Raw genomic sequence first — 60,948 nt, forward strand, 5'->3', positions numbered from 1 at the left:
CTGTTTCAATGTTGTGTTGTCAGGCTAAATACATAGAGCATGGATCATTGTGAGCATATTTTAACCATGAAGTGTGGCCTGGCTAATGTGAATTTGGTGAAAAGTATTACGTAGTATTATTAAGGACTTTTACATCTATGTTCATCATGGAAATAGCCTCTATTTTTCTTCATTGTGTTTTCCTGGTTTTGGCATGAACGAGTTTGGAACTGCTAAGTACCTTTCTATTTTGTGGAGTATTGAGGAGCACTGACATTTGTCTTCAAGAGATTGGAAGGATTCATCAGTAGGTTTGCCTGGTCCTGGGCTTTCCTATGCAGATTGTTTCCTCATAAATATTTCAATCTTGTTCTTTATCATATCTTCTTAGTTGAATTTATATCAAGAAGTTTCTCAATTCCATCCACATTTTCCAGTCCATGGAAGGACTCTCAGGGTTTTCAAAATCAGATTTCTTTGGGGATGGGTGGGTTAGCCTGGAGAGACGGCCCAGCAGTTAGGAGCATGTACTCTTAGCCCAAAAGACCTAGGTCTGCCTCACAGCAGTCCCACGACATCATAACTTGCTGAAGCGCCACACCTAGGGGATCTGTTGCCCTCTTATGTCCTTCCAGGTCATAGAAATAAAATTATACAAAAAGACTTATATCACTATTTAAAATTAAATGTAGTACATGTGATTGTACATGTAGGCGACCTCAAGTGTGTGTGTGTGTGTGTGTGTGTGTGTGTGTGTGTGTGTGTGCCCTTGCGATTGTCCACACATGTGTTTGGATGCCCTCAGAGGTCAGAGGTGTAGGATCTCCTAGAACTGGGGTCAGTGATCCACCTGACCTGGGTCCTGAGAACCAAACACAGGTCCTCTGCAGGAATAGTAAACCTTCTGACCTCCTGAGCCATCTCCCCACCAAGACACTCTGGGTTTTGGGGGTTTCTGTTGTCTCATCAACTTCTCTTGCATGTGATTTTATTAGTATCTTCTCTCTCAATGAATGTTCAGCTCGAGTATGACGATGGTTCTTCTTCCCAATAAGTGGCTCGTAGCTTCTGCGACCCTTTGTTTTATTCTCTCAGTTTCTGGGTGAATCCGGCCAACGTGATCTGTGTTATATTCTGCTGTCCACTGCTTTGGAAGGTACTTCCTTCCCTTCCTGAGTACTACATACCTAATTAGGTTACCTGAAATATCTGTGACTCTTTTTCTCTTTGGGATGTAGGAATTCATAGTGATAAACATTCTCATTGGTGTGATTTAAACTGTTTAAAATTCCCATTGTGTTTCAACAAGAATCCGACCATGGAGCAGGGCGGAGACACCCTCTATTGCGATGAAAAGACCTTCACCGATGTTTGTCAAATAATGACGACATTGGGACGAGGAGCCTTTGCAGCAGTCAAACTTGCCTTCCACATGCCTACTCTCACCTACGTGGCTGTCAAGATTCTAGGCAATACAAAGAGGTACCCCGCAGATAATAACGAGGTTGATATCATGAAATCCCTCGTTCATCCGCATATTATCAAGTTCTTCCAGGAGGTCCAGACACGGGAGGTGACTTACGTTATAATGGAGTACGCCTCCAAAGGGGACCTACTGCGTCAGATCCGCAAACCGGGAGGATTAAAGGAATGCGAGGCTCGGAAGTTCTTTTGGCAGATACTACAGGCAGTGAAATACTGCCACAACAACTGTATCGTGCACAGAGACATAAAGGCAAAGAACATCTTGATTGACTCCAATGGCACTGCCAAGTTGTGTGACTTTGGCCTGGCAGTTAAAGTTCTCCCTGGGGAAAAGATAAATAATTTCTGCGGCACTCTGGCCTACTGCGCCCCGGAAGTCTTTTGGGGGGAACCTTATGATGGCTATGCTAGCGATGTTTGGACCTTGGGGGTGCTCCTCTATTTTATGGTGGCCAGGCACGTACCATTTCAAGCTACCTCGTCTGCGGGTCTGAGGCGGCAAATCCTTGCTGCTAACTTTAGCGTTCCTCATCACGTCCCAATAGACATTTTTAACGTCATTGTGGAGATCCTGATGATAAATCCCAACAGGAGGCCCACCATCAACGAAATCCTGGAGCGCCCCATGGTGAGGGACAGCCAGCCACAGGCATCCATACCGAGCCCCACAGGCACCCCGAGCCCTCGCATTGTTGGGGCCTTGAGAGGCAAGGGGTGCAAGCATGAAGGAATGATTGAGTGTCTAGGAGAGGAAAACTATAACCGGGCACCCGGGGGAGACTGCTGCCATCACCAGGGGAAATCTGCAAAATCAACGGAGCCAGGCCTTGTCCCCAACCTGAGAAATCTTAACACCTTTTCTGGGACCCTCAGGAGAGCTACTGACCTTACTCCCCCAACCTTCATCGTGCCATCTGAGCCCCAGAAGGAAGATAAGAATTCCAGGCAGGGTGGCAGAAGGCATAACATGCCTGCCACCCTGTGCTGCCAGCCTAGGAGGATCCACCTTGCCCACCTATCCCATCTGCGCTGTCCTGTGGCTGATTCCCTCAGGAGCAGCAGCCTGGCCACCAGGGAGAGTTCCACGCACTCTAAAATGGCATTGTGTGGCAGCTTGACGGTGAGTGCCCAGCCATCCTGCTCTCCGTACCCCGCTCTTGGGGCAAACCAGAATGGGGCTGCAAATGACCCAGAGAAACTCTGGCACTCCCATGTAACTTCCAAAGGCTCCTCCCTTGGGGACACAGTGCAGGAAGTGACCCGAGAAGTGTCCACAAGACAGGAAGAGGCCATCATCCATGGTCAGCCCCAGGATGCCAGGCCAGCTTCCTCCCGAAGCCAGAGGCACCACCGCTGGAAACGGATGAAAAAAACAATTGTCAGCTGCCTCAGGCACCTATGCTGCTGCCTGCCTCCCACAGAGGGAAACAATGCATTCCGTGAGAACCAGGCTCCACAGACACGGGATCCTGGAGACACCCACAGAACCAGGTGAGCGCCCTTCTCACTTCATCTGATTTGTACTTTTCCTCCTGTCCTTTGTGATAAATGATGCCTGTGTCCACTCGTGGCACACTGTGAGCGTAACAACCTGTCACTTCAGAAAGACCAGGTGTCCCCTCAAGTGTGACCTCGGGCTTGTTGAGCAACAGGGGGACAGCAGAGATGCTGAGCCAAGCAGGGAGAGGTGGGGGCAAGGCCAAAGGAGGCAAAGATTCCTTGGAGGACCAGTCAGGTACTTGGGCGCTGCAGGGCAGTGCACTAAGTCTTGTGCGTTTTGAAGTCACTAAGAGTCTCCTTCCTGTGCCTTTCTCTTTGAAGCCCTGAAGAGGTCAAGCCCCAGCTCCGTGGCTTCTGAGCCACGGGTTGGGGATCGGTCTGGAGGAGATTCGGACAGCCCCTCTGGGGACCCAGGCCAGATGCCCAGGACACCACACTGTCTGGCCACAGGCCCCTCCTGCAGAGGAAGAGCCATCCACCCCAGAGAACATCTATCTCTCCAGGTAAAATCCCAGGCAGGAAGGGTAGGCTTCCCACAGGGTCTAGCTCAGTGTGGAGGGCTGAGGTGCAAAGGTGCCCTAGGCTGTCTCGTGGAACAATAGCGCCTTGCCCTCTTCCCCTGCCTGCCTGCAGAAACATCAGAAGTGGCGCTCTGGGTAGTGGTTGTCCTTTGCCCCGTTTCTTGGCAGAGAACACAGACTTCTCTCCCCCAAGGACAGTATTCCTAGTCAGCCTGCCCTAAGTTGGGTTGCCAGGTTGAGAATGTGTCCTGCAAGCAGCCCTGTAGGACTGACTCCTCTAGAGGACAGGCTCCTGCAAGAACCTTTAGCAAGAATCCCCACAAGTCATCCCAGCAAGTTCCATTGCTTGAGTCCTCAGACCCAAAGCTTGGGAAAATCTGAGCTGGGGAGTGAGGGACTCCAGGGCAGCAGAGTCCCCCCTCTCCACCAATTCTGCCTTCCAGCTACTCACCTCCTGCCTCTGCCTGCTTGCTCCCTCAAGGCCACCATTCTCACCAGTGACAACTGGCTCCTGCACTCACCACCATGTGCCACACCCTGAGGGACTGGTAGGTGAAATGCTAAGGAGTGAAACCCAAAACCCAGTGAGGTGTCAGCAACCTGCTGTGCTCCCTGCCTCCAGCCTGCCTGAGTCTGCACTCAGCAGTGAACTTTTCTTAGATGGCTTCTGTTTTTGACAGCCCCACGAATGCATCTTACAAAGGTAAGCAGGCTTTTCCACTTTTTCCACTTCTTTTGGAGGGGTGGGGGAGGTTCCGGGAAACTGCCTCGTGCATACCACAGTCACATTGGTAAAATCTCATCTCGTGTTCTTTCCGCCTAGACCGTGTCAACTTGTCTGGGTCATGAGACCCAGAGAAGACTGCGCGACTGGTAGTGTGGTGTCCGTCTCTGCAGCTGTCCTGTGACAGCATCTATGTTCAAGAATGTGTCCCTAAGTGTTCCCCCCAGAACCCCATGCTTCCCAGCCCATCGTCAACAACTCTGTACATGCCACAGGGTCCATTCCTGGCCTTAGTCACTGGACCAGACTGAACTACTTAAACTGAGAGAGCTTCTCAGGAGACTCTGGCCAGCCTGGGAGGCTGATCTGGCCTGACACTGTGAACTTGTTCCCCTGCCTTCTACCCACTCGAACACGCAGCCGCTGGTGAGTCGCTCTCTCTCTTTTGTGTGTCTGCCTGTCTCCGTCTCTGTGGTTGTGTGTTTTTCTTGCACATGAACAACTCTCAGGCAGGCCAGCTGCTCTGTCATATGTTGAACTCCCAGGGAATCACCAAGCACTGAGGATGGCCATAAGCAGCCGCAATAATGCAAATATAATATAAAAATTCCAATTGATTGTAATAGACACGGCAAATACAAACAAACACACAAACAAACAAGCAGACATAACACCTTGAGTGAGCCACCCTAAAAACTACAGACCCACAGAAATATGCTAAGGGAACACATTCTATCTGCAACCGTAGATGAGAATTGGCTCTCATTCCCTGACAGGTGCATTAAGTGTTAGGTGCACACTTCCATCTTATTTTCTGACATTTGGTTGTGTCTGTTTTGGTTAGTAGGAACCGTAGGCTACGAACTGTTTCTCTTTGATAGTTTTCGAGTTCACACAGAGTCTTGCCCTGTAACTCGTTCTGGACTGAAACACAGTGTGTAGTCCAGGCTGGCTTTATAGTCCTGAAGGTGCTGCTGCCTCAGCTCCTCCTTAGCTGCACTGAAGCACTGTCAGCATTGTGGTTTAGTCAAGGCCTCATAGAGCCCAGGCAGGCCACTCTGTAGCCAAAGATGACCTTGAGCAGGATCCTCATCTTCTCGTCTCTAACTGCCCACTGCAGGAATTCCTTCCTGCTTTGAGCCACTCTGCCCTGTTAAGTAGGAAAACCTCCAGGCCAGGGTAGGCATGAGTGAGTTCCAGGCTGAGTAAAAACCTGTCCCCAAAAGAATATGGAGATTCTAAATATTCTGAACTATCAGATCTGGAGACCAGGGCAGGCGAGATGGGTGGACGGGACTGTGTGACAGCAGGACGTGCCAGCATCCCTGTGTCATCCTCGCCTGGTGGGGAAGGGAGCAGGTGTGGGAGCTTGCTTAAGGTAGAAGAGGTCTGGTGGTGCCTCAGGATGGGGAGATAGACTCAGGCTACTCTCTGAGTTCAAGGGTAGCCTGGTAGACACAGAGAAACCCTGTCTCAGAAGCCAAGCAAAATGTTTTAAGGAATAAAATCATTTGATGAATATTCCTGGTCTACATGTGTGCTCAAAAGGTGAGGACACACAGACAGACAGACATTCTCAAACAGACACACACACACACACACACACACACACAACCACGCACACACACACTTATGGTCATGGATATATCATGCACAAACACATACCCGCCTTTTGTAGAGTTCTTCAACTCTGTCCTTTCTGTTCCCCTTCACTGCCGACTGTCTGTACCTTGTACTCATGGTCGTCTTTTTTCTTTGCGAAAGCATATGACTCTTAAACCCCACAGTGGCCTATCTATTGGTTCCTTCTAATGAAGAATCCTTTCTCTTTCTCTCCTGTTGTTTTGACTCCGGTTTACTGTATGTAGTCCCGGCTGCCAAGGACTGTCGATCCTCCTGCCCTCAGCCAGCTGAGTGTAGGCGGTACAGGTATGTAACTTGTCTTAGCGGGTTTTGGGAGTTTTACTTTTTAAATCATCTACATAGGGGTGGATATTCTTGATCTTTTAATCCTTCTGCCTCCACCTACCCAATGTAGGGATTACAGGAATTCCACACTATGCCTGGTTTGTTTGGTTCTGGAAACTAAACCCAGGTTTCTGCATGGTGGGCAAGAGCTGCCCCAACTGAGTCACACCTGGAGCTCAGGCAGGCTAGCCTCAGACTCTCTGTAGCTAAGAAACACCTCCTGATGGAACTGCAGATCTTACCCATTGACCCTGCTTTTTCTCTTCCTTTCTTTCTCTATTTTTTTTCTTTTAGCCTTTCTAGATGACCTATTTTTCCGACTGAGAATCTTTTGAAGTTGCACACGCAAGGGGCGTAGCTGGACACCACTCTTCTTCTGAAGCTAGTGAGCTGTGTTCTGGGTGGGAGGGAGGAACAGGAGGCTGTCCCAGTCCCGTGTCATCTCAGAGTCCCCGGACTCTCCCCTGTGTATCCAGGGAGCGTTGAAGGTGTGTTCTGACCAGCAGTCCTCAAGTTGGCCTCGTCTGAGTGCCTTTGCAGCTCCGTGCAACAAAATGAAAGTCACCAGCCCTAACCAGCCCATGTCCCGACCTCAGGCTGATGAAACTAAGAAGATGGAGCCTCACCCTTCTGCTTGAAGGTTTAGTCACCTTACCCCTTGGGGCAATCTCCTATTCCTCACATTTAGACAGTTCTAGGGAGTTTGTGGGTTTGTCTAGACGCTAGAGCTAGGGTGAAGGTGTGTACCTATAATCCCAGGACTCTGGAGGCTTAGCCTAGAGACTAGCCATAAATTCAAGGCCAGCCTGGCCTCCATGAGGAACAGCAGTCTAGTCTTTGGTGGCTCTCTCTCTAAAACACAGAAAGTGAACAACAGGACTAATGCTCAGAGTGCCTAGCATACACACTGGCTCTGGCCCTGTCTTCTTTAGGATAAAATAAACCCTGGTGGAGCATGCCGCGAATCCCAGTATTGGGGCACGGACACAAGAGGATCAGGGAGTCAAGGTCATCCTCCAACACAGAGTGTTTGAGGCCAGTCTAGGAGGAATGACACTCTATTTTAAAAACAAACAGCACCTACCCCCAAATCTTAATGCCCCAATCTGAGAAAACAGTGACATAGCAGCCCATTCCAACCACATATTCTTTGAATCAAAAGATCTTTCTGATAGATGTGCAGGGCTATTTCCTGTGACTCATATCTGGAAGTGGCCTGAGCCAATTGAGTTCATCCTTGTGCACAGCACTGAGGAACCCTTCGGTAAGTACTCCCTGCTGGCCCTGTGGGAGGCACTGACAGGAAGGTTTGGAGAGCATGGAGAGACCCCCACCTGTGCCAATAAGAAAGGCTGGAAGGCTGCTGGCCCTGCCACCCCTCAGAAACCCTGATGCTGTGCTGCCCCCTTGTGGCACTTCTGTACCAGTTCCGTGTTAGTTTGCCTGGTTTGCTGGGGTCCCTGCTTCAACTCCTGCCACAAAGTGGGGTGACTGGATGTGCTCGGAAGTGGGGTGGGGGAGGCGTCCATTGCTCTGTACCCATCTGACGTAACTTTATCCTCCTTTACTTCATTCCATTTCTACAGTATCCTAATAAAAGGACAAAATAGCTTTCATAGATGTTCTGCCCAGGGGATGTCCCTGAAGAAACTTCATAGACTACATTGCTGGTTCTTCCTGGCCCTAATGAGAAATGATTGGCACCAAGCAAGAGTGTGAAATCGACCCCCTGGGTGAGATTCAGAAGCACAAGAAGCTTGACAGTGACTGTCTGTCTGTACAATGCCTGTTTACCTTATTTGATATGACTTTATTGTGCAGAACCCAAGGAAAAGGACGGGCAGGCTTGCTGAAGCTGGCCACCCCAGCACCTGGAGATGGAAACAGGTGAATCCCGTTTTTGTTTCGTTGTGGTGGTTTTTCTTCTTTTGGAGACAGGGTTTTTCTGTTTGGCCTTTCCTCTGTAGACCAGGCTGGTCTTGAACTCACAGAGATCTGCCCGCTTCTGACTCCTGGATGCCAGGATTGTAGGTGTGTGCGTGCCACCTTTTGAGGCAGATGCATCTTGACCTCACTGGCCTTGAGAAAGCCTGTGTTAAAACACAAGGTGTCCAGCACCCGTGAATTGACATTTGACACTGAACACCTGGGCTACACACACATACCTTGAGCTTGCAAGTGTGTGAGTCTACGGACACCGATGCACACGTACACAGTGTAAGCATATAGTGTGTGAGTGCATCTGCACACACTTAAGTCAAAAGAGTGTAAGGAAGCACAAGGTCCGCCTGGGGTGCTGTGGACCTTTAGTCCCAGCACTCGGGAGGCAGAGGCAGGCAGATCTCTGTGACGTCAGCTTGATCTACAACTGCAGAACTTGCTGTCCTAGGAATCCTGGGCTACCCACAGAAGCCGGGCTATAAAAAACCCAACAAGGTGAAGGGCAAAGAGGAAGCAGCACAAAGTTAGTTGAAGAAGCAGGTAGAAGATCTGACCTCCTCTGCAGGAGCATCCCGGTGGCCAGACCTATGAGAACGAGACAGGATGCTGCTGCTGAGAACACTGGATTGTCCTCTCTGGATGCTAGATGGTTGGCAGAGCCCAGTGAGCCAAGCCCTGGAGAATCTTATTACTGCTGAGTAGAATTCAGTTGGTGGCTGCCAAGGTGATCCCAGCTTGGTTAGCACTGTGGGTCACCTGGATGTCTCACCTCTCTGCAGCACGGGACTAGGCGTCTCTCAGATGCCAAGGCAGAGGGCCCCGCGCTAGGGAGAAAAGATGGCCACCTTGAGCAATTCTACTGGTGCTAACCCTTTCTTCTTCCTGAATCGTTGCAATACATGTTTTCTATGTTGAAAATAAAATGGCATTGTTAAATGAGCTTTTGGTTGTTTTGAGCTAGGTCTTTTCTGTTACTCATCTTTGGCTGATGTTGTACTATATAGCCCATGCTGCCTTGAAATTTAAGGCAATCTGCCTTAGTTTCCTGAGTGGCTGGGATTATATGTGGACCTCATCACTCCCTGCTTATGTTCCTATTTTTGTTTGTTTTGGTTTAATTTGATTTTGTGTGCCTGTGTGTGTGTGTGAGATTTTTTCAAGATAGTCTTTCTATAATAGCCTTGACTGTTCTGAAACTTACTTTTTGAACAGATTGTCCTCAAACTCACAGAGATCCACCTGCCTCTGCCTCCTGAGTGCCAGGATTAAAGTCTTGTGTCACCACCACCCAGTCTATGATCCTGCTTTCATTTCATTTTTTTTTTAAATAGGGTCTCATGTATTTTAGGTTGGTATTAACCTTGCTCTGTAGCAGAGGCCATCTTGAAGTCCTGCTCATCTTTTATCTCCTCTTTTCTGCTTGTATCACAATCCTGTGCCACCACACTGGTTTATGACGTCACGGGCATCAAACCCAGTACTTCAACCATCCTAAGAAAGTCCTGTCCAAACTGTTTTACTTCTGTGGCCCAAAATGTGTCTTTTTTTCTGAAATTACCATTTAAAAACATGTGTAGGGATGAATCTCAGGACACAATTGTATAGGTGCCTGGTACCCTGGAGGTCATCAACTGGCTCTGAATCTCCTGGAACTGGAGTGAGCTATCACCTGAGTGCTGGAAATTGAAGTTGGGTCATCTTGAAGAGCAAGCAATCCTCTTAATCCCTAATCCTCCTCTCTATTCCTATATCTTTAAAGTGTAATTTATGTGCATTGGAAGAAAATGTGTATTCAGAAGGCAGTCCTCCAAGAGCCACCCCTGCCATCAGATCACAGAGTTATCTCACAAGACACCCTCAGGACAGGTCTTTTGATTGCTGACATTCTGGATCAGATTATCTTTTGGGCACACCTGTGGGAGACTGTCTTCATTGTTGAGGAGGGATCCAATCATCTGGTGTCGGGCGCTAGACTGCTATATTAACATAGAACAAGCTAGCTGCACAGCAAACAAGAATGCCTGCACTGTCTCTCTGTGCTTGGCTGTGGCAGTGCTGTGTGTGGGTGACTAAATTCCTGCCTGCATTCCCCTAAATGACAGTGACCCAGGTTGTAAACCGAGGAAACTCTTTCTTCCCTTGCTTTTCATCAGGATATTTTACCACAGCGATGGCAATGAAACCACGACACCTTTCTGGTCTTTGTTAGATTAATCCAGGGAGTGGTCAACCATCCGTCAGTAGTCACCATAGCCACCCAAGCCAGTGCCTCTACAGTTCGTTCTCTCATTGATGAGGGACAGGGAATGCAAAGGAATGGGCAAAGGGAAAGTCTATTCAGGACGGTGAGGCGTGCTCCTGAGTGGGAAGGTAACCTAGAGGAAGGCTAATACTGAGCTTTTGAGGGGCTCCCTGACCGGAATGGACAGTGGAGTCGGTCACGTCTTCCTAAGGTTGGTTATTTTCTGGACATAAGTGTAGGCTGAGCCAGTGAGGGCCAAATGCTGTTTGTAGATCCCTTTGGCCCTGTCAAGGGATGATCAGGCACCATTTGCCCAGTCAGGAAAGAAGAGAGTCATAAGCTGTGATGCTCATCCCTGTGCATTCTTGTTTGCTTGTTTTGCCAGCCATTAATTAGACCATGTTCTCCTGGTCATGTGATCAACATGTTTGCCACAGACCCTTGTTCTTATTGTTCATCAGGAGCCGACTCCTAAGCCAATACTTTTATCTCTACTGAGTTACCTCTTAGACATATTATTCTGATTGGGACAAATTTTATCCACAAGCCCCAGAGGAAAGACATTAAATTGGCCAAGTTAATGTCAGAGAATAACCAATGAGAGGCAATGCAAGCTTTAATACCATTCTTCAGGTCTCTGCCTTCTTCTGTGACCCCAGACATTGAAGCACATACCTTTAATGCCAGCACTCAGGAGTCAGAGGTCTGTAATCGAAAGTTAAAGAGGTGTGACAGGGGAGGATTCGGCACCCTCTGCTACATAGAAAGTTCAATATCAACCTAAAATACACGAGACCCTGTACCAAAACTGTAAAATAAAAATAGGCTCATGATAACAAACCTATAATCCCAGCTGAGGCAGACTGCCTCAAATTTAAGACCAGCATGGGCTTCGTAGTACCAGGCCAGCCAAAGAGATGCTACAGAAAAGACTTCGTCTCAAAGCACACTAGTGTAGCACGAATTCTAATCTGGTCTTAATAATAAAAATCCAGAGTCAAATATTAGGGGGTGAAAGCTGAAGGATCAGAGAAGCAGAGCAGCCAGCCACTAGAGAGACCTCTACCAAATCCTCAGACCAAATGGGCGATCCTGTCCTCAGCCTGCAATGAGCTCCTGTCTCCTCCAGCCTTCTATTCCTCTCTCTGCGCAGCCATATCCCTTTCTGTCTCTACCTCCCTAGTGCTGGGATTAAAGGCATGGGACTCCCAAGTACTGGGATTAAAACTGTGAGTCACCACTGCCTGGCCTCTACTGGTTTAGCTTTGCACTCTGGCAAGCTTTGTCATAACACAAACAAAAATGTCACTACACACTGATCTCTCTGTATCCAGATCACAGTCCTATTGGTGCTTGAATACAAAGGACAGACCCTGATTTGAGGTCACCAACAGAGCAACAAAACAGGGACAGGATAACAGAGAGGCCTGATGGCTCACAAATACACTGCTAGCACTTGGAAGGCAAGACCAGCACCCATTTTGAATTTTTTTTTAATTGGGTTTTTTGGAGACAGTTTCTGGCTGTCCTGGAACTCACTCTGTAAAAAACCACGTTGATCTCAAACTCAGAGATCTGCCTGCCTCTGCTTCCTGAGTTCTAGGATTGAAGGTGTGTGCCACCACTGCCTAGCTCTATTTTGAAGTTTTAAAATGAACATATCTTGGCGAGGGCCATGCTTATGAAGGTCAGAGGACAGCCTGCGCAAGTTTGTTCACTCTTCCATCATGGAGGCTCTGGGGATCATCTGGGTCATTTGGCAACAGGTGTCTTTACCCGCTGAATTCTCTCTATGCCCATATTGTTTTATAGTTAATGATATGTTTCATAATAACAATGTGATTTTCACTAAAAAAATACATAAAGGGGCTGGAGAGATGGTGCAATGGTTAAGAGTGTGTACTGCTTTTGCAGAGGGCCAGAGTTCAGTTCCCAACACCCACATCAGGTAGTTCACAATTACCTGTAACTCCAGCTTCAAGAGGGCCCTCCACATCAGGGGTGAGCAATCACATAAACCTATATATAATATACACATGAAGTGAAGTAAAAAATTTTAACACATAAATGTGACTATATATACATGTATCTCATATTTTTCCCAACTTTCTGTGACCACACCCCAAATGTCCTGTTTAAATGGGATGAAGAATAGTCATTTTGAGACAGAATCTCAATCATAGCCAAGGCCAACCTGGAGCTCACTACGTGGACTAGGCTGGACAAGAACTCTCTTGTCTTTCTGCTCCAGCTTCCAGAGTTCATGGATTATAGGCATGAGCTGCTTCGTGCAGCTAGGAGACAGTTCATCTGATGGCATGGCCACAGGGGTGACATAAAATCGAATGTGCCGTGAACATGCACAGTGAGTTGCTGAATCTAGTTTCTGACAGTCTCATCACAGACACATTATTCTTTGTAGAGGACACCATGTAGTCCTGGCATGCCCGGAACTCATCATGTAGACCAGGTAATTCTCACAGAGATCCTCCTGACTTCCTGTGAAAGGTGCATGTTGCTGGGCCGTGGTGGTGCATGCCTTTAATCCCAGCACTTGGGAGGCAGAGGCAGGTGGATCTCTGCAAGTTCGAGGCCAGCCTGGTCTACAGAGCAAGTTCTAGGACAGGCTCCAAAGCTACAGAGAAATCTTGTCTCGAAAAATAAAGACAACAAAACAAAAAACAAACAAAAAGAAAGAAAGAAAGAAAGAAAGAAAGAAAGAAAGAAAGAAAGAAGAAAGAAAAGAAAAGAAAGAAAAGAGGGAAAGGGCTGGTGGTACAATTCAGTTGTTGGAGTGCTGCTTGCTTAGCATGCAGGAAGCCTTGGATTTTGATCCTCAGCACCTGGTGAAATGGACATGGTAATCCATTTTAGTAGTGCTTGGGAGGGAGAAGCAGGAAGATCAGAAGTTCCCAGTCATCTTGACTATAGAGACCAACACACAATGCTCAGTGCTCACATGGGCTATAAGACACTCTACTAAAGAAAAAGGAAGGAAGGGAGGAAGGAATGACCCTGTGGTTAAGAACACTGTTTTCCAGGTCCTGCGTTAGGTTCCCGACAACCACATGGTGGCTCACAGCCATCTGCTGCTGGAGTTCCTTCTGCTCCTTCAGCCAATAGCCTTTAAGATACCAGCCCACTCGGGCATGGTCTCTTTTGCTTTAAAAAGCAGCAGTAGCCTTGCTCTCACTCTCTTGCTTCTGGCTTCTGCTTCTGGCTGCTAGACTCTGTTCCTGGCCACTCAGAGGGCTGTTGTCTAGGACGGTAATCTGTAAGTTTTCCCCTTAAATAAATAACCCTTTTATTAATCATAATTCCCAACTGGTGTGGCCTTCAGCCATCCGTAATGAGATCTGGTGCTCTCTCTGGCAGAACACTGTATAATAAATAAATAAATAAATAAATAAATAAATAAATAAATAAATTTTTTAAAAAAAAGTCAGTGGGGTAGTGGTGGCACACACCTTTAATCCCAGCACTTGGGAGGCAGAGGCAGGTGGGTCTCTGTGAGTTTGAGGCCAGCCTGGTCTACAAGAGCTAGTTCCAGGACAAGCTCCAAAGCTACAGAGAAACCCTGTCTTGAAAAACAGAAACAGAAACAAAAAAAGTCCTTAAAAAAAAAGTTGTGTATAGGATGCTGGAAAGATGGCTCAGTGGTTAAAAAACATGGGCTGCTCTTCCAAAAGAACTGGGTCTTTGTACACCAGCCACACAGGTGGTACACAAACATACATGCAGGTAAAACATTCATTCACAATAGAATAATATTAAATACATATAACAAAAATTTAAGAAAGAAAAACGACAAAAAAAAAAGAGTTACAGATGGATGCGAGCAGTAAATGTGGGAACTTTTAAACTCAGGCTCTTTGGAAGCACAGCATGTGTCTTACTATTGATCCATTTCTCTAGTTGCTGTGCTTTTGTTTTTTGAAACAGTCTCACTAGAGCCTAGGTCTCCATTATGAGGTTAAGCTGGCTGATCAGCAAGGCCCAGAGGTCTCCCGTTCTATGGGTCCTCATGTCTGCATGGCAGGCACTTCACTGCCAGGGCTAGCTACTCAAGCCCTCCTCCCTCCTTTTTTGAGACAAGGTCTCACTTTGTAGTCCTGACTGGCCTTTAACACACATTCCTTCTGCCTTTGCCGTCCAAGAGCTAGGGTATCACTTCTTACAGGTTTCCCGTTTCTCCATGCATTCCTTCAGTCATCTATGCATTTGCCCATTAACTCACTCAGGAAAGCTTTAGGCTTTTATAAACACTCACTGCAAGCTGACTGAAAATATGAAGGTAAATGAAACAGGAGAGCAGTTCTCAACCTGCTGGTTGTGACCCCTTGGGGTCGCATGTCAGACATCCTACATAAAAGATATTTACATTATGATTCATAAGGGTAGCAAAATTAGTTATGAAGTAGCAACAAAACAATTTTATGTTTGGGGTCACCACAAATGAGGACCGTATTATAGGGTTACAGCATCAGGAAGGGTGAGAATCACTGAAATACAGGTTCATCTCACCACCTTCTATCAGGAATGGTAGAATTTAATAATCATTGTATTCTCACTGATGAATATATAATTACTAACAGCTGCATACATGCTCCGAGTTAATAAATGCTTCTCTGAGAGCACATAACCAGTTTTCCAGACAGCTTAGAGGGTACATAGAGCTGATAACCAACATATCTTTCACAGATTGGGGTGACTTGTGTGTGGAAGGACTCTAGGAAAGTATCCCTGAAGAAGAAACAATGGACGTTAATTTGGAGGCATAAATAGGCAAAATGAGAGCGAGACAGTGTCCCAGGGGCACTAGAGGAAGTATGAGAAGCCTGAGGACTTAGATGAGACCATGGAATTAGTGTCGACACAAAAACACAGGTCCCAGACTCAAAGAGGGAAAGAGGTAGTATGTTCTGGTTCCAATTTATATTGACTATGACCTAGGAACCTGGATTTAGGCTACCCCAAATTCCACTGCTCCAAGGTGGGAGCATGGCGTTTTTACGGCAAAAAAAACAAAGTTACAGATCAAGGCATTTTATTTTTTAATGCATTGTATTTCACTTTTTGAGACAAGGTATTACTACTTAGCCTTGGCTGACCTAGAATTTGCTATATGTGGGGGCCAGCCATGATAAGCTAAGTCTGGGCAGGTCACCCAAAGGAAGCTCTTTACTTCCAACCATTATCACCTGGGACTCTGGCCATTGATGAATTTAAATGGAGTCTGGAGTCTCAATAGTTTACCCTGAGACAATGCCTGGCTGCAAGAGGAACCACAGGCCCAGATTGCCTGATCCCCACCCAAGAGCAGACCATTCAAAGGAAATGCCTGGCATTCCAAGAGCTGTAGATAGAGACATCTGCCAGCTTACCTCAACAGAACACCCCTAGACAAATGTCAGCCAATCAGGGACCCTAAACCTCAGAGACCCCTCACCCCCACCTCTACTACTATAAAAGCCCTGTTCTAATTGAGCTAGAGGCTCTCTGAATATTCCAATACGTTGGACATGCAGAGAGACTGAGTTTGCAAACTTGATTAAAATAAAGGCTCTTTGCTTTTACATATGGGACTCGGTCTCCTTTGTTGGCTTTTGTGGGGACCCCATGGATTTGGGCATAACACTAGATAGACAACAAGGAGGACCTCAAACTCACAGGGCCTTATTGCCCTCTACATCCAGAGTGCTAAGATTAAAGATGTGCATAACCACGTCCTGCCCTTCAAGGCATTTTAAAAATACATTGGTAGCCACTGGAGAGAGAGGGTTCAGTGGTTAAGAGCACTTGTACTTGCGGAGGACCTGGATTTGATTCCCAGAACCTACATGGTAGCTTATAATCATTCATAACTCCAGTTCCAGGGGCTCTGATGCCTTCTGATTTCTATGTGCATCAGACATGCATGTGGTGTATGTATGTATATATATATATATATATATATATATATATATATATATATATGTGTGTGTGTGTGTGTGTGTGTGTGTGTGTGTGCACATACATACATACATACATATATATATGCAGGCAAAACACACAAATAAAATAAATCTTAATAAGTAAAATAAAGAGACATTGTTTTTGAAACATCATAAATATGTGTTAGTCAGGTTAGGAAATCTCAACTGCAGGCCTCAGGTGCTTCTGATAGCATTTTTAGCTCTTTGATGGGTGGAAAACCGAGTTTTGTTAACACATTCCACAAGTTTAACACATTCTACCTGTAGCTGGGATGGTAGGTTCATCCCAGAGGTGGGGACAGAATGGCTCCTTTTGGGGAGGGGCTAAAGATGGCCCAAAATAAATCGTAATTAGCTTCTGAACTTTAACGTTCCAACTGCTTCAGTCACTGATGCTTTAATTAGCTTTTGTGGCCACGGCTCCTTTTCAAGGATTCTCCTTCACAGAAGGCAGAGGGCAAGTGGGCAGAGCAGCATGACACAAAATGCTAGGTCTGAACGTGTTAATCACTGAGACAAAGCAGTTACCAGATACGCATTTTGGAAAAATTTCTCTAGCTACCATAAGAAGAATGGATTCATGTGGATAGAGTGGCTGGGGGCTTCGCTCAGGGCTCAAGGAACCAGTCAAAACCAGCAGGCAGAAAGGTTGTAAGAGCCAAAGGGGACCCATGACTGTGGGGGAACTGTGTCTTCCTGACACATGAGAAATCAGAGACTGAGCATCACCACTCACAGGCCTGCACAGGCTCAATCCAGCTTGTGTCCCATCGCGGGGAGGTGGAAGAGGACACAGGCTGCAACCCCTAAGTAAGAAGTCATCTCTAATTGACAACTGCTTGCAAAGGAAAACTTAGTTTTCCCAAAGGGAGTCTCCCTGGGTGTATTAACCACACTGAAGTGTGGACCCTGTGCCCAGCAGTAGATGACCAACTCAAAACTAACTCAATGATATTTTTGTAGATTTTTTTTTTTTGTATCATATTGCTTTGTTTGGGCAGGTTTTTTGCTTTATTTTGTTTTTTGTTTTGTTTGTCTTACTGGTCTTTTGCTTGTATATTATGGTTTCCAATTTTATGTTTTTGTGAGTTTTGTGTGTGTTTCTTTTTTATTCTGGTGTGTCTGTTTTGTTTGCATGTTTGTTTTCTTTTTTCTTTTCCTTTTTTTCCCCCAACACTGGGTTTCTCTGTGTAGCCTTGGCTGTCCTGGTACTGCCATTCTCTGTAGAGCAGGCTGGCCTTGAACTCAGAGATTCGCCTGCCTCTGCCTCCCAAACCCACCACTACCGGCCTATTTGTTTTCCAAAGAGAAGGAAAGGGCATGAAGTTGGGTGGGTGGGGAGGATCTGGGAAGAGCTGAGGGAAAGGAAACCATTATCAGAATATATTGCATAAAAATTTATTTTATACTTTAAAAACATATCTTAAAGATTAGAGAAGTTGGACAAGGGGACTATTTGGAAGATAATTGCAATTATTCCCTACATAAATATGGCAGACTAAGGTGGTGGTAATGAAATTGGGATATATATGACATATCAGCTATTTAATACATATATATATATACATATGGTATATATATCAGCTATATCAATAAAGATAGTTTTTTTTTTAAATTCAGGGTTTCATTTTTTAAAACTGGCTGGCCTGATACTCGCTTTTTAGCGAGTATACTTCCAAGTTGACTTGATGACCGAGGAACTCACAGAGACCTGCTGCTCCCTCTGAATGCCCTACTTCGTCTGGCTAAGCAGCCGAATTCTAAAAATGCTTAAAGGCCGCAGGCGTGAAAAGAAATGGGGTACGAAAGGGGAGATCTGGAAGCAGTTAAGGAATAACGCCTATGTTCCTGGCTTGTGTATTGGCGTCCTTCAAACTTCAAACTGTTGTCAATCCTCACAGGAGGCTGCGAGTTCGAGGGCAGTCTGGGATAGAGTGAGATTTTGCGTGTGCTCCATCCAGCAGCCTCACACCTGTCTGCCAATGAGTAGCAGGTGCGCTCTCTCTGCAGACCAGGGAAAGGCAACCTGAAGGTGCAGTAACCCCCACCCATGAGAAGCTCTTCAATTTGGCTCAACAGAGCTCGAGCCACATTGCGTCTAACCACACCCCACAAAGCTGTGAGGTCCAAGTGGACAAATGATGTCCTTGGGTCCTCGTTCTTGTTGGGCTCAATTCAGTTACCTCCAGCCCTCTCGCCCGATGGGGCAGTGCCTCATCTCCAGCAACACGTGCCCTTGCTTCTTGGAATAGACCTGGCCTTGCACTACTACTTTCCCAGTGTGGTCAATACGATTCTCGATGGCCATCCCTTCCCACAATTCCGCGGTCCTTCTTGAGTACCTGCCCTCCGCTGACTCCGGATCTCGCGAGAGTACGATAGTGCCCGTTGCAGCCCAGAATCGGCTTCCCGGGCATCAGAACAGCATCCTCCCTGGCTTTCCCCCAATCCTTACACTCGCGCTCCGCCCTTGGATTGGCTGAGGGGGCTGGTCAGTTTTTTTCCCAGCTAGAAAGCAGTTCCACAACTTGTTCTTCTCGGGACCCGCCTTTGGAGGCTGCGGATTGGATGACTGGATGTGACGTCATGCTATTCGCGTCAGCGGGAACTAGCCAATCACAAGCTTGGCGTATTTTACAAACTGGGGACGCAGCAGCAGCAGCAGAAAACTAGAAAATCGGCGAAAAAACTGAGAAAGTAGAGGTGACCCCGTGGGGCTCCTGGATAGGTGCGGCACGGGATCTTTGAGGGGATGAATCCTGTCGAGGTTCCTAGGGAAGACAGCAGTTTGAAGTCCCGGGGCGCGATAGCAGGCCTGGGGTGTCTGGAGGAGTCAAGCCAGAAGAGCGGCCCTGCTGCCGGTGCTGGCCTCTAGGCACATGGATTGGGACCAAGGTGGAAGAATCAGGATATCGGCCCCCGTGCCTTGATAACTGATGTACTTTGGTCCTCAGCCCTGTCTCCCTTCTTCTCCCGTCTCAATTATAGCCGCCATGACTACCCTCCACACGAGGAAGGATCCCCTCCTCCGAGGTGTATCTCCCACCCCTAGCAAGATTCCAATACTCTCTCAAAGATGCTCAGAGTTCTCATCAGTTAAGTCGTGCTCCCTGGACCAGGAGAACCAGGATCCAAGGGTAAGAGGGGCTTGGGTGAAGAGAGTCAGAAGATGGAGGCAGCTCACGTTAGCAATGCACCCCAGCGCTGAGTCCCAGTTTTTTGTTCCCCTTCCCCTCAGAAGCCACCGCTCAGTACTCAAAGACCTCTCATTGACTCAGCTGGCCCCAAATCGAAAACCTTGCACCAGAAAGAGAAATCACAAAGAGTGGGGAGCGCTCAGCTCCGGAACCCTTTGGAGGAACTCAAGCCTAGCTCTGGGAGATCAAATGTGGGGCTTGTGTCCCAGCCCCAGACAGGTACCTGCTGGAAACTTGGGAATGGCCTATTTGGTTTCGTGAGAATGGGAAAGGTGAAGTGGGATTTGGGGTTTGCATACCCTCTGGTTTCTTGCATGCTGTAAGAGTTCTAGACTCTGTCCTGCAAGCCCTTTGCTTTAAGAAGTCATCCCTTTACTTCAGCAAAATATCATCTCTTGCCTGTCATGGTGGCACACGCCTTTAATCCCAGCACTTTAGGAGGCAGAGGCAGGTGGTCTCTGTGAGTTCCAGGCCAGCCTGGTCTGCATGGTGAGTTTCAGGCCAGCCAGGGCTCCACAGTGAGACCGTGGGGAAACCTCAGTAACCCAGCCAGTTACTCCCTCAGTGTGGTGCTGATGCTTTATGATCTGGCCATACTTCAGCTTGAACGGCTTTTTTTTTTTTCAATAACAGGTATGTTTTTAAAAGATTTATTTTTGTCAATGGTGGTGGCGCATGCGTTTAATCAGGAGGCAGAGGCAGGCGGATCTCTGTGAGTTCAAGGCTAGCCTGGTCTACAAGAGTGAGTTCCAAGACAGGCTCCAAAGCTACACAGAGAAACCCTGTCTCAAAAAACCAAAAAAAAAAAAGGAAAATTATTTTCATTTTATTTTAATCAGTGTGAATGCAGCAGCACCCATGGAGGTTAGAAGAGGGCATTGGATTGGATACCCGAGAGCTGAAGTTATAGCCAGTTGTGAGCCACCATGCAGGTGCTGGAAATAAAACCTGTGTCTTCCATAAGAGCAGCCAGAACTCGTAACTGCCCCTAAAAAGGGATTAGTTTGAATTCTGTGTATGTGTGTGGGTATGTGAGCGCAGGTCCTGTGGAGGCCAGAGCATTGGATTGTCCTGGAGCTGGAGTTACAGGCCACCTGATGTAGGTACTGGGAACCTAAGAACAGTATGTGTGTGCTCTTAATCACTAAGCCATCTCTTCAGCCCCCAATGACACCTTCTATATGACAAAAGCTTTGTTTTATCTTTTGCTCCCTTGGTTAATGTAATGACTTACATGAAATTCTTCAAACATTTGATGAGCTAGGTTCAATTAAATGATCTCCTCCCCCATCTTTCCCTCCCCATCTCTCAAGGTCTTACATAGCTCAGGCTGGCTTTGAGCTCTCTGTGCTGGGGAGGCTAGCCTTGAACATCTGGTCCTCTTGCCTTGATATCCTAAATTCTGGAATTGCACTAAGCCTGGCTTGGATATGTTTCTTTTTCTCACTGTTGCTAGGATCCCCTACCCCTCAGCCTCCTCTATTCCTGTTTCTTCTAATTCTGTTTTTTTCCCTTCCAGAGCCTCTAAGGGCTATAGAGTTTGTTGCTGACCCGACAGCCCTGGCCACCATCCTTTCAGGTGAGGGGGTGAAGAGCTGTCCACTGGGGCGCCAGTCCAGTCTGGCTCAGAGAGTGCTAGTTCGAGGGAGCAAGGGAGGCACCACCCAGAAGTGCCAGGTAATTAGAAGGATGTGAGGCCAGGCTTGGGTGGACTGGGAGAACTCTGAGCTCCTGCTTACAGCCTCTATTGGCATTCCAGAGTACTCGGTCTTCAGCATACCTGGCTCCCAGGACCCCTATCCATCAGCTGGAACCTGCCAGGGCTTCCTGCTTCTCAAGACTGGAGGGATCAGGACCCCGAGGCCAACCACAGAGTTTAGAGGCTCTGGTGAGTACCTTTGAGGAGCTGACACTTAGTCTCTCTAGAAACTTCTTGGAACAAAGGTCTTACCCTGGGATAGTACCTCAAGATGAAAACGGGTTCTGTTGGGAGAGGTGGGTTGGGGTTTGTGTCTTGGGGCCTACTTCTCACTCTGGTTTCATGTCTTGCTCTGGGTCAGAATCCACCTTCAGGACCTTCCTTTCATCCCTTCACTCGCCCTAGTTTACAGGAGCTAAGAAGAGAGACATGTGGCAACAGCAGGTAAGGAATGGGTGTGGATTCCCTTTCAACCCAGGAGGGGCTGTGCAAAACTTGTCAGGTGAGCCCCTGGAACAGGGGTCAGGCTCTCATAGCCAGGCCTTAATATGAAGGAACAGAGGGATAGACATGGGAAATGCTGTTTCTTCTGGCTACAGCATAAACTAACAATAAATGGGTTTTGAGTTGCACTCCTGACCCTTAATACCACTAGTTATGCGACCTTGCCTTAGCTATCTGAGTTTTGTATCAGCCAAGCAAGGATAATGTTTGTACCATTAGAGGCTATCGGGAGAATGCAGTGAAATGGTGTTTATAAATACTTAGCAAATGCCCAGCCTTTGGTTGACACTCAGGGATGGCTGTTGTATGTACTGTCATCAGGACTTCAGCAAGCCAGGCCTCCAGATTGCTCCTGAAGACCCCAGTTCAGCCTGGTGAGTGTGTCTGGATATGTGGGGGCAGGGGGCAAGTGTGAGTGAACTTCCGGTACCAGGAACAAGATAAGGAAAAGATCAGCAGGCCTTGAGGAGTAGAAGTGGGATGAGGAAGTAGGGGTGCAGGGAGACGAGGTCAGAGGAAGCTGGAGGTCTAGCTTAGTGCTTGCCTAGCAGTCATATCCCAGAAACACAGAACAGGAGACGAGACCTCCTACCTAGATCAGAGGTGGGCCTAGTTTTATTGTGTTTCTGCTTCTGCCCTCTCCCTGCTACTTCCTGCAAAACTGAATTTCTACTGTGTTCTGTCCCAATCCCTTATGAGCCATGGTCACCTCCAGCCTACTCATCAGTATTTGCCAAGATATTATTGGGCTCTCAGAGGATGCTGAATCGGTAGACTTTGATGTTCTAAATACTACAGCAAAATGTCCTATCTTCTCCCAGCTTCTTTACCCTGCAAAGGAGAGCATGATGAGGCTGTCCCTCGTTCAGATGAAGGAGGGAGAGCCGTACTGGGTCTGGCTCAACGAGTGCCCTTAAGAGAAACTGGAGAAATCATGCACACCAGGGTGAGCTGAGACCCTCGTGGGATGGATTGGGGTGAGATGTTCAGGAGATGCACTGGGTAGAGTTGGGTAGTCCCAGGACTCAGGATGTTATTAGGTCTTAGTTTGCTGGAGTTGGGACCAAGCCCTTTTCAGAGTGGATCTGACTTCCTTTATTATGTATCTGGAGCCTGGGAACAGAGGTTGACAGACTGACATACATGCGTGTCACCATGAAATCAGTGCTAAGGCCACCTAGACACATCTAATACCTACCAACCAAAAATATTAATTCCTGCAGGACAGTGATAGCCTTTACTCAGGGAGGCAGAGACAGGCGGATCTCTGTGAGTTCAAGGCCAGCCTAGTCTACAGGGTGAGTTCCAGGACAGGCTTTAAAGCTACAGAGAAACCCTGTTTCAAAAAACAAACAAGCAAAAAAATTCCTTCAATTATTTACTAACTGACTTTTGAATGTATTCATGTTTCTAGGTTCAGAATATGCATATTCTAGAAGAGGGAAGCAAAAAAAAAACCCGCAAATATAAAATATATAGGATGTCAGGTGGTGATATCGTCTCTAAAATTAAGTACTTAAGGCAATGAAAAGATTTGGGAAGGGGAGTTGGTGTCAAATTGGTAGTTTAGAGCCATGCATGGTTGGGTATGACTTAACCCAGCTCTCTGAAGGCAGTAGAATTGCAAGTTAGAAGAAAACTTTGGCTGTTCCACAGTGGATTCCAGGACAACCTGGGCCATGCACCAAGATGGGGGGAATGGATTAGTATTTAGGACTGGTAACTTAACTCACATTGGCCAACTTCTAAGTGCTTGTAACTCCCACTCCAGGGCATCTGATGACTTCTTCTGACTTTCATGGGCACAGAAACACAGCTACACATACATGTTTTTTTAAAAAAAAAAAAAAATTTTTTTTTTTTAAATTTTTAAGGGGGTTGCTAATCACTCTATTTTTACAAAATGTAGTTTGTCCAGGGCGCTGTCATCGAGAAGGTGAAGGTTAAGTGGAGGCCAAGAGTTGAGAATGTGAGCCATATAGATAAAAGGAGGGGAATATAGAGTTATTTAGCTGAGGGCTGCAGATGCACAGGTCCCGAGGAGAGGGTACACCTAGTGCTGTGAGGTCGAAGCCTAGAAAAGAGGAAGAGGGTCCAAGTGACAACAGTGTCACTCCTTAGCCCTTTCTTGGGCTGAATAGAAGCCTGAGGGAGAAAGGGTGAATAGGGAGCAATACTTGGTTTCTCTTTTGAGAGAGCCACTGCATATGGTGGCACATGCGTGCACTCCCAGCCTGGGGAGGTAGAAACGGGAGGATCAGAAGTCTGAACCCGCCTTTTAGCTACATGAGACCCTATCTTTAAAAAAAAAAAAAAAAAAAAAAAAAAGGTAGCTGCTGCAGTTGGGGAGAACAAGACACAGGAAGTGAATTCAGAAAGGCCACTTTTTCCTCCACGGGGCAATGCTGACTCCCATGCGATGTGTGATGCCTTCTCTTGCCCTGTAGCCCAACTCATGTCTGGCCGTGTGGTGCCACCCTTTGTCACCAACTTACCACCTTTAGACAGGCTCAGGTGTTCCCTCCCCAGGCCTCTCAGTTGTGGTTTGTATCAACAACTCTTGGGCTGGGCAGGAGTAGTAAAGTCTAGCTAGAGAGCCCCGCTTACCCCCTACATCTCTCCCCAGACCTCATATTCATCCTTGAAACGGTTCACTGTTCGGCCTAAAACCCAGTTCACACCCGCCCAGTCATTACCCAGAGTTCAGCAGGTAAGAGAGCAGAGGAGACAACTGATGTGGGCCAAGACTAGGGAAGAAGAGAAAGGGGCAGGTACTGTGTGGGATGGGGGGAGTGTTAAGACCCCTTTTTTGTTTTTTGTTTTGTCTTTTTAAGACAGGATTTTTTTGTGTAAGAGCCATAGTTGCCCTGGAACTAGCTCTGTAGGCCAGGCTGGCCTTGAACTCACACAGATCCACTTGCCTCTGCCTCCTAGTACTGGGATTAAAGGTGTGCGCCACCACCAGCTATTTAAGACTAGGAAGGGCCGGGTGGTGGTGCACACTTTTAATTCCAGCACTTGGGAGGCAGAGGCAGGTGGAGCTCTGTGAGTTTGAGATCTACAAGAGCTAGTTCCATGTCCAGTCTTGGACAGGCTCTAAAGACACAGAGAAACCCTGTCTTGGAGGGGAGGTAGAGAAGACTATTGAGGGAGAGGGGCAGGTACTGTGGGGGGTAGGGAGGGTAAGATAGGTAAGAGGAGAGTATGTCTCACCCATGGGCAATCTGTCTTGTCTGATACAGACCCAGTGGCTGAGTGGTCTCTCCCCTCATTCCTCCCCTGAAGAGCCTGCGCTGCCCTGGGTAAGTGGCAAAAGCTTCCTGTACTGAGGTCTGTGGTGCTGTCCTGCTGGCTCGGGGGGCTGGCAGCCTTGTGATTTGAGGTAGGTGAACTATCTAAAGAATCTGCTTGCCTCTTGCTTCTCCATCTACTCTTCCTACCTGTGTTTAGAATGTCTGTCTGTCTCTATTTTCTGCTAGTCTGAGATTCTGAAGAAATTTCTTGTATGTGTGTATCAACATCTCAACAATCTGGGCATCAAACTTTTGATTCTCCAGTCTCAGCTTCTTGAGAGCTAATATCAGCTCTGACTTCTAGAGCCACCAGAGAGCTTTGACCCACACCCAAGAGGGTGTGGACAATCTTCCCACCTTAATCTGACTTCCTCACCTGCCCCCTTTCCTTCTCTGTGGCAGGAGCAGATTGCTGTAAGGTTGTTTGACCAGGAGAGTCGCATCACGTTGCAGAAGGGATCCGGGAAACCACCTGCAGCAAGCACTTCTGGACCTCACCCCTTCAAAACCCCCAACCTCCAGGAGCTAAAGATGCAGGTGGGGATGTAGTGACCACACCTCTGGTGGTAGTGACCATACCTTTGGTGGCTTCTGCACCATGAGAAGACTGGGAATGGGGAGCCGGGAGGAACGGTGTAGGGAGTCGACAGTGTGGGGAGTCCTTGTGGACACAGTGATGACACGCTGGGATACTCTCTCCCACTACAGCGCATCAGTCTTCTGCAGCAGCTCCTGCAACAGGAGATAGAGGGACTGGTAGTGGGCAAGTGTGCCCCTCTTAATGGAGATTCTGCTCTAGAGATGACCAAACTTCAGCCCCTGCTGGCTGACATTTCTAGAACTCTGAATGCTCCAGAACACAATCCTGGAACTTCCCTTCTGTCAAAACACACTGATGTGACAGAGCCAGACCTTGCAGAAGAGTGTGAGGAGCCACAGCCCCACTGTGCAGAAAAGCATGGGGAGCCACAGCCTTGCCCTAGGGCAGAGACCAAGGTAGTTCAGCCCAGTTCTACCACAGAACCAGAGCCCCCAGTGCCATGCTGGATAGCTGAGCCAGAGCCACCAGAGCCTTGCCTTCCAGTACTGCCTGAACCCCTTCTGCCTAGTCTCCAAGGACAGGCTGAACCCCTTGAGGCCTGCCCTTGGATGGAGCTAGGACCATTGGCAGCTGACTGTCTGGAAGCTAGAAACCCAGAGTCCAGCCCACAGCCATGTTGGAGTCAGGGGCCTCCAGCAACCACCAGCTTGACCTCTTCACAAAGCTCACTCTGTGCCAGCCCCCCTATCCACTCACTCCAGTCTTTGAGGTCCCCAACAGGCCAGTCAGGTAAGGAACTAGCTGGGGAAGGGTATGAAGAAAAGGTTCTGTCTCTTTGGGAGTGGGCCCTGCCTTGCCGGGCAATGCTATGCTTTCTTCCCTCTGGCCTGTATATGAAGAGCTCTCTTGCCCTATGCTTCTAGCTGGCCCTGCTCGTGGGGGAGGAGAAGGGGCAGCACCCAGAAAGAATATAACTCCAGAGTCTCTAAATTCCTCATGGCCTTCAGGCCCCAGCAGTCTGGCCCCTCGGACTCTGGCTCTGAGGCAGCGCCTCAAAGCATGTCTCAACGCCATCCACTGCTTCTATGAGGCTCGTCTGGATGATGAGTGTGCCTTCTACACTAGCCGAACCCCACCTCCTGGACCCATCCGGGTCTGCACCAACCCTGTGGCCGCGTTGCTTGATTGGCAGGATGCCCTGGTGAGCCTTCAGTTTACAGCCAGAACCTTCTGCACAGCAACCCACAGGACAGTGGAGGGGGACTAGCCTTGCTTCCTTTACCAAGGTGTAAGGGAATGTGACCCAGTCTCTCTCTTTCTCCAGCAATTCATTCCAGTTGGTTCTGTGGTCCCACAGGACTCTCCATCGTGACTCCAGCCTCCACAGTCTGCCTCGCTCACCCGTTCCTTCTTAGCCTTATTTATTGTTGCTCTGCCCATTGGACTGGGAGCCAACATCCTTTTATCCTTTAATAAAGTTTCTATGAATTGTGAGTGTTCCGCTAGGGCAGCTACTGCTGTCGCTCTCCCGTGCCACACGGTGGCAGTGTGTTCCAGTGAGAGGGACTGACCTCTCAGGACTGCAGGCTTCCTCTCCTGAAGCTGTCTTTCTTCCCACTCCTGCCGTGCCCACTGCAGCAAACTCTTGAGTGGGTTAGAGGAAATTGTGGAACTTGTTCTCTTTGAGATCAGTCCCACTCCAGGGTCACCAGCTATTTCCTCATCTAGAGTACCTCTGTTAGAACTCTTAGTTGGCACCAGTGACCCTAAGCCACCTGGAAGCTGAGACAGGAGGATCTCTTGAACCCAAGAGTTGGAGACCACCCTGGGCAAAAAGAAAACTACAAAGAGACCAATAGCAAGGGCGAGAAACTGCTAGAATTCTCTTCCTGTGCAGGCACACCAAACCCAACTTTACAATCTTCCACACTCTGCTCATCCTTCCCATATCAAAGCCAAACTCTGCATTCCTCTCCCAGAGAGGCAGGCCTGGCTAGACTTAACTGCAAGTCAGGCAGCCACACAATCCCCAGCCTCACTTTATTGGAAGAAGTAACAGCATCCGGAGCTGCAGGGCCTAACGTGGAGAGGGGTGAAATGGGTACTGTACAAAATGGGTTTTAAGTACTAGGAAGGAAGTGGTTGATTCCTTCAGTTCACGGGAAGGCTGTCTTGGCTAGAGCCTGAAAAGATGGAGATGCAGGAGGGGAACAGAAAGAAAGTGGCTACTGAGGTCCGGTATCTAACCTGTGACAGTCTGCTCTCTCCTAGACAGGCTCCTTGTCTGTGCTTCCCCCTCCCAAGCTGCCGGTGCATCCCTTTCCCCGCTGTGAGTCTTTGATCTCCCAGCTCCAGACGGAAGGGAAGGCCACGACCAGCCGGGTTTCATTGGAGCACAAGCGAGATGGTCCCGCCCTAAGTGGCTCTCTTCATCCCACTTCCCAACTTTCCACTCCCCCGTCACTTAAAACCCTTGAGCCCCAAGAGTCCGCCCATTTAGGTAGCCTGGGGAGCCAGAGTCGCCGGACTCTCAGAGGATGGGACCTTGGGTAGGACTAGCGGGAGGTGGGTGTGGATTTGGAGCAAAGGGGCAAGGGGGCGGGCAAAGGCGCGTATGTACAAAGGTGCTGGGTTCAGTCCGGGTAGATGATGAAGCCTGAGAAGGTGCTGTACTTGTTGGTGTTGCCGCCATGCACCTTCCCACCATCCAGCTTTATGAAGACTTCGTCACCCACATCTAGGTGAAGGATGACACTGTTGCTGGCATAGTCATAATTCTGATCCGCATCCTGAGCGATGGCACTGGCCCGGACCTAGTGAGAGAGGACGAAAAAAAAAAAAAACAGACCCACAACCTTATAACCTGTGCAGAGCAGAAATGACCGAGGGGGTTGAGTCCAGTGACTGCTGGAACAAGTTCGGCTTAGGTATGGGCTACGGGAGAGGATGTGGGAGCAAACTGTGTTTCTCAACCTGCGGGTCATGACCCCTTTGGGGTCTACCGACCCTTTCACAGGAATTGCATATTAGATATTTACATTACGATTAACTATCTAAATAACTGTAGCAAAATTACAGTTATGAAGTAGCAACAAAGTAATTTTATGCTTGTGGTCACCACAACATAAGGAACCATATTAAAGGGTCGCAGCGGGTTAGGAAGGTCGAGAACCACTTAAGCTAGGAGACCGCGGAGCTTCTCAGACATAACTTGGGTACACATGTACCATCTCTTGGCCTCTATTAGAGCGATAAGGGGTTGAAATAATGGCTCCTACCTCATGAGGTGGTTAGGGCTAAATGAGGAAATTACCCCTGGACTGGGTTCAGAACCATATTTTGTATACAGAAAATGTTACTTAGAATTGCTGTTCTCGTGAAAGAAAAAAAAAGCTTTTAAAATACTTCTAGGCATCCATGCTCCATCAGAATTCCTAAACTAGCTTTTCTGTGGGACTGGGGAATATATGTATCTGCACCTGTTATACAGTAGGGAAATAAACTGTTTCTCTCTGGCCTCCTGGGCCCAAATTTTCCTGTGGAGTGTTCACCTGGTCCCCCACCATGTGGAGGGCTGCCTTTGGTTGGGATCTCTGGTCTGCATCAGTCATACCGTCAGCCCCTTCCCTCGGTTTCCATCCCACCGGGACTGGTTATTAAATCATTAATTATTCATCATTATTCTAATCATTATTTACCATTCCCAGGGCCGCAGTGTTGGCTCCGTGGAATACAGAATGGGAGCTGCGCCATTCCGCCCCCTCCAAAACCAACACACTTGAGCCTCCTCCCAGATCGCTGGCGCAGACCGAATCAGAAAGGCACCAAGCTTAACTTACACTTTGGCTCTCCACAGTCACCGATGCACTTGGCTCATGTGGACACTTAACTATCAACCCCATGTAGACGCGCTTAGCCTAACAACTCCCTTTCTTCAGGCTCTGGACCAAGGGCTGGTTAGGAGCAGACCCCAAAGCTGAAGCAGGGCAGCTGGGGTGGCGTCCTCTTGGGGTTCGGGAGCTTGGGAGCCCTGAGGCATAGGCCTGGTCCAGGGCCCCACCCCCTCCGTGAAACATTCAGAGGTCACTGCTCCGGTCCAAACCTTCCTCTTCCTGCGCGGTATAGGCAGCTCCTTCCAACCCAGCCTATGGCATCTTGCTAGTTCAAATGTCTGAATCTTTTGGGGAGCTAGTCCCTCGAACCTAGGTGCCAATGACTTTGACTACCCACTGGGGCAGCGCATAGTGTCATCTAAGAGGTTCCCAGGAGGTTGTAGGGCCTGTAGACCAGGCCTTCTTTCTTTCTGCCCATTGTTTCAGAGCTTTTCCAAACCCAAATCCAATTGGTTCATCCCACCACCTATGTGAACCCTGAGCCAGCAGGCATTTTCCACATCTGCCTACAGCCTCAGTGCTAGCTGAGGGCAAGACCTGGTCTAGGTTTGGCCCCAGGCCCCAGGGGTGAACAAATGGGACAGCTACCTAGCAAATGGGCAAAAATAGTGTCTTCTTCCTTTTTCTACCTTTCTTTGGAAATCCAAGCTGAATGACTCCATCTAGAGAAAGATGGGCACTACCCAAAACAAGAGTCCATTCTAATTCCTTGAAACCAGGTTTCCTAATAGCTTGTTCCATGCTCGGGCTGGAAAACCCACTGACGGAGAAGACAGCCCAGTAAAGATAGGAGAGAAGAGGCTGAGGGATAAGATGAGCGAGCGCCAAAGACATAGGATGTGGCAGGCTATGGTTGTTGGTTGGAGAGTGAGGTTGAGACTCAGTCCTGAGTTCTAGCTTTGACATTACTCTAAGGCTCTGTGAGACTTTGAGCAGATGACTTTCTTTTCCAGCCCCCCAATTCCTCCTCTTCGATTAAATTAAGTGACATAAATTTTTGGTGGTCTGGCATTCTTGGACACCCTGATAGTGTTTCAGGAGAGGAGCTTGGTTGCAACTGAGTGCAGGGAATTTTAGGAAGACACTTACTAGTAAGATCTGGGGCTAAGTAGAGGGACAAGCTCACCTGTCCGTTCTTCATCAAGTCGGCCCACATGCTGGTGCCGTCGCCGCCGCGCATGAGCACATGGTAAGCGAAGAAGTAGACGCCCGGCATGGGACAGGTGAACTTGCCACTGGCTGCCTCGTAAGCGTTGCCCACGTTTGTCACCACGTCGTCAAAGCGCAACACTTCATAACCCTCGTGAGGCCGCCGAAGACCCGCGTAGAAAGCAATTCGGGGTACATAACCTGCAGGGGGCGCTGCCCCTCCAGGGCCTGGACCAGGAGGACCTGGGGGACCTGGCCTGCCTGGCTCTCCAGGGGGCCCTCTGGGACCTGGGGGTCCTGGTGGTCCGCGTAGGCCTGCCTTCCCTCGCCGACCCACCTCTCCCTTGGCACCGGGAGGGAACGGAGGCACCGAGGCGGGAGCGCCGTCGGGGCCTTGACCTCGGGGTGCATGGGGGTCACACACCATGCGACATCGACCCAGCATCTCATAGTGTGTTGGTCCGCGAGAACTGTGCACCAGTAGCGGGATGGCTACCAGCAGCAGCAACACCATGGCCACCCCGACGGCCGCGCCCGCCACCCGCTTGCGGCGGCTCAGCCGTGACGCGGCCAGGGCCAACAAATCCTCCTCACTTTTGGGCGCAATGGCGGCGGAGGCCCGGGGCTCTCCGCGGACTCGGGTCCCGGTCCGGATCTCCCGACGGCTGTGCTCGACCACCTTGCCCCAACTGATTCCTCCTGTTCCCCAAACCTCCGGTCAGGATGGAGGTCTCCCCCGTGAGTTGGGCCAAGGACAGCTCTTGAGGGTTCAGAACCTGTAGTCTGATATTACCCTCGGGTGCCTGAGAGCCACAGCTTCTTGGACGGCTGGTTTCCCACAGGTCTAGATGCCTGCTCTCCAAACAGTTGCTTTCTCGCGGATGGGGGTGTCTAGGTCCCGGGCTCCCCTCGCTGCTTTTCCACCCCAGCTAGACCGGAGGACCTCTCCCCGCTCTCCCGACGTCCCAAGGCTGTGAGCTGCGGCGGGGGCTCTCAAAGGACGCGACCTCGTCGATTTTGCACTTTAGCTCTTGGAAAGCACTCCCTGCCTCCTTCAGCAGCCGTGGCCTCGCCAGAGCCCTAGCCAGGCGTCCCTCTCCCGCAAGCGCTCTCCCTCTCTGCGTCCCTAACCTTCCTCCCTGGCAGCAGTGCGGGTGGTGTGAGTCGCTGCGCGGCGGGAGTCAGTTTAAGCGGCCGCAGGCGGAGCGACCCCTGGCGCTCAGAGCGGGAAACGCGGGGGCGGGGCAGGCCGCCCCACCTCCCCCACCTCCCCGCCAGCCCCGGGTCTCCGGGTTCCTTGCCTGCTCCCAGGGCTTTGCAGCGAGTCTCAGTCCCCACCGCATCCTCACTTTCCACCCTGTACCTGGAGTTTGACATTCTCAGTGCTTAGAGGAAGATGGACACAGTGATGGGGTAAACAGAGATCAGCCTACAACACACATATAAGACCTCAGAGGGGGACTGAAGAGCTAGACAAGGGGCGGAGAAGGGGGAACGGGACTTACATATATAACAAAAATAAAACGCGATTCACCACCGGTGACACGTCCCTCGGTGCCCCAAATACCGAATATGGCAAAGGGCTCTACCGGCACTTGTTGGCCAGAATGGAAAAAGACAACTCTCCCTCCGCTCCGACCCTGGTCTCTATGATTGGAGGGTCGCACAAAAGCAGAAGAAAAAGGAAGAGGAGGAGAGAAGAGACAGAGAGAGAGAGAGAGAGAGAGAGAGAGAGAGAGAGAGAGAGAGAGACTAGGGAAACGACATCCATGAAATCAGAGACAGAAACAGAGATCTCGGAGAGACAAAGCCACGAAAAGAGACTGGCTGACAGCCCCAGAGCCAGAGCGGGAGAGACAGAGAAGACAGAGACAGAGAGAAGGGAGCCTAGACAGGTTGACAGATCGAGAGAGAAATGTAAATGGCGCGCTGCAGAGAGACACCCAGGTCCGTGTTCGGACTCCAATGTGACATATCAACTGTGAGGAAGACGCGGGGGCGGGGCGGTTCTGCAAGCCAGAGTGCTAGGCTGTGGGTCTGTGTGTTGTAACGGTGCTGGATTCTGTGTGTGTGGTGGGGTGACCCTAAGACCCTGGCCTTGCTGGTGAGTAGGGCTGCGAATTGTGGGCTGTCTTTGTGTATACATACGTGAGGCTGTTTGGAGAGGGAATTTGTATGTCTCTCTGTCTTAGTCCTAAAGTCTGATACCCACAGAAGCCAGCTCTCCTGTCTCGGGACTGAAACCCGTGGAATCTCCTGGTGAGAAAGAGTCTGAAGGTTTGTCTCACTTGCTCTGCCCAGATAGGCACCACCTGAGTCTTGCCCTAATATCAGCCTTTATCAGCCTCCCTCCCCAATTGTTTGTTACTAGAGAAAATATAGAGAAATTAGGCCCCACACAATGGCTGTTTGGTTGATTATGCATAGTAACACAATTCAAATTTGGATTAGGTATTAACCACTCGCCTATAAAGGTGACAATATTTGCTTTCAGAGTGACCAAGAAGAAACGCTTGCTTTCATCAGAGTGCAGCGGGAAAGTCAGTAGCTGTGTCTTCTCAGGGAATAGAAGGTCAGAGGCTGGGAGAGTGGGGTTTAGGACCGAAGGGGCTAGGGGCCTTTGGAGACCTAACAGTAGACAGCAGCCAAGGCCTTTTAGAGAGTAGGGTAAAAGCCAAGAGTGTGCTGTGTGGAAGAATATGTTGTGTAAAACAGGGCACGAGGTGTACCTGGGCACAGTTGTCGGCAGAAAGTGATTTCTTCATCTCTCATTTCCTATACTCCTTCTCTGGACCCCCTGCTATACCTTGTGAGAAAGATGTGGCTGGGGACTAGAGCTGGGCTGGGCCTTTACTGGGAGTGGGGCGAGGTCCCGACCTGCCTGAAAGGATTGGGCCAGAAAGGATTGTCTGTCAGTGGGGGAAGGGCTCCTCCTGCAACCATAAATACAAATTTTATTCAAGGTCTTTGTCACCATTTGTCTTCCTCGGGGGGCTGAGGGCCATGTCGGCCCTGTGCATGTCTAATTCCAGATCTGCTCCCCCAGGCTGCATGATGGATGGATCAGGGAAAGCAGGTCTCGGTTCATGCCTGTCTCCCCTGCAGAGCCTCAGGCCTCATCCACCCCAGTCCCTACGCCCCTCTTCTCTCCCCACATTCTCCCTCCATTCAGCAGAAGCCCTCTCCTCCCAGTTCTCCATCCACCCAAGGAGCCCTAGTCCCCATCACCCCCTTTTTGATTCCCTCACCTCAGTCCCTTTCAGATGCCAGGTTTCTTCTCTGGAGCATCTTCTGCTCCTATCCCCAGGCTAAGCTGTGAGCTGCAGTGACCAGCCAGGCTGCAGGAGGCAGCGGTTGTATTTGGTGTGTGTGTGGGGTGGGGTGGGGGGAGCAGGCTTGGCTCACAGGGAGCCAAGGGGCCAGCTCTATGAATTTATTCATGTTCCGTTGCTCTTTCCCCATGCTCTGGAATGAAGCTGCCAGCTCACCCGGTCCTCATAGCTTCCTCTGCAGCTGTCATCGTCCAAGGAGGGACACTGTTAGGGCTAAGACCTGTAGGTCTTCCTGTGGCCAAAAATCTCTGAGAGAAAGCTGGGGAGTGGGGAAGAGAGCAGGGACATTTTACCCAGAGTCTCTCTGGTGATCAAACAAGGAGGTCCCAGTGAAGAGGTGAGCCTAAGAATGGGAGCCGGGTAGCCAGGGGTGCAGCAAGACAACAGAAGCCTGGTGCAAGGCTGGTGGCAAGAAGGTGGGGGTGAGTTCAGCAGTCTCCTAAACAAAGCAGAGCCCTGTGTGGAATCCTGCACTAACCTCTACCAATGACTCTGCACTTCCGCTGTTCCTAATCCCAAATTAAACACTTAACTTCTCTCCAATCCTAAAGTGAAACTAAATTCCATAACAAGACCCTAAGGGGAATCCTTACTTTCTAGAACCCAAGGGTTTCCCCAGAATTTCCCCCAAGGCTATAGCAGGTGTGTGTCAGAGCTCTAAGGGCCAGACTTTAGATTAGCATGTTATTAGCATATGATTTGCATGTGGTATGTGCCTTCTCGGCAGAAGTTTTCATGTTAAATTTTTATGAAGTCTAGCAGAAAGGTCCTGGCTCCTTGAAGGTTCTTTCTTTTTGTTCTTTCTCTCATACTTATCATCACTGACCCAGACGCCCTCTAGGGAAGAAAGGGGTGAGAAGGTCAGCAGTAGGGAGGGTGGGAAGGCTGGCATCACCTTACAGCAGTAGGGAGGGCGGGAAGGCTGGCAGTGTAGCTGGCATCACCTTACAGGCCTCAGTTTCCTCATCTATGGGTGGGGGGCTGGTGTCTCATCCAAATCTAAGAACCCCTTCCTTTCCTCCTCTCCAGGGCCAGTAGGAGTGATAATCTCCCTAACCCTCCATGTTCTTGCTTTCTATTCCACTTTGGAGGACAGAAGCAGCTTGAGTTGTCTGGCACTGGACCCCCTGTATAAAAAGGAGAGAACTCTGTCCACTTTAGGGCACAGGGCACTGCCTGGGGCAGGACATAACTGTAGATGTTCGCTTCGTTTTAGGGTTTTTAACATGCAAGTCCTCATTGCATCCCTAGGACTTGGGTGTTTTATTCCTCTCTGTGAACGATGAGGAAGCTGGGGTCCAGAACCGGGAAGTGAATTGTCTGGTTACCATCCTGCAAGGAGATATTCCTAGAATGGGAGTCGGGTGGGCTATTCTTCTAGCGGGAGTTTTGATGTTTCAGATTCCTTCCCAGTGCTTGGAAAAGAGACAGTGGCCCCAGAGGCAGTGAAGGTGCTGAACAGAGTAGGCAGCGAGAATTTTATAGGGACCCAACAATCTACATGTTGACTCCAAGGCAGTCTTAACTTCACGTCCCCAATCTCTACTCCAGGTGTCAACCCTGACACCCGCCAAGGTTCAAATATTGGCTAACAGAAGGACAGAGTTGTTTTCAGAGGAGGATTCAGACAGAGAAGGGGGCACAGAAAAAGGAGGGGATGAGAAAGCGAAGTAAGCTAGGGAAATTTTGCTTTCTTTGGCGCAGGTCACTCCCTCTGTGACCAGGGTGGGAAAGCTGGCGGCTTGACCTGCGGGCACACACACACACAGTTTGCCTTCTTTTGGGGATGATGTACCTGCATCGAAGGCCAGGGCGCCTGCAGCCGCCAGGACAACGTTTCCACTATCAGCTAGTCAACCCTCTTGACCTAGTGCACCACACAGCCTTGTTCAAAGACCCGCTGGCCTGAGAGCAGAGCGGACTCAGGCTCCTCAGCTGAGCTCAGTAGAGTGTTTCCAAAATGTTATGCCTGAGTGCTGACTTCCTTCCGCAGCCCTGTATATCTATCCAGATGAGGCTTCTGCTGTCCGGCACCCACTTCACCTCCCTTTGAGTTGGCATCCCCCACCCCTTGCCCCAGTCACCAGTGTCTGGTTAATGAAATGTGGCAATTGACTGCACAGACAGCTGTCATGTCCCTCATTTCTCTGCTGGGATATTGAATCCCTCGCCGGGAAACCGACAGGTGAAAGGAGGTGGATAGGGTGCAGAGAAAAGAAGGAGGGGTGCAGGCTGTTGAGAGCTGAGAGTCCAGAAAGAAGCGCCATTCTCCAAGTCTCCAGGGCTCAGTTAAATGATGTAGGCCCTAGGATGCTCTTTCTGTCCTGGGCCCCTAGTGTTTTTCCATTCTTTAACATGCAGCAGACTTTATCAGCCCCAAACCCACCGCCTTCGGACAACAGTCGACCTCACTTCTTGCCTTCACCCAGGACCAAGCCTGGCTTCAGTGAGCGCAGCAAGCAACGCCTCGGAGCCCGCGGCGGTAGCCCAGTGCTTCCTGCCATCTCCTTCCATCCCTTCCCTCTTGCTCCCCCTCCTTCTTGCGCTCCCTCCCCCGCGGCCGCGGCCTTTATTAGGGATTCCGCGGCTGTCGGTCCCGCCATCCATCCTGTCCGCCAGCAATTAGGCGGCCAGACAAAGAGCAGCTTCGGATGGATGAGGGTCCCGGCGGATCGGAAATGTGAAGGGTCAGCGCTGCCGCCCGCGGCGCACCCCACTCCCCCTTCCGCATAATCATCCGCTGCCCGTCACTCAGCCGGCCGCCCGGGAGCTCGGGAGCCCGGGAGAGGGCGGGGCTGTGACTGCAACTCAGGCACTGGGGCTGGGGCAGAGCAGACTCCAGCAGGTGCGGCTCCTGCTGGAGAGTGAACGTGCCTCCGAGGCACTAACACAGGAAGAGGAAGGAATTTGGGCATCCCCCTAAGGGGAACTTGGTACCCGTCGTTCGAGACCTTCCTGAGGGGAAGTAGAGACTAACTAGTTAGAGTGAGACAGAGAGGGAGAGAGAGAGAAAGAGAGAGAGAGAGAGAGAGAGAGAGAGAGAGAGAGAGAGAGAGAGAGAGGGGAGAGAGAGATCAAAGTCCTGGGTGTCTGGGTGTCCCCTGCTAGGAGACTACTAAGCTTTTAGAATCTCCACTCCCCGCAAATGGAACTAAACCCAACGCCATCGCCATCCCTTTCGGAGAAATGCCAGACCTCTAGCCTATGGCGCCTCCTATCGTACTAGAATGACACTGCGCTTCTTATCCCCGCTCTCCTGAGTTAAAATCAAAACCATCCATATCAAATCAAGAAATGCTCCAAATCCGAGCGAACCCAAGTGGAGCCAAGAGGAAGTTCAAGGAGTCCAGGTTTTACTGCAGATTCTTTTGCGCTGGCTCCCAGCTGACAACTCAACATTTCAATCTGACAATTAGTGGTCGGGATTGGGGTGGGGTGGGGTGGGGGAGAAGGGCCCTTGCTGCTGGGGCCTCGGAGCCCTCCCAGCGGGAGGCAGAGCTGGGCGGTGCTGGCAGTGATGAACGACTCAGGGGGTGCCTAGGGCCCCGAGCACGCATTCATTACTCCACTGACAGGCGGACAGGGGACGGGTGGGCGGCGAGTGGACGTGCTGGGAAGGAGGCCACCGGCAGAAGCAGGAGCAAGGGAGCGTTTAACAGTCCCATCGCTCCCTCTATTTCTGGTTTTTCACTTCGACCCTGGCCTTGACTACCTTGAACTTGGCCTCCCGGTTGTTGGCCATTTCCTTAATTAAAGTATTAGGAAATCGGAGATGGAGACAAGCTTTGCCCTTGGATTGGGCGATTTAAGGTCAGATACCAAAAAAAAAAAAAAAAAGATAAAGAACAGGCTTTATAACTAGGGTTTTTGGTGCCTGACCTAAGAAGAATTGTGCGTGCTTACTCACTCAGACAAAGGTGTGTGCGTGGCAGTGATTGATAGAGTGGATGGTGCATCAGCGCCAGTGACTACGTGTACCAGTGCCAGAGATGTGTCCCACACACACCCGATTCTATCATTGAGGTGTGGCTTCATGTGTCGGGTGGAGAAGGAGCCACCACAAATCCCCACGCCTGAGCTCCCTTCAACTTGCTGTCAGTTCTGTCTGTAGTTCTGGGGGAAATGGTAGCACACAGGTGACAGCTGAGGTGTGCTCCCGAGGGTGTGTGGTATGTTAACTGTGAGTGCTGTGACAACTGATCCCTTCTAGCACCTTCCCCAAGCCTTGAAAGCAGTGGACACTCTCCCCTCCCCAAAGTCTCAATGTCTAATTGCTTAGACTTACAGGAGTGATCACTGGGAGAGCGCTTGACCTATGTGTATGCCCTATGTATAGAGTGTAAACATTCTCCAGTATAAGACATGATCTCCAGTCCTGGCTTCCCTGGCTGGTAACAATCTGAGAGAAAAGAGTGGCTACTGAGCAGACAGACACCTGTGTGATACACGGGGCGAGAAAGCCCAGATCTTTTGATCTTTAAGATAATCCATGTCTTAGGGCCCAGAGAAGCAGTAGTTTCTGGAGACCCCAGTCTTTGGACTCTCTGGCCTAGTTAATTACTAGTTCACACCTTGGGAAGATAATACCACTACACTACAATCATCTCTTCTCACTCAGCTTTGTCTTCACCCTTCCACCCCATGCCATTCTCAACCCATCAAGAAGTTGAGCCTGGCCTCTCCAGGACTGAATCTCCTCGATCTTTGGAACATTGCTTTAAGCAGGGCACCTTGAAGACAACTTCCATTTGCCTTTCTTTTTCCAGGGCTAGCTTGGTCTTGGGGCTTCTATAGTTTTGTCTCTTTCCCCTCTGATTTGACCGCTAGGGATCTCTATCTAATTTGTCTCCCCAGATTTGGGGTGATCTTTGTTCCTCTTTGGGCTCCGCCTCTGGGAATAACCTGGTACAACAGTGAAGTGCTGTGGGGATCAGTAGAGGTGGAACTCCCTTGTTGCCACAATTGAGAACCCAAGAATGACCAGGCCATGCCAGGGCACGGCTGCTTTCGCTTCTCATTCCGGGCACAGACTCCTGGTCGATGCCTTGCTGTCCACCCCCCTTGCAAACGGCCCTCCCCCTGGCCCCCGCCCCCTCCACCCGCCTGGAAAAGGCAAATTTGACATTTTTAAATCCCGAGCCTTAGAGGGATCGATGCGGCCCGAGGGCCCCGCCCGGGGTCGATATTCCTGATTGGGAAGCGGCCGCTGAGCGGAGCTCGCGTGTAAATCACCCGGACTGGGGGGTGGTGGGTGTACTGGGGAACCTACTGAATCCCAGGCGCGCTCAGCGGGAAGGGTCCGGGTCCAGGATGGACTGAGGGCGACCGACTGAGAAAGACAGGATTGAAAAGAACGGGAGAGAAGCCCTCCCAGGGCCTCTCCCCTCCCTCGTCTAGCCCTGCCAACTCCGGCGGCCGACTCCGGTCTCGCTTCAGCTGCCGCCATCCTCCGTTGCCCCTGGAGCCGCGAGGGAGGCTGGTGTCGGAGCCAGCCATGCAGCGTCTCCTCTCCGGCCGCTCCCGCGGGGCCCGGGCTTCGGCGGCGGCTGTCACGGAGCCGACAGGCTGGGCTGGCGGGAAAGAGGTGGCGGATGTTGGGGGCGGAGGGGGAGGAGGTAGCTGGAAGCTAGCGCAGTTCTTGCTCAGTGGGCGCAACAGATGTTTGCAGAATTGAGGAACAGCAAGGTGGTCTAGGGTAGCGAGCGACGCGGGCGAGAGGACGTGGGCACACTTAGAAATGAGTGCCTGTGAGGTTAGCAGGCTCGAGGACGCCGCAAGAGAGGATGGGGAAAGGTTAAGAAAGTCTTGACCAAGCCGGGTCATCGCCTCAGTCTTCTGCACTTGCGGCGTTCGGTTGGGGAAACCGAGGCAGTAAGATTGGGGGGGGGCAGACGGTGGAAAGCGGAAACAGTGATGAAGGTTGGGGTGACACTCAATTTCCGCACTGGTTTCTGTAGTAACCAAGGCCAAGTAGCGGGTAAATATGTTACCATGCCCTCGACAGCTGCTCACTCTCCCCTCCGGTTTCAGCTCGTCAGATTCCCCCCACCGCGCCCCCACCTCCCACCCCGCGCCAGTTTATAGAACAATTTGGGGAAAACAATCCCGGCCGAGTGACGGCCCCGTAATTGTGACAAAGTGAGTGCGGACGGCTGGAGAGAGCGCTAGGGCGGGAGCGCAGCAGGGTGAGGCGCAGGCAGGGTGAGGCGCAGGCAGGGGCGCCTCTCGCCCATCCCGTCACCCCCTTGTTCTCATTCTGGTCACCTCATCCCTCTCCTTGACTCTTCTCCAATTCCTCTTCTCTAGGCCCCTTGTGCCTCCCTGCTCTTTTTTCTCCATCGCTCTGCCCTTTCCCCACAGAAATAGCTCTTCTCTCGCCCTCACCCTCCACCAACCCTCCCCACATGTGCCTTTTCCTCGCTCATTTCTCACTCTCTCCTCCACCCTCCACTCTTTTCTCCATCTTTTCCTCGCTGCTACATTGCCCTTGGGCCCCCGGCTCAACCGCAAAATCTGCTTCGTTCCCTTCCTAGTTTTTCCTTCTGGGCTGGGCCGCGAACCTCCATCCCTCCGGCGTTGTTTCTAGGTAGTCTGGCAGCCCGGCCACTTCTGGGTTCCTGCTGCGCCCAGGAGGCCTGGCTGCCTGCGGGTCCCCTCCCCCTCCGCCGCGGCGGTCCGCACCCGGCTCCCGGCACCCGGCACCCAGAGCTAGTTTGTTTGTCCAGCGGCGGCGGCTGCTGCTGCCCGCGTGTTTGCCAAGCTTAGCGCGCCGCCTCGCAGTGCGGGCCCAATTAAGTCTCATTCATTATTCAATGGCCCTGTCGCGCCCCCACCTCCACAACCACGGCTGGGTTGTCGTTTCGCTGCCCCTCCTCAGCCCTAAAGGGACCAGATCCCGAGCTGCCTTCTCACCCCCACCTGGGGGCAGGGGTGTTGGAGGAAACGGAAACCTGCCTACTGTTCGCGTGTGACCCTAAGTGAGGCCCACTGGCTCCATCCCTACCTCTAGCCAAGATCAGGAGATCGTGTAGATCCAAGCTTCTTTATAAAGAAAGAAACTGAAGCTCAGGAGAGGGTGTGACTTGGCCAAGGTCACCGAGCTGCACCCGGAATTGGAGCCTGGAATATTGAAAGCATTTTGTACGCCGCCTGCTCCATTCCAGCGCTGGAGGAAGAAGGCGGATTCCTCTCTCTCCGAGTTCTGGTTGTGGTCTTAATCTTCCGGGGATGCGCTCCTGTATCCCCTGCTAGTGTGTTTTTCCTTTGCTTCAGGGTCAGAGCAGCTTCGAGGCTCTCTGGATTTGGGGCTATGCAAGGTCAGGCTCAGGTTTGGGTGTGGAGTTCCCTAAAACTTGAAGTAAGACAGTGAGGCAAAATAGGGGGTGTTGATGGGCGTTCCCATTTGCTTATGGGTGAACGTCTCTCCCTTAGGAAATTAGAAGTGATACTATATTGGCCATCTTGAAGCTCTTCGGCGCGTAGAGAGAAGCATTCAGCCTGAAGTGGGAGAGCGATCGACTCCCATTTGAGGCTGGGAGAAGAGGTAATTAAGAATTTTAGTTTTATCGATAGAGATCGCCTTTCTTCTCCCTCAAGTAGCCGTACTATCGGGACAGCTTCGGCCTGGGGTGTCCCAACCTTGCAAAAAGGTGACCTGGGACTTTTGGGGAACCTTCCTTCTGTAAGTGGCAGCGCCACCTGGCGGTTGTGGTGACGGTCTGCAAGAGGTGCGCTCCGCCGGGAGTGGCCCTAGAATATAAAACTGGGTGAGCCTGGGGCAAGCTTCCCCACAGGGTTTACCCGAGAGGGCGGATAGAGGAAGGTAGGACCGGAAGGTGATTCCGAAGGGGCTGACGAGGGCTTCGGGGAGGGGCCTGGCGGAGGTGGCCTGACTTCAGAGACACAGTCAGCACTGAGAGACAAAGTCCACTTGTGTGGCAGAGGGAACAGCGAGGGAGAGAGGGGCCATTTTGATTCTATGGTCCAAGGAAATGACTAGTCTGAAGCGGCCTGAGCAGCCAGTACTGAGGCTCTACCGGGACTGCCTGAGGGTGAGTTCCCTTGAAGTAGATAGGACGGAATGGCAGGCACTCTTTGCCGCTGGATTTGATATTCTGAGGATTTTTGCAGCCTCTTTGTAGAGCCTCTTCAATCTTGTTTGGGAACAGGACCGTTGAGCAGTGAGGTGCTAAGGTCTAGGTCAAAATGTTTTCCAGAATGTTTAAGTGGAAGGAATTCAGGATCCCTTTCAAGTTTGACTGGTGGGAAATTTTCATGGCCTGGGGAGATGGGAAGTTTCGCTGGAGAAGGTTCAAACCTTGGGACACACACACACACACACACACGAAGTTAAAGGAGTGGGCTTTTAGATAAGACACTGACTTTCAAAGGGTTTGAAACTTTGAAAAAGTATTCTATTAAACCATCCCCACCCCCTTTCCCATCCCTGTGAGCCTGAAATTTAAGTTGCTTCTTCTTTTTTAAAAATGTACTTTATGTATGGGTGTTTTACTTGTATCTGTGTGTGCGCACTGTATGGTACCTGGTGCGCTGGGTACTGACTCTGGGTCCACCGGAATAGCGGTAGGTAACCCCTGACTCTGGGTCCTCCAGAACAGCAGTAGGTAACCTCAGCCATCTTTCCAGTCCCAAACTTCTGATTGTTTTGTTTTGTTCAGGCACCTAGTTCTTAGTGTCACACCTAAAAAACATTTAAAATATTCTCATCCCTGGGCATGCATGGTGGCAGATGCTATAACCCCGCTTGGGGAAATGGGGGCAGGGAGGTCAGGAATTCAAGGGCATCCTCAGCTGTAGCCACTTAAGACCAGCTTGGCTACATAAGACTGTGTCTCCAAAATGAATAAAGGAAAAATTAAAAAATGAAGCATTCTGCCCCCCTAAATTTGGAGCCACTGTAACAGGACTGGGGAGCTAACAGAAAGGCATGAGACATCTAACCTGCCACATGACCTTGAGGTAAGACTGGACTTTGTATCATGAATTCTAATTGGTCTTAATAAGAAAAACTCAGCCAGTATTGAGGGCTGAAAGCAGTCAGAGAAAGTGTGGCCAGCCCCTAAGTTCTTAACTCTATCAATGCGCAGACCAAAGGGGCGATCCTGTCCTCAGACTGCCTCCTCAGACTGCCTCCTCAGACTGCGTCTCAGACTGCATCTCAGACTGTCTCAGACTGCATCTCAGACTGCCTCCTCAGACTGCATCTCAGACTGTCTCAGACTGCATCTCAGACTGTCTCAGACTGCATCTCAGACTGCCTCCTCAGACTGCCTCCTCAGACTGCATCTCAGACTGTCTCAGACTGCATCTCAGACTGCCTCCTCAGACTGCATCTCAGACTGTCTCAGACTGCATCTCAGACTGTCTCAGACTGCATCTCAGACTGCATCTCAGACTGCATCTCAGACTGCACCTCAGACTGCATCTCAGACTGCACCTCAGACTGCATCTCAGACTGCACTGCTTCTGTTTCCTCCCACCTTATATTCCTCTCTCTGCTCAGCCATACCACTCCTGTCTCCACCTTTCTAGTGTTGGGACGAAAGGCATGGGATCCCAAGTGCTGGGATCACCTTTATGTGAGTTCTGTTTCTCTTTTAGACTGGATCAATTTCTTGTAGCCCAGGGTGGCTTTGAACTAACAGAGATCTGTCTGTCCCCCCCAGTCCTGGGATTAAAGGTGCGTTTCACCACTGCTTGGCCTTTAGTGACTTTGCTCTGCTCTCTGGTCTTCAGGTAAGCTTTATTTGTTAAAATGCAAACAAAATATTACTACAGGACTTGACTTGCATTATGGAGAAATGTTTCACTGTGTTGGGGTTTGGATGTCATCTGATGAGTCTCCTTTTTCCTCTCTCCATCTCTTAGGGTCTAAGGATAACTCTCAGGACAATGGTGATTCTCACAGAGGACCTTGAGATTTTTGCGTTCTGATCAATGTCAAATGCCACTGGATTTGTTCTAAGACTCTTGCCCTAGAGGATGGCCAAAGGGCTCCTGGTGACCTATGCCCTTTGGGCTTTTGGGGGTCCTGTTGGACTCCACCATCTGTATCTGGGAAGGGACAGCCATGCCCTACTCTGGATGCTTACCCTGGGAGGTGGTGGATTGGGTTGGCTCTGGGAGTTCTGGAAGCTCCCAAGCTTTGTTGCTCAAGCCAACAGGACCCAGGGTCAGAAACAGAGGCCGGGAGAGGGGAGACCGCCTCTGAGTCTCCTTCGCTTTGCTGGCCAGATGATAGTGGGAATCTATTTTGGTCTTGTGGCTCTGATCAGCCTTTCTTCCATGGCCAACTTCTACATTGTGGGCCTCCCACTGGCAGTTGGCTTAGGGGTTTTGCTGGTGGCTGCTGTTGGCAACCAGACATCAGACTCTAAGAAGACTTTAGGAGCAGCCTTCCTCATTTCCCCTGTATTCTATGGCCGCCCCATAGCCATTCTGCCCATCAGTTTGGCTGCCAGCATTACAGCCCAGAAGCATCGCCGTTACAAAGCTTCAGTGGAGTCAGAGACGATCAGCGTGCGGCTCTACCATCTGGGCTTGGCCTACCTCGCCTTCACAGGCCCACTGGCCTATAGTGTCCTGTGCAACACAGCTGCCACCCTTAGCTACATGGCAGAAACCCTTGGTTCCTTCTTGAGTTGGTTCAGCTTTTTCCCACTTCTTGGCCGCCTCATGGAGTCTGTCTTCCTTCTGCCTTGCCGGATCTGGTGGCTTCTGGTTGGGGATCCTGGCTTCAATACCAGACAGTTTCAGGAGTGGGAAAAGCTCTATGAATTTGTTGACAGTTTTCAGGATGAGAAACGTCGGCTGGCTTACCAGGTAAGCCTTTCTTCTCAGGCAAGTCTCCCCAAGACCTGTGTGGACTCTCAGGGTTAGAAACCCTAGTGGAGCTGGTAGCCTGCATGGGAAGCACTGTCCCAAGGTTGCTGCTTAAGCTCGGGAAGGGTCTTCTGGTTTTTCTGGGCTCCTGTGTGCACTGCATGAAGGTACACTGCTGATGAGAAATACATATGAGCAATCAGGTTAATTTATTTATTATGTACATGGTGTTCTTCTGCCTGCATGTATGCTTTGATGCCAGAAAAGGGTATCAGATCAGATCTCATTCTAGATGGTTGTGAACTCCCATGTGATTGCTGGAAATTGGAAATTGAACTCAGGACTTCTGAGCAGCCAGTGCTCTTAACCATCTTCCCCCAGCCCCCCCTACCTTTTTTTTTTCTTTTGGTTTTGCAAGACAGCGTTTCTCTGTATAATAGTCCTAGCTGTCCTGGAACTAGCTTTTCTCAAGCTGGCCTCAAATTCATGGAGATCCACCTGCCTCTGCCTCTCAAGTGCTGGCATTAAAGGCATGTATCATCACCATTGGTTGAATAATATTTTTATTAAAGTTTAACAGATAAAGTGTAAGTGCCCCTCAGGTTAAGGAATGGAGCACTGCCAGCTCCCAGAGGATTCCTTCCTGTCCTTTTCCACTCTATACTCCTGCCTTGGAGGTCACCTCCTTTCTGCCATCTGTCACTGGATTAGAGGCGTTGTTTCATGGTGTAGGAGATTTCGTAAGAGATTAAATCCAGAACCCCTAAGAGTGCTACATGAGTATTATAACACAGAGTCTCATCCTGAGTCCTACCGTGATATATGAGGTTAACAAGTTTATTGTGTATGTGTCCCATGTACCACAACATGAATGTAGAGGTCAGAGGACAGTTGGCAAGACCGGAGTCTCTCTTTCTACTACGTGTATTCCAGGGATCGAACTCAGGCTTGTCCTAAGTGCCTTTATCTACTGAGCCATCTTGTCAGCCCAGTTTTTTTGTTTTGTTTTGCTTTGCTTCGTTTTGAGACAGGCTCTCACTAGGTAGTCTTTGGTCTGGAATTCAAAATATAAGCCAGGCTGATATGTAAACCAGGCTGGCCTCCAACTTGTGATCCTCTGCCTCCAAAGAGCTGGATATTAACAGCACATGACACAGTGTTCGATAGGTGAGTTTTTTGGTTGTTTTTTTTTTCTTTTCCTCCTTTTTTTTTCTTTTAAACAATCATTTATTTATTATGTATACAATATTCTGTCTGTGTGTATGCCTTCAGACCAGAAGAGGGCACCAGACCTCATTACAGATGATTGTGAGCCACCATGTGGTTGCTGGGATTTGAACTCAGGACCTTCGGAAGAGCAGGCAATGCTCTTAACCGCTGAGCCATCTCTCCAGCCCCTCCTTTTTTTTTTCTTTACCCAAGTTTTGTCTATTCTTTTTTTTAAATGATTTATTTATTATGTATATGGTGATCTGCCTACATGTGTACCTGCACAGCAGAAGAAGGCACCAAATCTCATTATAGATGGTTGTGAGCCACCATGTGGTTGCTGGGATTTGAACTCAGGACCTCTGGAAGAGCAGGCTGTGCTCTTAACCACTGAGCCATCTCTCCAGCTCCAGTTTTATCTATTCTTGAACATCAAATAAATGGGATCACCTAGTACGGATCTGGGATTTTTCATTCAGAATTAAGTTTATAAGATGTTGTTAACTTGCAGTTTGAAAATAGTCTGTGTTAATTGTTGTAGTTTATCCTACTCACAGCTTATTAAATATATTAACTCTTTTGTTAATATTTAGGTCATTCCTAGTTTAAGACTTTTTCCTTTTTCTTTCTTTCTTTCTTCCTTCTTTCCTTCCTTCCTTCCTCCCTTTCTTTCTTTCTTTCTTTCTTTCTTTCTTTCTTTCTTTCTTTCTTTCTTTTTTTTTTGAGATAGGGTTTTTCTGTGTAGCTTTGGAGCCTGTTTTGGCACTAGCTCCGTAGACCAAGCTGGCCTCAAACTCACAGAGATTCTCCTGCCTCTGCCTACTAAGTGCTGGGATTAAAGGCGTGCGCCACCACTACCTGGTTTAAGACTTTTTCAACCAAGTTCCTTTAAGCATTCTTTTCAGGTCTTTGGTGGACATATATTCATTTATTTTTCTTGTGGGTGTGAAGTTCTAGGTTGGGATGCATTTGTGATTAAAGACATTCTAGCTTTTGCGTGGTATACTGAATTTGGAGGGGGTATTTGTTTGTTTAGGTTGTTTTGTTTTCCTCTCATGACTGAGGATCAAACCCAGGACCTTGCTCTGTCTAGTTAGGGACATGCTCTGCTAATGAAACATATCTTGGCCCAAAGGGTTAAAATTCCAAGGCTCTGGGCCATTCTAGATGCTAAATAGCCTGGTTTTTCCAAGATGGAGGGAAAGACCCAGGGGCTCTGAGCACTTATGATATGCTAATTTGTGAACTCTGTTTCACCAAGGTTTTGGGCCTTCCAGAAGGGGCAACCAATGAAGAAATACATCGGAGTTACTACGACCTGGTGAAAGTTTGGCACCCAGACCATAACCGGCACCAGACAGAAAAGGCTCAGAGGCACTTCCTGGAGATCCAGGCAGCGTATGAAGTCTTAAGTCAGCCCAAGAAACCCAGAGCATCCTGGGGGTGAAGAGTAACACTTGAGGAAGGCTCACGGCAGCGCTGGGTGGCATATTCAAAACCTGACGTACCAAAAGTGTTAAGGAAGCTGTTTGCAACAAAGAGGAGGAAAAGTTTAAAGGGATGAGAAGTTTGTGGTAGAAAGTATATTTATATTCTGAATTCCTAAATTCTTGGCAACTGTACTCTTGATTATATTTTCTTAATACCATTTAGTGAAAGATATAATATTAATAAAATAATTTTCAAAGAATATACCACTGTAGCCTATCCAAGTACATTGATGTATGATGAAGAAAGGTTATTTTAACTTTTATAAATGTGTAGGGCACTGGTTTAGGAGACTGAAAAAATATGAAGATTCTAATATTTCATATATTGCCATATGACAAGAGGGATTCCAGAGACCATGTCAAAGTTCCCGAAAAGTGTTTTTATTCCATTTATACGTTCTAGTTCTATGCTTTTCCCAAAAGAGACAAGTTGTGGTGGCAAGGGGGAAGCACCTCTAGCTGGAACAGTGTGTGGAGCCCCTTGTGGCTTTGGGACAGGCTGAATTCAGGTCTTCTCGGTACTCGACGTCTGACTGTGAGCACTATCCCACTCTCAGGAGCATCTGTTATAGAGGGTTCTAACATGTGTGTAGATATCAAAGTCTGCCCTGTTCGCTGCTTGAACTAAATGTCATGGGACTAAAAAATGATGTATTGGGGTATTGGAAGAGGAACAGATGATGTTGTTTTATGGGAATCTGTAGACCAGGCTGGCCTGAAACTCACAGAGATGTACCTGCCTCTGCCTTCAGTCCTGGGAATAAAGGCATGTGCTAAAGAGAGGGGAGGAGGGAGGGAGAAAGGGAGGGTAGAGAGACAGAGACAGAGGGAGGGAGAAAGGGTGAGGGAGAGACAGAGGGAGAAAGGGAGGGGGGCTCATCATTAAGGCATTATCTAGATCAGGTTGGCTAATTGGTAGTTCTGTGGGGGATTTTTCTTAACTCGGTAACTAAAGTGAGGAAGCCCAGCTTGAATGCGGTCTGTACCGTTTTCATGGACTGGGTCTGGGACTGAATGAAAGGGAAAACAAGCTGAGCACTGGCGTGTACCCGCTTGGTGCTGTTCCTGATTGCGGAGTCCCTGTGACCAGAGCCCTCAAGCTCCTGCCTTGACTTCCCAGACGTGATGGACTGCGCTCGCCCTGTAAGCCGAACGAATCCTTTTCTCTTTGGTTGCTTTTCTCTGGGTCTTTTATCATGACAAGAGAAGCTGAAACCGAGACAGGACTGACGGAAAGATTCATGATTTTATATCTTGTGTGTCTTTAAGGCAACTCGGGAAGCCCCGGGGAACAGTTACGTGTTTCAAGCAGTCCTTATTGAATTCTAGCTAGATGTGGAAAAAGAGATCAGGATGTCTCGCTTTGCAGAGGAAGACTGAAGACCAGAAACATATTAAAATAATACACCTTTCTTGCCATCTTCTTGCTTTTCCAGTGTGTTTTATTCACATTTTTTTCTTTCAAAATATCAAAGATTAACAATTCTAAAAAAAGGGAGCTGGAGAGGTGGCTCAGTGGTTAAGAGCACTGACTGTTCTTCTAGAGGACCCGGGTTCAATTTCCAGTACCCACATGGCAGCTCACAACTGTCTGTAACTCCAATTCCAGGGGATCTGACACCTTCACACCAATGCACATAAAATAAAGTTAAATAAATTATTAAGAAAAAGAAATCCCTTCTCTTTGGGACATTTGTGTGTGTGTGTGTGTGTGTGTGTGTGTGTGTGTGTGTGTGTGTGTGTATGTGTATGGTTTAGACGCTGAACTGAGCCCAGCGCCTCAGGAATGCTTGGCTAGAGGGCTAGAGTGGTATCTCAGAGCTGAATAGACCTCCGCCCTTCCTTACTTTTCATTTTGAGCCAAGGTCCTGCTAAGTCGCCTAGTTCCTTGTGATCCTCCTATATTGTTTCTGAAATAGGTGTTGTTACAGCCTGGGCCAGCAAGCTTGCTGGAAATTTTTTATTGATTTTTATGGAGTTAGGGTGTGGCTAAGAGGTACAATGATCTCTCGATACCTGAGTTTAGACATACTTAGACCAAGATGGCCTAGAACTCACTATGCAGACAAGACTAGACTTTACCTTGTAGCAATCTTCCTGCCTCAGACTCCCAAGTGCTGGGATTACAGGTGTGAGCCACCATGTTTCCCTCTAAAGAGTGCATTTGAGGTTCTAATTTGATCCCCAACCCTAAAAAAGAGAAGCATCAATTACCTTTATGGGGGAGGGTGCTAACATTTTCTTCTCTATAATTTTTCTAGACCCACTTCCTCTGGGTTACAAAGAACACAGACCACCTCTTTCTTGATGAGAACCTGTTCTTCATGTCAAATCCCTCAATATCCCCTTTTCCATATTAAGTAAGACTTTTCTGAAAAAGTCCTACATTTTAGTAGACAAGAGAGAGAGAGAGAGAGAAGTGAGGAGCTTGGCCTCTTCTCCTACCTGATCAGTCAGGGTCTCACGTAGCCCAGGGTGGACCCAAACTCGCTCTGTATCTCGCTGGCATCTTCTGCCCCTCACACTCTGAGATCCTAGGTGTACAACACCAGGCTTGGCTACTTCTGCCTTTTCTGTTGCCTGGAGGGGGACTGGATGAGCCTTCACCACTGTCTTAGTGGGGGAGTCGGGCTTCGGTGACCTTTAAGACAACAGATAACACTGGGTCCTGTGGGCTTTTTCACTTGAGGCTTATGTTAAAACAATTTGACTTGCCATCTTCTGGCGGCCGTCTTGTGGACATTATAGTGGTAAGAAACTAAATTGGCAGGGAGTGGTAGTGCACACACACCTCTAATCCGAACACTGAGGAAGAGTCAGGAAGAGCTCTGTGAGTTGTGAGTTCAAGGCTAGCCTGGTCTACATCGTGAGTTCCAGGCCAGCCAAGACTACACAGAGAAACCCTGTCTTGAAAAACCAAAAATAAAATAAAATAAATTAAAATAAAAAACCCCAAAATCTAATTATACGTTTTCACACACACACCCCCCCCCCCCCACACACACACACTTTCACACAGCCCTAAGTGGCTCCCGCTCCTGGCAGTCACCCTCCCTCACTGTCCCAGTAGCCACGGCCACCACACTCCGTGTACTCTCTATTATGCTCTGTCTCTTTGCTTATTCTGAGGTTTGCTTTCATTAATTAATTTTCTTAGATCCTTTCCCCTCCTGTATCCCTGCCTTTAGTCCTCATTCTCATTCTTGTCCACTTCCCAGGCCTATATCTATTTTTTTCCCTCAGACAGGATCTCACACATCCCCAGGCTGACAATGACCTTGAACTTCTGATCTTCCCAAGTGTTGGTGTGAACAGCCCTCACTACCAGGGCAGATTTATCTATTTTGTTTTTTGAGACCGGCTTTTGCTCTATAGCTCAGACTGACATGGGACTTTCTATGTAGCACAGTCAAGTCTCAAACTCCTGGCAATCTACCAGTGTTCCCCCCCCCAGTGCCAGGATTATAATCATTAGCCACCACACTCGGCTCTATCCTGAATATTTTGTATAAATGGACTCAGATAATACGTTAACCTTTGTGTAGGTCAGGCTTCTCTTATGTAGCATGACTTTTCAAGGTTCGTCCATGTTATTGTATACAGCATTATTTATTTTCTATTTAAATAATTTACTTTTCAAGCTATTCAGTCATTCCTTTTTAAGAAATATTTAACTTTATATACACATATAGATATGTATATATAGTAAAGAATGTTGCATCGATACCTTCATGCCTCTAATTCATTTATTCTCTTGAATTATTCCCTTAGAATAAATTCCCATGAGTGAAATTATTAGGTCAAAGGGCAGGAACATTTTTACAGCTCTTGTCAATATTGCTCTTAAATTGTGGTGTTCAGAACTAATGCAATTCTCAGTGTGTTCAGACAGAACAGGGTTCTGTGGGGCTATTAAGTTCTCAAGGTCTGGACAATATATCATCCTTTAAATCAAGCAGCCCAGGAATTTATTAGTGCTTTTTTCCCCCTTTCTCCCTCTCTCTCTCCCTCTTTTTCCCTTTCTTTGTTTCTGGCTTGCATGTCTGTGTTACTCTTTGAGTTTCCAGCCGACTAAGGGCCTTGAATGTTTCCCCAGCATTGGATCTTCATTTCTCTATTTTGTTACAGACAAGGATGACTTTAAACGGCTGTCCCTGCCTCTACCTCCCAAATGCTGAGATTACAAACAGTACAAACATGAACCACCAAGCTTGGGTCTTGTGCAGCTGGGGATCAAACCCAGGCACATTGAAAGAGCAAGACCAACTAAGGCCCACCCCACCCCATCCCACACACTCTGCATTAAAGCTATGTTCGCAGCTATTCTAAGATCTAGCAGCTTTCTGAGGATCTGGGACTTGAATTTAGCATGTCTTGGTGTAGCAGGCTTTTTCTTTTAGGCCACCAACCAGCTCCCAAGTCATGACACAGAGGCTTCTTATTAGTTTTGAATGCTTGGTCTAGCTTCAACTTGTTTCTGGCTATCTCTTTTAACTTAAATTAGCCTGTTTCTCTTTATTTACCTTTTGGCTCGGGGCCTTTTGCTTTTCTTTTCTTCTGTATATCTTACTTTCACTGCTTCTCCTGTCTAGTTGTCTGGCAACTGACTGGCTTTTGGCCCCAGGCATCTCCCTCTCTTTCTTTTTTTAAAAAAAATATTTATTTATTTATTATGTATACAATATTCTGTCTGTGTGTATGCCTGAAGGCCAGAAGAGGGCACCAGACCCAATTACAGATGGTTGTGAGCCACCCTGTGGTTGCTGGGAATTGAACTCAGGACCTTTGGAAGAGCAGGCAATGCTCTTAGCTTCTGAGCCATCTCTCCGGCCCCTCATCTCTTTCTTCCCTGTTCTTTACTCCTTCTCTTCTCTAGTTCTTCTCTTCCTACTTATTCTCTCTGCTCAGCAGCCCTGCCTATTCCCCTCCTGCCTAGCTATTGGTCAGTTAGTTTTTTAATCTTTTTAAGATTTACTTATTTATTATGTATACAGAATTAGTCCTGCAAGCCAGAAGAGAGCACCAGATCTCATTATAGATGGTAGTGAACCACCATGTGGTTGCTGGAAATTAAACTCTCAGGACCTCTTAACCTCTGACTCATCTCTCCAGCCCATCCATTCAGCTTTTTATTAGACCAATCAGGTGCCTTAGGCAGGCAAAGTGAAACAGATGCAACACATCTTTACCTAATTAAACACACATCCTTAACATTGTTAAAGAAATTCAGCATATGGTGGGAGTGCAAGCTGGTATAACCCCTTTGGACGTCAGTGTGGCGATGTCTCAGAAAATTAGGAAACAACCTTCCTCAAGACCCAGTAATACCACTTTTGGGTATATATCCAAAGGATGCTCAATTGTGCCACAAGGACATGTGCTCAACTATGTTCATAGCAGCTTTGTTTGTCATAGCCAGAACCTAGAAACAACCTAAATGTCCCTCGACTGAAGAATGGATAAGGAAAATGTGGTACATTTACACAATGAAGTACTACACAACAGAAAAAAATAACAACAGTTTGAATTTTGCAGGAAAATGGATGGAGCTAGAAAACATTATTTTGAGTGAGGTAATCCAGACATAGAAAGACATGTACTCACTCATAGGTGGTTTTTAAACATAAAACACAGAAAGCCAGCCTACAAACCACAATCCCAGAGAATTTAGACAACAATGCGGACACTAAGAGAGACTTACATAGATCTAAGTAGAAAGTATAAAAAGACAAGATCTCCTGAGTAAGTTGGCAGCATGGGGACCTTGGGGGAGGATTGAAGGGGTGGGGAGAGGCAGGGAGGGGAGCAGAGAAAAATGTATATCAATAAAATAAAAATAAAGAAACTCAGCATAAACAAATGTAAAACATCTTTACATAGTAAAAATAATATTCTACAACTTCTTGGTTTCTTTTTCTTTTTTTTTTAATTTATAAAAGTTTCCATTTCCGCCCCTCCTCCCAACACCCTCCCACTCCCCCCACTCCCTCTCCTCCTCCCTCTCCATCCCTAAGAGCAGTCAGGGTTTCCTGCCCTGTAGGAAGTTCAAGTTCCTCCCCCCTCCCTCCAGGTCCAGGAAGGTGAGCATCCAAACAGACTGGATCCCAAAAAACCAGTATATGCAGAGGAAACAAGTCCCAGTGTCATTGTCAATGGCTTTTCAAAAAGATCCCGTGCCAGCCACATTCAGAGAATCCGGCCACATTCAAAGAATCTGGTTGGATCACGTGCTTGTTCAGTCCCAGTCCAACTGGCCTTGGTGAACTCTCATTAGATCAGTCCCCTTGTATCAGTGGGTGAACGCACTCCTCACGGTCCTGCCTTTCTTGTTCATGTTCTCCCTCCTTCGGGTCCTCATTTAGACCTTGGGGGCTCAGTCCAGTGCTCCAATGTGGGTCTCTGTCTCAATCTCCATCGATCAACGGGTGAAGGTTCCCTCTGGTCTTGCCTTCTTTGCTCACGTTCTCTTTCCTTCTGCTTCTCGTTTGGACCTAGGGAGTTAAGTCCAGTGTTCCAATGTGGGTCGCTGTCTCAATCTCCATCCATCGCCAGATGAGGGTTCTATGGTGATATGCAAAATATTCATCAGTATGGTTATGGGCCAAGGCCGGTTCAGGCACCCTCTCCTCTGTCCAGAGAACAATCTGGGGATCTCTCCTTGGACCTGGGATTCCCTTTATAATCAAGTCTCTTGTAAACCCTAAAATGACTCCCTTAGTTGAGATATATACTTCCCTGATCACATATCCATCCTTCCCCCCCCCAATCCCCCAAGCTTTCCCCATTCCTCCCCTACTCCCTTCTCTCTAACCCTCTCCCCTTCCAACCACCCCCCCCCTGCACCCGAGGTTGCCTGGCACTCTTGTCTACTTCCAATCTCCAGGAGGATAACTACATGATTTTCTTCAGGTTCACCTTCTTATTTAGCTTCTCTAGGATCACGAATAATAGGCTCAAAGACCTTTAATTATGGCTAGAATCCACTTATGAGTGAATACATACCATATTCCTCTTTTTGGGTCTGGGTTACCTCACTCAGTAAAGCGTTTTCTATGTCCATCCATTTGCAAGCAAAATTCAAGATGTCATTGTTTTTTACCACTGAGTAGAACTCTAATGTATATATGTTCCACACCTTTTTAAACCATTCTTCTATTGAGGGGCACCTAGGTTGTTTCCAGGTTCTGGCTATTACAAATAGTGCTGCTATGAACATAGTTGAACAAATGCTTTTGTGGTATGATAGGGCATCTCTTGGGTATATTCCCAAGAGTGGAATTGCTGGGTCTTGAGGGAGGTTGACTCCCAGTTTCCTGAGAAACCGCCACACTGATTTCCACAGTGACTGCACAAGTTTGCATTCCCACCAACAATGGATGAGAGTTCCCCTCTCTCCACATCCTCTCCAGCAGAGGCTATCATTGGTGTTTTTGACTTTAGCTAATCTGACCGGTGTAAAATGGTATCTCATAGTTGTTTTGATTTGCATTTCCCTGATCGCTAAGGAGGTTGAGCATGACCTTAAGTGTCTTTTGGCCATTCGAAGTTCTTCTGTTGAGAATTCTCTGTTCAGATCAGCACCCCATTTTTTAATTGGGTTAATTAGAGTTTTAGTGTCTAGTTTCTTGAGTTCTTTGTATATTTTGGAGATCAGGCCTTTGTCTGATGAGGGGCTGGTGAAGATCCTCTCCCAATCAGAAGGTAGCCTTTTTGTCTTACTGACGGTGTCCTTTGCTTTACAGAAGCTTCTCAGTTTCAGGAGGTCCCATTTATTCATTGATTCTCTTATTGTCTGTGCTACTGGGGTTCTACCTAGGAAGTGGTCTCCTGTGCCTATGTCTTGTAGACTACTTCCCACTTTCTCTTCTATCTGGTTCAAAGTGGTCAGATTAATGTTGAGGTCTTTAATCCATTTGGACTTGATTTTTGTGCATGGTGATAGATATGGATCTACTTTCATTCTTCTACAGGTTGACATCCAGTTATGCCAGCACCATTTGTTAAAGATGCTTTCCTTCTTCCATTGTATACCTTTAGCTCCCTTGTCAAAAATTAGGTGTTCATAGGTTTGTGGGTTAATATCTGGGTCTTCTATTCGATTCCATAGGTCGACTTCTCTGTTCTTATGCCAGTACCAAGCTGTTTTCATTACTGTAGCTGTGTAATAGAGTTTGAAGTCAGGGATGGTTATACCTCCAGAAGTTCCTTTATTATATAAGATTGTTTTGGCTATCCTGGGTTTCTTGTTTTTCCATATAAAATTGATTATTATTCTCTCAAGGTCTGTGAAGAAGTTGGATGGGATTTTGATGGGGATTGCATTGAATCTATAGATTGCTTTTGGTAGAATTGCCATTTTTACTATGTTGATCCTCCCAATCCAAGAGCAGGGGAGATCTTCCCATTTTCTGGTATCCTCCTCAATTTCTGTCTTCAAAGACTTAAAGTTCTTGTCAAATAGGTCTTTCACTTCCTTGGTCAGAGTTATCCCAAGATAGTTTATGCTATTTGTGGCTATCGTGAAAGGTGAAGTTTCTCTGATTTCCCTCTTTGCTTCTTTATCCTTTGTGTATAGGAGGGCAACTGATTTTTTGGAGTTGATCTTGTATCCTGCCACATTACTAAAGGTGTTTATCAGCTGTAGGAGTCCTTTGGTAGAGTTTTTGGGGTCACTCATGTATACTATCATATCGTCTGCAAATAACGAGAGTTTAACTTCTTCCTTTCCAATTCGAATCCCCTTGATCCCCTTATGTTGTCGTATTGCTATTGCTAGAACTTCAAGCACTATATTGAAGAGGTATGGGGAGAGTGGACAGCCTTGTCGTGTTCCTGATTTCAATGGAATGGCTTTGAGTTTCTCTCCGTTCAGTTTGATGTTAGCTGTCGGCTTGCTGTAAATAGCTTTTATTATATTTAGGTATGATCCTTGTATCCCCAATCTCGTCAGCACCTTTATCATAAAGGGATGTTGAATTTTGTCAAATGCTTTTTCAGCATCTAATGAAATGATCATATGGTTTTTTCTTTCAGTTTATTTATATGATGGATTACATTGATAGATTTGCATATGTTGAACCAGCCCTGCATCTCTGGGATGAAGCCTACTTGATCATAATGGATAATTTTTCTAATGTGTTCTTGGATTCGGTTTGCCAGGATTTTGTTGAGAATTTTTGCGTCGATGTTCATGAGTGAGATTGGCCTGTAATTCTCTTTCTTGGTTGTGTCTTTATGTGGTTTTGGTATCAGGGTAACTGTAGCTTCATAAAAAGAGTTTGGCAATGACTCTTCTGTTTCTATATTGTGAAATACATTAAGGAGTATAGGTATCAGCTCTTCTTGGAAGTTCTGGTAGAATTCTGCATTGAAACCATCTGGTCCTGGGCTCTTTTTGGTCGGGAGGTTTTTGATAACAGCTTCTAATTCTTCGCGACTAACAGGTCTATTTAGATTGTTCACCTGGTCTTGATTTAACTTTGGTAAATGGTATTTATCTAAAAACCAATCCATTTCTTGTACATTTTCCAACTTTGTGGCATATAAACTATCGTAGTAAGATCTAATGATTCTCTGAATTTCCTCTCTGTCTGTTATTATGTCCCCCTTTTCATTTCTGATCTTATTAATTTGAGTGTTCTCTCTCTGCCGTTTGATTAGTTTGGCTAGGGGTTTGTCAATCTTGTTGATATTCTCCAAGAACCAACTTTTTGTTTCGTTGATTCTTTGGATTGTTTTCTGTGTTTCTATTTTGTTGATTTCAGCCCTCAGTTTGATTATTTCCAGTCTTCTACTCCTCCTGGGTGAGTCTGCTTCTTTTTGTTCCAGAGCTTTCAGGTGTGCTGTTAAGTCTCCAATGTGTGCTTTCTCCGTTTTCTTTAATTGGGTACTTAGTGCTATGAACTTTCCTCTTAGCACTGCTTTCATTGTGTCCCATAGGTTTGAGTATGTTGTGTCTTTATTTTCATTAAATTCAAGGAAGACTTTAATTTCTTTCTTTATTTCTTCCTTGACCCAGGGATGATTCAGTAGTTGACTGTTCAACTTCCACGCATTTGTAGGCTTTCTGGTGTTCGAATTGTTATTGAATTCTAACTTTATTCCATGGTGATCCGACAAGACACAGCTGGTTACTAATATTTTTTTGTATCTGTGGAAGTTTGCTTTGTTACCGAGTATGTGGTCAATTTTCGAGAAGGTTCCATGAGCTGCAGAGAAGAAGGTATATTCTTTCCTATTTGGGTGGAATGTTCTATAGATATTGGTTAAGTCCATTTGATTCATTACCTCTAGTAATTCTCTTATTTCTCTGTTGAGTTTCTGTCTGATTGACCTGTCCATTGGTAAGAGTGGTGTGTTGAAGTCTCCTACTATTAGTGTGTGTGGTTTGATGAATGCCTTGAGTTCTAAAAGTGTTTCTTTTACATAAGTGGGTGCTTTTATATTAGGGGCATAGATATTCAGGATTGAGACTTCCTCCTGATGAATTGTTCCTGTTATGAGTATGAAATGTCCATCTCCATCTCTTCTGATTGATTTTAGTTTGAAGTCAGTTTTGTTAGATATTAGAATGGCCACACCCGCTTGTTTCTTAGGTCTGTTTGCTTGGAAACCCTTTTCCCAACCCTTTACTCTGAGTAGATGTCTATCTTTGTGGTTGAGGTGTGTTTCTTGTAAACAGCAGAATGTTGGATCCTGTTTTCGTATCCATTCTCTTAGTCTGTGCCTTTTTATAGGTGAGTTGAGTCCATTAATATTAAGTGATATTAATGTCCAGTGGTTGTTGACTCCGGTTATTATTTTTATGTGTGTGTGTGTAGTAGAGTTTGTGTGTTTCTCTTCTTTGAGTTGTGGTTGTGAAGGGTCACTAGATGTCTGGGTTATTGCAAGCAGTGTTGGCAATGTTGGATTCCTTGGGTTGCGATTTTCCTTCTATTACTTTCTGTAAGTCCGGATTTGTGGCTACGAATTGTTTAAATTTATTTTTATCCTGGAATATTTTGTTTTCTCCGTTGATAGTGAACGATAGCTTGGCTGGGTATAGCAGTCTGGGTTTGCATCCATGGTCTCTTAGTTTCTGCAGTACCTCTATCCAGGACCTTCTGGCTTTCATGGTTTCCATAGAGAAGTCCTGTGTGAGCCTGATAGGTTTACCTTTATAAGTTACTTGACCTTTTTCCTTTGCAGCTCTTAATATTCTTTCTTTAATTTGTATGTTTTGTGTTTTGATTATTATATGTCAAGGGGATTTTTTTTTTGATCCAGTCTATTCGGTGTTCTGTATGCTTTTTGAACCTTCATAGGAATATCGTTCTTTAGGTTGGGAAAATTTTCTTCTATAATTTTGTTGAATATATTTTCTGGGCCTTTGATCTGCAATTCTTCTCCTTCTTCAATCCCTATTATTCTTAGATTTGGTTTTTTTATTGTGTCCCAGATTTCTTGAGTGTTTTGTGATGAGAATTTGTTGGATTTGCCGTTTTCTTTGATCAGAGCATTTTATTTTCTCTATGGTATCTTCAGAATCTGAGATTCGTTCTTCTATCTCTTGTATTCTATTGGTTATGCTTGATTCTGCAGTCTCCGTTCTTTTACCTAGGTTTTCCATATCCAGCTGATTCTCGGTTTATGTTTTCTTCATTGCCTCCATTTCAATTTTCAATTCTTGAACTGTTTCCTTTACCTGTTTGATTGTTTTTTCTTGGTTTCTCAGGGTATCATTCACGGATTTACTCATTTCTTCAAACTTTTTGTTATACTTCTCAACCATTTCTTTACTCATTTCTTCAAACTTTTTGTTATACTTCTCATCAAATTCTTTAAGGGAGTTATTCATATCCTGTTTAAGGGACTCTATTGCTTTCATAATGGCACTTTTTTCCACTTCTTCTGGATTAAGGTGTTCAAGTCCTTCTATTGTAGGGTCGTTGGAATCTGGTGTTTTCATGTTGTTTTTCAGATTGTTGGAGGAGGTCTTGCCTTGGTGTCTGCCCATCTCTTCCTTCAAATGCTCTCTATTGGATCTTCTGGTACTGGGTCAGGTTCCCTTGTTGGTCAGGGACTTCACTGACAGAAGGCCTACCTTTCCTCAGGCAGGCTATTGAAACACAGGCACTCCCTCCTTCCGGGTTGCGCCTACAGCCCAGGCCCAGCACGCAAGGCTGCTGAGCTGTGGAAATTTTATGGCCCAAGGGGGAAGGGAGTAATATAGGAAGGTGTACCTGGATGGAAGCTGGGATGGCAGGCGGGAGAGCTTAGCAGGGTGGAGCCACCACTGCAGGCTGACCTGGGGGTCTAGGGGATCAGGGAAAGTCTGACCTCTTCCTCCTTGGGCTCCTGCTGCGGGCCAGAAGCAAACTCACCCCTCCGATGGCTGTCTGCTAGAAATCAGTGCCCCTTGCTGGTCAGGAATGTCGCTGACACAGGGCCCACCTGTCTTGGTTTCTTTTTCTTTTCTTTTCCTTTTTTTTTTCCTTTTCAGTTTTTTGAGACAGGATTTCTCTATGTAACAGTCCAGGCTGCCCTAAAACTTGATTTATGGCCCAGGTTGTCCTCAGACTCACTGAGATCTGTCCGACTCTGCTGGAATTAAAGGCACATACCACCACCTGACTTTAAAAGAAGCATTTTATTTATTTATTTTTTTATTTTTGGATTTTTTGAGACAAGGTTCCTCTGTAGCTTTGGAGCCTGTCATGGAACTAGCTCTTGTAGAGCAGGCTGGCCTCGAACTCAAAGAGATCCACCTGCCTCCTGAGTGCTGGGATTAAAGGCATGTGCCACCACCGCCTGGCTTAAAAAAATGTTTTATTTATTTTAATTACTTTATTTTTTTAAAATGTGCATTGGAGTTTGACCTGCATGTGTGTCTGTGTGAGGGTGTCAGATTCACTGGAACTGGAGTTGCAGACAGTCATGAACTGCCATGTGGGTGCTGGGAATTGAATCTGAGTTTTCTGGAAGAACAGCCAGTGCTCTTAACCACTAAGCCATGTCTCTAGCCCCTCTTTAAAAAGTTTTTCACCTTTATTTTTGTTTTATGTGTATGGGTGTTTTGCTGGCATGTATTCAACTGAGTTATCTCTTAGGTCCACTTCCCCCTGTACTTATTTATTCATTCATTTACTTATTTATTTATTTATTATGTATACAGTACTTTGCCTGCATATATACCTGCAGACCAGAAGAGGGCACCAGATCTTATTATAGTTGGTTGTGAGCCACCATGTGGTTTCTGGGAATTGAACTCAGGACCTCTGGAAGAGTAGCCAGTGCTCTTAACTTCTGAGCCATCTCCCCTTCCCGCCCTGCCCAGTACATTTTAAAAAGTCTGATAGTGGCTTCTCCTTAGGAAGATAATTTCCAGAGATCAGTTATTCCCTTTTTTTGGTGAAAAGGGCAGAGAAATATTAAAAGCTGAATTTGGGATGTTGTTAAAGGCAAACTTCAGGAAGCCTTTTTGGA

At 47.8% G+C, this 60,948-nt stretch overlaps 4 protein-coding genes and 1 long non-coding RNA gene across 18 annotated transcripts in view; 4 read left to right on the forward strand and 1 right to left on the reverse strand.

The window, feature by feature from the left end:
• The window catches only part of LOC125407238 (sperm motility kinase 3A-like), a 9,202-nt gene extending 5,755 nt beyond the window's left edge, over positions 1-3,447 (forward strand). For all 4 annotated transcript variants that reach the window (XM_087899261.1, XM_087899262.1, XM_087899263.1 and 1 more), the window contains 2 exons: positions 1,289-2,955; positions 3,286-3,447. In XM_087899261.1, coding sequence (XP_087755387.1) covers positions 1,298-2,955; positions 3,286-3,322 — 1,695 coding nt within the window. In that variant the 5' untranslated portion in view covers positions 1,289-1,297 and the 3' untranslated portion in view covers positions 3,323-3,447. The remainder of the gene's footprint in view (positions 1-1,288; positions 2,956-3,285) is intronic.
• A 264-nt stretch (positions 3,448-3,711) lies between these two features.
• LOC148119019 (uncharacterized) lies at positions 3,712-9,052 on the forward strand. 4 transcript variants are annotated; one of them, XR_015735701.1, is made up of 9 exons: positions 3,778-4,188; positions 4,309-4,635; positions 6,078-6,138; positions 6,472-6,562; positions 6,654-6,817; positions 7,353-7,441; positions 7,764-7,910; positions 7,999-8,064; positions 8,567-9,052. It is a non-coding gene; the product is annotated as an uncharacterized LOC148119019 (long non-coding RNA). The 4 variants fall into 4 exon arrangements; XR_015735700.1 differs by having other exon boundaries at positions 3,714-4,188; positions 7,353-7,910; XR_015735699.1 differs by having other exon boundaries at positions 3,774-4,188; positions 6,654-7,441.
• A 9,867-nt stretch (positions 9,053-18,919) lies between these two features.
• Positions 18,920-27,063, forward strand: Troap (trophinin associated protein). 3 transcript variants are annotated; one of them, XM_087899266.1, is made up of 14 exons: positions 18,920-19,063; positions 19,324-19,472; positions 19,574-19,751; positions 21,052-21,209; positions 21,292-21,420; positions 21,593-21,675; positions 22,057-22,109; positions 22,557-22,681; positions 24,362-24,445; positions 24,978-25,037; positions 25,431-25,565; positions 25,737-26,358; positions 26,577-26,770; positions 26,894-27,063. In XM_087899266.1, exons 2-14 carry the CDS (start codon positions 19,329-19,331, stop codon positions 26,939-26,941), a joined length of 2,013 nt encoding a protein of 670 aa, XP_087755392.1. In that variant the 5' UTR covers positions 18,920-19,063; positions 19,324-19,328; the 3' UTR covers positions 26,942-27,063. The 3 variants fall into 3 exon arrangements, with proteins under 3 accessions (XP_087755392.1, XP_048300588.3, XP_087755391.1); XM_048444631.3 differs by lacking the exon at positions 18,920-19,063 and adding an exon at positions 19,083-19,230; XM_087899265.1 differs by lacking the exon at positions 18,920-19,063 and having other exon boundaries at positions 19,272-19,472.
• Positions 27,064-27,590: 527 nt separating this feature from the next.
• On the reverse strand, positions 27,591-41,062 carry C1ql4 (complement C1q like 4). Of its 2 annotated transcripts, none has more exons than XM_048444645.3 (2): positions 30,589-39,011; positions 27,591-28,382 (listed from the first exon to the last, which is right to left on the reverse strand). In XM_048444645.3, exons 1-2 carry the CDS (start codon positions 31,123-31,125, stop codon positions 28,203-28,205), a joined length of 717 nt encoding a protein of 238 aa, XP_048300602.1. In that variant the 5' UTR covers positions 31,126-39,011; the 3' UTR covers positions 27,591-28,202. The 2 variants fall into 2 exon arrangements, 1 of the variants encoding a protein (XP_048300602.1); XR_014997905.2 differs by lacking the exon at positions 30,589-39,011 and adding an exon at positions 40,947-41,062 and having other exon boundaries at positions 28,245-28,382.
• A 59-nt stretch (positions 41,063-41,121) lies between these two features.
• Dnajc22 (DnaJ heat shock protein family (Hsp40) member C22) lies at positions 41,122-47,686 on the forward strand. 5 transcript variants are annotated; one of them, XM_048444643.3, is made up of 5 exons: positions 41,122-41,259; positions 41,375-41,486; positions 43,630-43,699; positions 43,832-44,785; positions 47,256-47,686. In XM_048444643.3, exons 4-5 carry the CDS (start codon positions 43,946-43,948, stop codon positions 47,439-47,441), a joined length of 1,026 nt encoding a protein of 341 aa, XP_048300600.1. In that variant the 5' UTR covers positions 41,122-41,259; positions 41,375-41,486; positions 43,630-43,699; positions 43,832-43,945; the 3' UTR covers positions 47,442-47,686. The 5 variants fall into 5 exon arrangements, with proteins under 5 accessions (XP_048300600.1, XP_048300601.1, XP_085534692.1 ...); XM_085678566.1 differs by lacking the exons at positions 41,122-41,259; positions 41,375-41,486 and adding an exon at positions 41,831-41,994 and having other exon boundaries at positions 43,565-43,699; XM_048444642.2 differs by lacking the exons at positions 41,122-41,259; positions 41,375-41,486 and adding an exon at positions 41,831-41,994.
• Positions 47,687-60,948: the final 13,262 nt, after the last annotated feature.

The sequence above is a fragment of the Myodes glareolus genome, chromosome 19 (genome assembly GCF_982192425.1).
Source record: "Myodes glareolus chromosome 19, mMyoGla1.1, whole genome shotgun sequence".
Taxonomy (NCBI): Eukaryota; Metazoa; Chordata; class Mammalia; order Rodentia; family Cricetidae; genus Myodes; species Myodes glareolus.

Bases quoted from the DNA above. Each gene is read 5' to 3' on its own strand.
- C1ql4 (XM_048444645.3), bottom strand. From the start codon at position 31,125: ATGGTGTTGCTGCTGCTGGTAGCCATCCCGCTACTGGTGCACAGTTCT. The intron at 28,383-30,588 runs GTGAGCTTGTCC...CTCTCTCACTAG, and splicing joins ACTTGATGAAGAACGGACAG to GTCCGGGCCAGTGCCATCGC.
- Troap (XM_087899265.1), top strand. From the start codon at position 19,272: ATGTACTTTGGTCCTCAGCCCTGTCTCCCTTCTTCTCCCGTCTCAATT. The intron at 19,752-21,051 runs GTACCTGCTGGA...TTTCCCTTCCAG, and splicing joins TGTGTCCCAGCCCCAGACAG to AGCCTCTAAGGGCTATAGAG. The intron at 26,359-26,576 runs GTAAGGAACTAG...CATGGCCTTCAG, and splicing joins GTCCCCAACAGGCCAGTCAG to GCCCCAGCAGTCTGGCCCCT.
- Dnajc22 (XM_048444643.3), top strand. From the start codon at position 43,946: ATGGCCAAAGGGCTCCTGGTGACCTATGCCCTTTGGGCTTTTGGGGGT. The intron at 44,786-47,255 runs GTAAGCCTTTCT...TGTTTCACCAAG, and splicing joins AACGTCGGCTGGCTTACCAG to GTTTTGGGCCTTCCAGAAGG.